The sequence below is a fragment of the Ricinus communis genome, chromosome 4, assembly GCF_019578655.1.
Source record: "Ricinus communis isolate WT05 ecotype wild-type chromosome 4, ASM1957865v1, whole genome shotgun sequence".
Taxonomy (NCBI): domain Eukaryota; kingdom Viridiplantae; phylum Streptophyta; class Magnoliopsida; order Malpighiales; family Euphorbiaceae; genus Ricinus; species Ricinus communis.
The window spans coordinates 11,387,211-11,459,299 of NC_063259.1; the positions used below are offsets into that span (position 1 = coordinate 11,387,211).

The 72,089-nt window shown below is 34.5% G+C and overlaps 2 protein-coding genes across 4 annotated transcripts; one reads left to right on the forward strand and one right to left on the reverse strand.

The window, feature by feature from the left end:
- The first annotated feature begins 17,824 nt into the window (after positions 1-17,824).
- LOC8286220 (protein FORGETTER 1) lies at positions 17,825-45,376 on the forward strand. Of its 3 annotated transcripts, XM_002518780.4 has the most exons (32): positions 17,827-18,667; positions 19,877-19,942; positions 20,094-20,267; positions 20,344-20,474; positions 20,657-20,733; positions 22,055-22,236; positions 22,390-22,467; positions 24,553-24,685; positions 27,757-27,817; positions 27,909-27,990; positions 28,198-28,326; positions 28,468-28,611; positions 29,049-29,148; positions 29,227-29,358; positions 33,770-33,840; positions 35,267-35,439; positions 35,538-35,631; positions 36,033-36,130; positions 36,211-36,346; positions 36,779-36,885; positions 37,794-37,889; positions 38,012-38,099; positions 38,193-38,313; positions 38,719-38,818; positions 38,896-39,019; positions 39,086-39,163; positions 39,293-39,411; positions 43,418-43,471; positions 43,560-43,662; positions 44,253-44,381; positions 44,797-44,908; positions 45,011-45,376. In XM_002518780.4, the coding sequence occupies exons 1-32, from the start codon at positions 18,146-18,148 to the stop codon at positions 45,040-45,042; spliced, it is 3,846 nt and encodes a 1,281-aa protein (XP_002518826.1). In that variant the 5' UTR covers positions 17,827-18,145; the 3' UTR covers positions 45,043-45,376. The 3 variants fall into 3 exon arrangements, 1 of the variants encoding a protein (XP_002518826.1); XR_007215514.1 differs by lacking the exon at positions 45,011-45,376 and having other exon boundaries at positions 17,825-18,667; positions 44,231-44,381; XR_007215515.1 differs by lacking the exons at positions 43,418-43,471; positions 43,560-43,662; positions 44,253-44,381; positions 44,797-44,908; positions 45,011-45,376 and having other exon boundaries at positions 17,825-18,667; positions 38,939-39,019; positions 39,293-39,356.
- A 268-nt stretch (positions 45,377-45,644) lies between these two features.
- LOC8286221 (metacaspase-4) lies at positions 45,645-48,718 on the reverse strand. The gene is made up of 2 exons (XM_002518781.4): positions 48,144-48,718; positions 45,645-46,728 (listed from the first exon to the last, which is right to left on the reverse strand). The coding sequence occupies exons 1-2, from the start codon at positions 48,487-48,489 to the stop codon at positions 45,815-45,817; spliced, it is 1,260 nt and encodes a 419-aa protein (XP_002518827.1). The 5' UTR covers positions 48,490-48,718; the 3' UTR covers positions 45,645-45,814.
- Positions 48,719-72,089: the final 23,371 nt, after the last annotated feature.

The following is a 72,089-nucleotide window of genomic DNA, read 5'->3' on the forward strand; positions in this document are numbered from 1 at the left end:
AAGAGGAATTGGGGCTGTTTACTCTCATCCAAGGGTGTAATCGGGTTTTCTCTACCTTCACTCATTGTTGTAATTGAATTCTTGTGGATTTTGATAATGAACATGATTAGCTAGATTGATTAACCTGATGGGTGGCTACTCGTGTTAGCTACAATCTAAGGCAGTGTACCTATCGATGCAGTCTAGCACTAATGGCGAGTATCAAGGTCATATTCCTCGGGAAAGCGAAAGCCCAGAGTTACTCCTTTGTTCTTTGTTATATTAACCTAAAATGGATGATGAATAAATTCTAAACTAACTATTAACTACAAGCTAAGTCCTAAGGGAGATGCAGGAGTAATTGATAAGTGAAATAATCAAGACAAGAAGACAAACCCAAAGGGAGTCTAAACTAGTTGGCAATCAAACAAAAGATAAAGGATCGGTGAGTCTAATTATGCTACCCGTGGATCTATTCTTAATCAATTCGGTTTCTCTCTCGAGATAACCGAATTCCTAAACCTAATAACCTAAAGTTGGAATCTCTTCCTAACGATTGATTCTTAAATTAGCATTAAGCTTTAATCCGCCTCTATTAAGCTTTGTTAATTCTTAATCCGGCTAGTTAATTATCCTTATCTCTAAGCGATTATTAACCAGTTCTTGCTATTCAAAATTCCAATTGCCAAACAGATTTCTCAATCTCATAAAGCAATCTAAACATCACAATTCACAACGTCTCATGAATAATGCATAATCTTATTAATACTGAAAACAAGAAGAATACAAAACCAACTCAAACAATCCAACAATATAATATCAAGCCAACATAGTAAAGAAATTCTAATGGATTAAATCAGTCTAGCTAAACATGTTCATGTTTAAAACAATCTAGGAAATCAATTACAATGAAAGAATAATGAAAATAAAACATGTACACCCTTTTCTCTCGAATTGGATGAACAGCTTCAAATCTGGATCTACACTTTGATTAATCTCCCAAACTGCCTCTTGAATTGCTCCACTACTGTTTTGCACTCGGAACCTTGCGATTCTGGGATTCTTACTCACTGCAACTCTCTCTTGCACTCAATACTGTACAAAAACCGAACCAGCCTCCAGGGCTCTATGTCACTCTTTTTCCCCTCTCCCCCTTCTAGAAAAATTCATTTTTCTTATATATTTAACTCAGCACGGCCGGAGTCCATGCCGTGCTGAAACTGTGGATCTCACCAACTAGGGTTTCACCATGACCGTGTTGCTCCCCGTGCTGGCCACCACAGGCCGTGCTGGAGGCCATGGTGGCTACGGAAACCGTGCTCAAACCATTATTTTGAAGACCAAGTTTCGATGGGTTAGTCACGGCTAGAGTCCAGGCCGTGATGGTCAGCACGGCCTTGACTCAGGCCGTGCTCAATGTGTGCAACGCGGGCTCTTGTCCGATCTTGATGAATTCTCGTCCGTTTCCGCACGTATTGATCTATAATTGCTTAAACACCGATGATGGTCCTATAAATGTTCCTGAAATGCAAAAGAACACAAAACACGGGTGATCTAGGAATAAAAGCACAATAATTGCTAAGAACATACGCAATAATATGCAAGCAAATATGTGTAAAACTATGCTCATCAAATTATCCCACACTTAAGCTATTGCTTGTCCTCAAGCAATTAACAACTCAACCCATAAAACTACAGTTAGCAATTCCTTTCAGTTTATGCCCCTAGTCCACAACAGAGAGTATTCAACACATCTCAAAGGATACTCAATCATAAATCAAATTACAAATCATTAACAAAGAATGGAAATAATATTAATGCATAAGTAACTTAAATGACAACTCAACACAAACATCATGAACCAATGCCTCACAGGGATCACTCAAGTCGCTCAAAGTGTATATTAGGTGAATAACAAATCCCTCAAAGCAAATGCACAAGACCCGCTCACCATAAGCTTGCTCATAAATCATATCTTCGCTACTGTGAATAAGTAAATACCAAAATCAAAGGGTCTTTACCAAGGTTGAAATGGGGCTAAGATAAAGGTACGAAGATTTGGATAGAAGTGTGAAAGTGCTGGAATTCGTGCGATAAACAATAGTATATGCTCAAAGGATTAAATGCCTAAGATCACAAAAAGAATCATTCACTAAAATCCCTACTTCATAGAATAACGCTCGCAAATGCTCTAAATCCAATAAAAAGATAAATAATTAAAGAGATTTGTTTATTATATATTCTTTTTTTTTTCTTCTTCTTTTTTCTCTTCTTTTTTTTTTATAATAATGAACTAGCAGCTTATTAGCAACCGCTGAATACAACTCGAATAAACATAAAGAATAACAAATACAAATTGGATTAAAGGGAGCATTTAAAATATCAAAAAGATTTAGTGAATTTACCAACATAGCAACTAGCATTTTAATCCCACATAAAGTTGAATAAATCACAGAAAGAAATTCCAGCATAAGGGTAAAGGAAAGATAAATGTAAAGAATGGTATAATTGAAGTGTATAGGTGTAGATTATGAAGAAAAGGTTATAGGCTCAAAAAATGGCTAACTAATGGAAACATAAGGTGATAGGCTTTTGGTCAAATGTGGTGAATCCTAAATCGCCCAAATCATCTCATGGTATTTGCAATATTCATGTAACTTCAACACGCATTACAAAGCAAGTTCTAGAAGCAAAGTTAAGTACAATGCACACTCAAACAAGAAATATAAAGAGCATAAGTATAATGAATGCTCAACCGGCTCAAAATCTCACTTTCAGTGTGGTATTAGGTGCGATTGGTTCGCAACATCATTAATTGAATTATTACTCAAGAAACACATGCATATGATATTATCAACGTTCTAAGTTAAAATTCGACAATTCAAAAATAATTAAGTAACACCTGGCCTAACCCTAAGTAGGTTGATGTGTAAAACACCATAAATTGTTTTCCAAGGACAATGAACAACAAAGAAAAGTAACTACAATTCTATAAATCAAGTCATCAATCGGCTCAAAATAGCATACTCAAGTGCATAAAAACACAGTGTCCTAACATCCCCTAAAAATATACAACACCTAGCCATAGCAATTTCAGATATATTAAAAATCCATATGAGAGATTAAGGTTTACCCATAAGCACCCCACACTTGAAGAACACACTCTCCTCAGTGTAAAATGTTATGGATACCCCGCATGGAATGCTCAACTAAGAGAACAAAGGCAATACAATCCAAGTGCATGACATGTATGAAAAATAAAGTAAATAAATGCGGAAAAATAAAAAGATCTAGGGGATCGCCTGATCATCCATCGAGGCCGATGTTGTGGAAATTCAGACCTCCCCAGAGAATCCTGAAAATAATAAAATAAAGAAATAAAATCAAAACTAAAAATATGAAAACTAAAACTAATAAAATGTTTCAAAACAAAAAGGTTAAAAAAAATTAGAAATTAAAGATAAAAATTGGGGTGCCTCCCAAAAGCGCTTCTTTTTTATGTGATGAGTCTTCTTAGCTGGACTCATGGTGAAAAGCAAACGGTGGAGATTGGCGACCATCCATCCTTCTTCCAAGCAAATGGCTTCAAATATCTGCTTAGAGGGATAATCGTCAATTTCCTCTTCCCGACTATCAAGCAAGCTGCCAATATGATGGGCAAGACTCGCTCCTCGTATAATTGAACGTAGTCATGATGCTCTAGGGGCTCTTCCAATTTGAAAGCTGGAGTTTCAACAATTGGAAGGATCGACGGTTGGGCAATTTCTTCAGGAGTGTTGATGGTTTTCTTCAGTCCTTGGCTTGGTTCACTTGCTAGGAGAAACTCGAGCTACTCCAAGACTTCTTCATTGGACAACTCGTGCTCATTTTCCATCATCGAAGGGACTTGTGGAAAATCCACCAAAAATTCCTCTAACTGCAACTCAGCATCATCAACTGTGTATTCTTGTTGGTAGTCTTTCGGAGGATCATGTTTGCCTCTTCCTTTCCCTGGTTCTATCTCCATGTTCAAAGAGTCGTCCCGCACATAAGCATCATCTTCAAACATAATAGATAAACCGGAAAAATTCTCACCCCGAACGCGAAAGTGATGGCGCTCAAATGTTCCTCGGATTCAGTTTGATGAAGTTCTCAATTGCTCTTCCGCTAGTAACTTGAAGATTAAGCCTACTTGATGCTCTATGTTGTTAATCGAGGCTTGTTGATCTTCAAGTATCCTCTCTGTTTGTTGGAATCTTTCCTCAAGACTTGTTATGAACCTCATCATCAGCTCCTCTGACACTAACTCTTCATCTTGAGTTGAAGGTGCAAACATTAGGCTGCTGATGTAGTTGCTGAGATTCTTGTGGTTCTGGGCCATCTAAGCTCCATCCATAAGGTGAATGAGTACTCCACTCTTGATTATAGGTGCTTCCATACGAGTCACTTGGCCAATTGCCCGTATAATTCAATTCGCTCACGCTATAAGAATAAGGAGTAAAATCACTGCACAATGGACAATCATTACACACATGTAAACCACAACAAAATTCACAAAAGACTTGAGATGAAAGGATAAGAGAAGAGAGTTGATCGGTAGCCCTGCAAAACGATTCCACTCGAGCATCTAAAGATGCACGGGCATCCCAATTTTTAGCACTCTCTTGACTCCTATTCTCATTTTCCAATGCGTCATACAAAGATTTTGAGTTTACCATTGAACCTCCTTATTATTCACTATCTGAATCATAAACTTAAGCTAAATAAATATGTACAAATAAAATAAAATAAATAAACAAATAAAAATAAAAATCATAAAATAATAAGAAAGAAGAAAAAAAATGGCTAAATTAACAAATAGCAAATTTCACTCTAGTTTTCAAACAATTCTAAGAACGGCGCCAAAACTTGATGGGTGCTACTCGTGTTAGCTACAATCTAAGGCAAAGGTGTACCTATCGATGCGCCTAGCACTAATGGCGAGTATCAAGGTCGATTCCTCGGAAAGCGAAAGCCCGAGTTACTCCTTTGTTCTTTGTTATATTAACCTAAAATGGATGATGAATAAATTCTAAACTAACTATTAACTACAAGCTAAGTCCTAAGGGAGATGCAGGAGTAATTGATAAGTGAAATAATCAAGACAAGAAGACAAACCCAAAGGGAGTCTAAACTAGTTGGCAATCAAACAAAAGATAAAGGATCGGTGAGTCTAATTATGCTACCCGTGGATTTATTCTTAATCAATTCGGTTTCTCTCTCGAGATAACCGAATTCCTAAACCTAATAACCTAAAGTTGGAATCTCTTCCTAACGATTGATTCTTAAATTAGCATTAAGCTTTAATCCGCCTCTATTAAGCTTTGTTAATTCTTAATCCGGCTAGTTAATTATCCTTATCTCTAAGCGATTATTAACCAGTTCTTGCTATTCAAAATTCCAATTGCCAAACAGATTTCTCAATCTCATAAAGCAATCTAAACATCATAATTCACAACGTCTCATGAATAATGCATAATCTTATTAATACTGAAAACAAGAAGAATACAAAACCAACTCAAACAATCCAACAATATAATATCAAGCCAACATAGTAAAGAAATTCCAATGGATTAAATCAGTCTAGCTAAACATGTTCATGTTTAAAACAATCTAGGAAATCAATTACAATGAAAGAATAATGAAAATAAAACATGTACACCCTTTTCTCTCGAATTGGATGAACAGCTTCAAATCTGGATCTACACTTTGATTAATCTCCCAAACTGCCTCTTGAATTGCTCCACTACTGTTTTGCACTCGGAACCTTGCGATTCCGGGATTCTTACTCACTGCAACTCTCTCTTGCACTCAATACTGTACAAAAACCGAACCAGCCTCCAGGGCTCTATGTCACTCTTTTTCCCCTCTCCCCCTTCTAAGAAAAATTCATTTTTCTTATATATTTAACTCAGCACGGCCGGAGTCCATGCCGTGCTGAAACTGTGGATCTCACCAACTAGGGTTTCACCATGACCGTGTTGCTCCCGTCGGCCACCACGGCCGCGGCCGGAGGCCGTGGTGGCTACGGAAACCGTGCTCAAACCATTGTTTTGAAGACCAAGTTTCGATGGGTTGGTCACGGCTAGAGTCTAGGCCGTGATGGTCAGCACGACCTTGACTCAGGCCGTGCTCAATGTGTGCAACGCGGGCTCTTGTCCGATCTTGATGAATTGAAATTGAAATTGATAGAAAAATGTCCTGCCTGAGAAAGAGGGAAGTCTTCTCTCTTTCCTGAATAAATGAACTGATTGACCAGTCTTTAAAAAACCATGGGTAAGGGAAGGCAAAGAAGGTAACCGTAGGGAGGATACCTTTACCATTTCGCTTCTTCCGCTTTTGGGGACCGAATTAGGATATCACTATTGGCACCGACTTCGCAGGAAATTACGATCCTATTTTATCAAATAAATGACATTCAGATTCAGTATCAAGAATCTTTTGAAGTGCTTTCGTGGGGCCGCCCGCATTGAGGCTGAGTTTAATCATGGGAAGAAATAGGATTCCAGATTCCAAATCGGGATCCTACGGACTCCAAGAAACAAGACTTTATAAATGTTCTTAAATTATGTCCCATTATTTTCCCTTTTATAATTGTTATGTTCAAGAACCACACACCTGGCTCGAGCTAGCGAACAACCTTGCTCTAGCAAATACAGCGACTCCCGCGGTACAAAAAAAGAAAGAACCTTCGGAAACTTCTTAATGTTCGAGAAAGTGAATGCGGCATTAAAAGGCAATGCCCAATTGAATCAATAGATGCGATGCGGGAAGGAAAGGATCAATAGCAAAAGCGAGAAGAGTGCCCCTTTCGGTCTGGGTTTTCCACCTTTGTTAGATTACACGGATCCAACCGAAACGATCTCTCATTTCCCCCTTTCACAGAAAATGGTTGATGTATTTTTTTATTGGATTATTGGATTTTGATCTGTCGGGACTGACGGGGCTCTCGGCCCGGACCTTGCTGACCTTTCTCCCTCCGGCGCTTTCCTAAGCTCTATCAAGCCTAGATCTCCCGACCCCCCGCCGCTTGCTGATCTTGCTCCTGACTCCTCTCTTTGCCTTTAGTGGAGACGATACAATCTTGACTTTCTTTCCTAAGCTCTTTGGTAAGGATTGGCTTTAAGTGATAGAGGATGTGATTGGAATTCGTCTTTTCTTTGTTTGTATCATCGAGACACCCGAAGGGCCGGCCATATGTACCTCGGGGCCCATTCAAATCAAAATAGAACGAGCTACCTTTGGCAGATTGACACTTCACCTATTCCTGGCCTGTCGACCACAAGGTGAGATGATCTTCTAATACGAGGGCGAGTGATGTGTCTATAAAACTGAAAGAAAGAAGGAAAAAGGAATTGCTTTCCTGGTTTGAAATAGATTCCCGATTTTTGAGCCTAAAACCTCTAGGTACCTATTCTATCAACACATGTTAAACACAATGGTAAACAAAAAGGGTAATAGGAAAACATAATAACACATTAGAGTTGGGAACCAAAATGGTCACGAATATAACTGAAGCAAAAGACTTTAAAAAAATTGCTCGATAGACGTTATCTATGAATTGCATGAATGGGTGGTTTCTGTCAAAAGAAACCAAAGGAGCATCTAGATGAGAGATTTGTGACAAAGAGCTCCCACTCCTAGGACGTTTGGTTGGGATTTGGGTAGGAGTTCTCTTCTTAGAAGCATTCTTCTTTGGTGCCATTGAGAAAAGAAAAAGAAAAACGGATAGAAAAAGAAGAAAGGAATAGAGAAGAGAGAAAAAAATGTGGGAAGAAAATAGGTAATATGTGTAAGCAAAGAAGAGAGATTTAGAGAATAAGGAAAGAAGAAAGAATGGGCATCTAGGGTTTTGTAAGGAATGAGAGAGAGAAATTGTTAGGGGTTTAAATAGTGTGTGAATTTTGAGTCCATACAGGAAAGGCACCTGGTCATGTGGCTCCCTGTATGACGTTACTAACATATGCACATTTGAGTCACCTCCTCGTGCAAGATGGATTAGGCTACGGGTGTTTCAGATGAGCTCACGTGGGAGTAGCACACGGGCATGTTATCTCCCTATGTGAGATGGATGAGGCTATGGGTGGTAATTGTAAGTTCACACGGGAGGTGAAACGGGCATGTCATCTGCCCATGTGGCATGCAAATCATCTTGGCAAGTTTCCTCTATTCCACATGGGAGGGGCACACGGCTGTGTGGCTCCCCATGTGGCGCAGAATTTTAGGTTAATCCCTCATTTTTGCTTGGAATTATAAAATCAACTCTCTTATTCCTTATTCACTCAATGGTAATATGGAAAAATCAAATAAACCATACAAACATGTCTAAAACTCAATTGAAATTCGAAATAGATTGAATTTAATTGATAAGAAAAATAAAAGGAACTAACCAAAATTAAGACAAATCGACTTTAAATCCTAAACAAAAACTAAGACCAGTCAACTAACTAGCAAACTAGTCTAGTACTAATACTAAAAGATCATAAATATATTCCAATGGTTTCTTTGGTCACCATCTCCCTTTTTTAACCTTAGGAGGTTGCTGAACTTTCTTTAGACGTTCTTGTCCCCTCTTGGGTGTTGAGACAACATGAACTCGCTTCTTGGGATGACCCGAAGTCTTGGGTAGGTGGGGATGTTGCTCAATCTTCCCAATCACTAAGTTCGCTAGGATCACTCTCTATGCTTGCATCAGAATTTGCACCCTCATCTGTGGTATAATCTTCATAAAGATATCTTTCTTAGAAAGCTTTCTCACGGTGCTCATTCTCCACTTCTTCCAAGGTGTAAATTGTTTCATTGATTTTTGGGTATACTCTTTGATAAGCTAATATGATAGTAAACTCCTCGGGTCTTGGATCCCATGGCCTCCTTTTCCTATAGAATGGTACCCATCTTCTAGGGGATGATGAATGACGTAATGGAAAATCCCGCTTCATATTAGTACACATTGCCCCGACAATCTCTCTAGCATTTGATCAACGAATAGTAAAGGGAAATAATCTTTTCTCATGGCATTATTCAACTTTCTATAGTTGATGCACACTCTCCATCCTGTTACATTTCTTATTGGGATTAGCTCATTATTTTCATTTGCCACAACTACCATGCTTCCTTTCTTTAGCACTACTTGTACTAGGCTTACCTAATAACTGTCCGAAATAGGATAGATAATCCCTGCATTAAGAAGTTTAATCACTTCCTTCTTTACTACTTCCTTCATGTTAGGATTGAGATGTCTTTGAGGTTGCACCACTGTTTTGAACTCTTCTTCCATGATAATCTTATGTGTGCAAAAAGAAGGGTTGATTCCCTTTATATCTGCAATCTGCCAAGCTATTACCCTCTATCTCCTTCTCAAGACTTCTAATAATTTGGCCTTCTGATCATTCAGTAATGCAGAACTGAATATTACTGATAGCTTGGATCCTTTCATCAGAAAGGCATACTCTAAGTGTTCCAGAAGCTGCTTGAGTTTTAAAGAAGGAGGATCTTCTATGGAAGGTTTCATCCTTTTCCCCTTGGGCATCTCTAGAGGCTCGAAAAACTGCTTTCTCATTGGCTTTATTGACTCAAGGTAGGTTAACTGCTTCAGAGCTCCTGGCATCTCACATTTCTCTTGTTCCTATACCAAATATAATTCCAAAGGATCCTTAGCAATAATAGACGAAATATAATTCATAGTCTCATGTTCAACTCTATCATTACTAATATCCATGTCATCAAGTGGATGTTTTGTGGCATTAGGGATCTGAAACATCACTTGCTCTTCTCCTACCCTAAGAATGAGCTTACCATTATAACCATCAATGATGGCCTTAGTTGTACCAAGGAAGGGTCTTCCTAAAATAAAAGAGACATCAACAGATTCATCCATATCCATAACTGCAAAATCTATAGGAAAAATAAACTCTTGAACCTTAACCTATAAGTCCTTAATGATACCCCTAGGATATATAACAGATTTATCAACCAATTGAATGCTCATTGAATAAGTTATAAGGCATAATACTAATGCTAGCCCCCAAATCGGCAAGTACATTATCAATATTTAGATTGCCAATAAAGCAGTGAATAATAAAAGTTCCTAAGTCCTTCAATTTCTTTAGTAGTCTTCTTTGAATGATTGCCGAACTCTTTTCCGACAGTTGCACTATTGGTAATTCCTCGAGCTTCCTCTTGTTAGAAAGGAATTCCTTTAAGAAGATAGCGTACTTGGGCATCTTCAATAGAGCTTCCACAAAAGGTATGTTGATATGCAATTGTTTAAAAAGTTTAAGAAACTTACTAAACTATGCATCTAGTTTATCCTTTTATTCCTTCACAAAAGGGGTAGGCTTGGGTGTTACTTCTAATTTATCCTTGACTTCAGCCTTTGTACCCTCTTTTTCATCATCAACCTTCTCAATTTTAGTAGATTCTTCATCTACTTCATTCAGCTTAGTCTTTAGGTCTTTACCACTGCACAATGTAATAACCTTAAGCTACTCTTTATGGTTAGCTTTTATGTTGCTTGGCAAACTCCCTTAAGGTCTTTCACTCAAAAGCTTTGTGATATGCCCCACTTGGTTTCCAAGTTCTGAATCAAAGCTTCCTGGTTTCTAAAAGCATTCTTAGTAGTCTGGAATCTTGTTTCAGATGCAGATATAAACTTCTCCATCATCTCCTCTAGATTACTCCTTCTAGGAGGAGCTTGCTATTGATTTTGCTACTGAAAACCTGGGGGTGGAGGTCTTTGTTAATTATGATTCCCCCAAGAGAAATTCAGATGATTTCTTCATTCAAGGTTATAAGTATTGCTGTAAGGTTGTTCTACTGCCTAGGAGCATTTTCCATATAATCAACCTGCTTCGACTTAGCGAAGGTGTTGCCATTTTGGCAATCTTGACTTTGATGACTATCCCCACACTAATCACAAGTCATAACTTGTGCTTGTCTTCAAGACAAAGCATAGTCAAAACATCCATATTTCTACTCATGGCCTCTAACTGTGCATTTACAACTACCATAGGGTCTATCGCATGCATTCCACTCCCTTTAACTCAAACTTGCTCTTTAGGATTCTGCCACTGGTAGTTCGTGATTGTCATATCCTCAATAAGATCCATAACTTACTCAAGAGTCTTATTGTTTAGTGATCCACCTGCTGCAGCATTAATAGACTGTTTACTTGCATGATTCAGTCCATTAAAGAATGTTTGAATTTGCAGCCATAAAGGTAAATGATGGTGTGGACAACTCCTAAGTAAATCCTTGAGACATTCCCAACGATTGTATAGAGTCTCATTCTCTTGCTAAAAAAGTCCTACTATATTATTCCTCAACTTGGTCGTCTTAGAAGGTGGAAAGTATCTCTCTAAGAATTTCTCGGCTAGTTGATTTCAAGTCGTAAATGTCCCAGCTGGAAATAATTCCAACCACTTCTTTGACTTATCCCTCAACAAGAATGGGAATAGCCTCAATCAAATAGCATCATCTGATACCCCATTAATCTTAAAGGTATCATAAATCTTTAGAAAATCATCCAAATTGGTGTTTGGATCCTCATTGGACAAACCGTCGAACAAACAATTGTTTTGCACTATCTGAATAATGTTAGGCTTGATCTTGAAGCTGTTTGTCACAACATTCAGCTAAACAATACTCGATGTAGCCCCATTAAGAGTTGGTCGTGCATACTCTTGCATGGTTCTCTCCCTAAGTGGAGTTGCCATTCTACACTCTTCCTCTTCTTGGTTTAGGTTTGATTCAGTAACTTCTCCACCGCTTCGGCTAAAGCTCATTCTCATTCTTCTCTTTGCTGTTTTCTGACTCTAGTTTACAAGCGAATAGTTTCGTCGAACTAGCTCGGGTTATACACAAATTCATGTAGCTAAAGAAAACACAAATACAATAAGGATAAATCAAATAAAGAAAATGCTAAATCACTAGTTTTTGAATTATTAATAATATCACAATAGAAAAGAGTCCCCGACAACGAGGCTAAAAACTTGATGCGCGCTATCCACACACGACAAAATGCATCGATCGTATCAAGTAATACAATGATGAATAAGAGTATCATTCCACTGGGGACCTAATTGTGAGTACTACCTTTAATCATACACTAATGTTTAGCAATCAAAATGTTGTTTGGGTGTAATTATATTTAAAAGTAAAATAATATAGAAAACAAAAATTTAAAACAATTGGTAAATATATTGAGGATAAAGCCTATTTAGGTAGTGAGTCCCCCTAATAAGTTAAGTATTTCATGAAATAAATAATAATTAATTCAAATCAAGAGTTGAGTTGGCATTCCATAAAATTAGGTTTAAACCTCTCTCAAGTGTTTAAACCCCTAATTTCTAAGAGAATGGAGAGGAATCTCTTCTCAAACCCACTCACTTAGGTCATGCATTAAGATTAAGGAATTATTGAACCAAAAGATTTTATAGATCTATCTCTTGTACCCCAATCAATCCTTAATCCCTGAGATGTGATCAATTTATAAAAAGTTATCTCTAATCAGTTTATGAAAACAAATCTCAATCAATACGTCATCTTATCAATTGAAATAGATAATTAAGCAACCAAAGGGATACAATAACTCATAGAAGAGATCAATTGCATTAAAATTGAATCAATCCATACAAAATAAATTATGGTTAATCAAAACCCAAATAGCAAGAAAATTAGTTCTTAGACATTATAATAAAGAAGTAAAGATTAGAGGAAGAAGATCTTAAACTAGTCATGGAAGAGTAGAAATGGAAATCTTGACTATTGAATCTTCAATCTTGGAAAGCAATGAAGGAGATAATGTTCTTTCTTGAGAAATACTAATTAAAATCCTAAAAGTGAAAGGAAAATAAAGTTTCTAAGTATTTCTCTCTCTAGAAATAAAAATATGATAGAACTCTCCTCAAACAACCCTAAAAATTCACTTAAATAGTGTGCTTTTAAGAACCATATGGGGGCCACACATGTACCACACAGCTGTGGCATCCTTGATCAAAATTTATTATTGAGAATATCCTTTGTCCATATGGGAAGATCATACTGGCGTGTCCTCTTCTCGTGTCATTCCTTGGGCAATCTGCCATTTCTGCCAACTCATAGGGGAAGGCCACACGGGCGTGTGCCTCTTGTGTCATGCAAGTTATCATTTTGCCATTTTGCCAACTTCACACAGGAAAGTCATACGGAAAGCTTTTTCCCGTGTCATGCCCATGTGAAACTCTTGCCTTTGATGATGGGTGCTCCTCAGCTGATTTCTCTTGTAACTTAAAGCTAAAACTTCCTATTATCATACAAGCTTGCCAAATACCTAAAAAGAAGTTGAAAACAAACTCTAACAAACAAATTAAACTCAATTTAAGGTGAAACTAAGGTAAAACAAGCTTTAGAAGTAAGTGCTTCTAGCACTTATCAGTTAGCCCTAAGCAAGCCACTAAGAAAGAGCTCCCAAATTAGGAAACCCATTGAAGAACGATAGAAACTTTTCTGAAATTCTAAAAAGCAGAACAGGATTCCTAATCACTCTTTGATTCAACAGCTTCCTCGTCTTTTGAGACGCATAGAACGACAACCAACAATGACAACCTGGGGGTTCTCCTACATCCACATCATCAACATCTTTTTTCCAATTGTTCTCATATATATTTTTGTTATATAAAACATATTGGAAATTTTTTTGATGTTTTTTCACATGATTAGACTTTGAATATGATTTGATTAGGTTTCAGATTTGATTAGTTAATAGCAAATATAATTAAACTATATTTCCATTCTTTTGTTAATTTTACATATTTCTAACTGAATTTTTACCTTTCGTGCATGTGAAAATCAGTTCTAGGAGCGAGAAATTGAGGAAAACTGGCCCAGAGCTGATCGGCTTAAAGCAGAGCCAATTCGGCTTCGCATTCAGCCGATCGGCTGTGTATAACTTTTAGGTTGATTTATGAGGTTTTGATGTATTTTTGATAATTTTATGTGCTGTAACTTAGTTTTACGGTTTTTTTTTTAGTTGTAGGCGGGTTGAAATAACTAGATTTATTTTTTTCTTATTATTTTTCTTTATCTGTGATGGATGCTAAATACCTGTTGTGTGATTATCTAATTAAAACTGACATATAGACATAGGCTTTAAAATTGGACCTGGCATGAAAACTATAGTCCATCAAGCTAATTAAATGGTAATTAGACCTTAAAATCAACAGACTTAATAGGCTTTCTCATGCTTTAGTTAGATTAAATTGGATCATATTAGATTTAAGATCATGAATTAAGTCTTTTCATAAAAAGTAGTCTATTAGGCTTAAAAGCTGGAAATCAAAGCATACTTTAAAATCGGGCTAGACTAGATGGGCCTTGTACATAATTAACAAGTAGGTTAATTTAATAACTTTGAATATAGGCTAGGTTTTAATAAAATGGGCTAAATTAGGTGACCTCACATGCTATAGTGCTTGATGTGTAATATATATAATTTTTGCATTTATAGAGAATAACCCATTAAATAATAAAATTAAAGACAAATATACACAAATAAGGAAGTTTGCTTCTGAATCCATCTCTGGATTTGTGACGTAAGCTTCCTTATGGAATCGAGAAATGTCACTTATTAGTAAAAGTGTCCTGATTACCCAGGTGGCAACTCCTATTTCCGCGCTAGTCTTTATGACTATTGAGCACGTTCCCGATTAGGTTGTAAAACTTTACAATGATGTAGTCACTAAAAACACTTAGGTACACGCTCAAAATCGCCGCCCACACTTGTGCCATGTTTAATAGTAATTAATAAATTCGCTTACAATAGGATAACTTAATTAGTCTTAACATGCAAATGGTGGTTCACTTAGGTTAAAAACTTGGTAATCAAAGCATAACCTGTAATTATGCTAGACTAGGTGGGCTTCCTTGTGCATAGTTGAATAGTAAAACTAAGCTAATAATATAATTGGGAATTATGCTTAACTAAAATAGGCTAGACTTAAGTGAACCTCACATATTATAGTGATTGATTGTAGAATTATAAATGTTGTATTTATAAGGAATAGCTCGTTAAATAATAAAATTGAAAATAGGGATACAAAAAATAAAGAAATTGGTTTTCAGATCTATCTTTGGATGTGGCGAAGCTTCCTTATGGAATCTAGAAATTTCATTCAATTAGTAAAAGTGTCCTAGAGAATTACTTTAGTAGCGACTCCTTTTCTTTGCACTAGTATCTGTGACTAGCTAGCGTGTTTCCGATTAGGTTGAAAAGTCTTACAGTGTTATAGTCACTAAAGACACTTGGGTGTGCGCTCGAAACTATCGCTCACATTCACATTCCTAGGTTTTGAAATAGATAACCTTTTTATTCCTAAGATCTTAAATCATATGAGTTTATCAACATGTTAAACTCGCTTTTAATTGATGATAATTCATATATTTGATCTAGGTTATGTTAAATTTGCATATTTAGGAATTGCCATGTGTAAAAAGGTTTATTTAATGTAAGTTATCTTTTAATTAAGTTCCTTTCCCTAAAATAAGTTTATTTACATGTCATTTGTTTTTTTTGGTACATGTCCTAATTGTTTCTTACGTGTTTTTATGCATGTATCTCGAATGAATGGGCATTGGAAGTGTAAAACTATTAAAATCAGCCTAAGAGGTAACCTAGAGCCGATCGGCATTATGAATAGCTGATGAACTCTATGACGTAACTAATCGGCTGTTCGTCTAATTAGTCTACCTTTTTTGCTTATTTCGAGGATTTTCGCCATTTTTAGCTATTTTCGCATATTTTCAATTATTTTCGAGTTAAATAGTTATACGAGGGTTGTAATAATTTGGTCTTTATCACTTTCCTTTATTTTGCTTTATTTTTGCTTTATGTTTCTATAATTTGACGATAAAATGCCTGCTGTGTGATTGAAAAACTAAAAGATGAACATATAAATTTAGAGCTTGTAATTGGACTTTGGCATATAACTTATAGCTTATTAGGTTTAAAAAGATGATAAACTAGGTCTAAATTATAAAATCCATTTAGATTTTGGCTGGCTTTGCCATGTTTAATTAATGAATTAACCCACTTATACTAAAAAAGCTAAATCAGGCCTTGGTATGTAAAATGTAGGCCATCTAGAATAAAATACTTGGTAAATGAAGCATAATTAATAATTGAACTAGATTAGGTGGCTTCTATGTATATAAATGAATAGCTAATTTTAGCTAATCACATAAATGGAAATTGGGCTAAAATGGGTTAGACTTTAGGTGGCCTCTATGTATATAACTAAATAGCTAATTTGAGCTAATCAAATAAATGGAAATTGGGCTAAAATGGGTTAGACTTAGATGGACCTTACATATTGTATTACTCGGTGTGTAGACTACTGTATGCCGCATTTATATGGAATGTGCTATTAATTAATAAAATTAAAAATAGGGATATATAAATAAGAAAGTTAGTTTCTAGATCCATCTCTAGATGTGGAAAAGATTTCTTATAAAATCTAATATGCCACTCAGTTAGAAAAAAAATCCCAAAGAATTACTCGAGTGACGACTCCTTTTATCCGTGCTAGCCTTTGCTATTAGTTAGCATTTTCTAATTAGATTGAAAAGACTTACGGTGCCGTAATCGCTAGAGGTACTTAAATGCACGCTCGAATCTCCCGCTCATAAGAACAGGAGCTTGTCTAGTTGGAATGCATTGGCCCTTTCTCTTGTGGGTCGGGTAACTATGTTGGTATATTCAATGCAAACTCCCTACCTTCCCCGGAGTATCTGTGATTTGACGGAGGCTGCATATAGGAAGTCCGTATGGGGTTGTACGAGCGATCAAAAGAATAGATGGAAACAATATAGGCATATAGGCACTTAGCCCCCTCTAGCTTACGCAATAGATGTAGAGATGAAGATGAGACGGTTTTGCATGTTCTCTGAGACTGTTTATTTGCCAAATAACTTTAGCTTCAATTGTTTCCTGCATAGTATGCAAACAATTTCTTTTCTCTAACACTTAATGATTGGTTAATGAAAAACTTGAAAAATATCTCTGCCATCACTAACGTTATGGATTGACAGTGTCTTTAGTGTGGCAGCCTAGAGAATTTGGAATGTATGTAATGAGGTTGTGGTTGGATTGCAACGTGAGAAGGGTCTAGTGGATAGGGTTTGGCAAAGAGTTGAAGGAATTTTACATGCTGTCCATTTCGAAAGGAACAACCTAAGACAATATCGAAAATTGAGAAATTATTAGGGTGGACCTTTCCACTAGAGGTTTGGTTTACTCTTAACTTTGATGGTGCATTCAGTGCGACATCTGGGCAAGCTAAGGCGGGTGCTGTTATATGTTATCATTTAGGAAGATGGTGGGGTGGCTTCTCCATGAACATCGGTGCTTGTTCCATCACTCATGCTGAATTATGGGATGTGTATAAAGGTCTGCTAATGGCATAGGAGTGTGGTATAAGGCAACTTCTGGTTGAAACGGATAGTTCTTATGCTGTGGCGTTGATTCTTGGGAAGGAAGCGATTGCAGCACCCATGCGTTGCTGATTAGAAGCATTCGGGGATTGCTAGCACAAGCATGGCAAGTTAAGGTTTATCATGTGTATCAAGAATACAACTTCGTTGCTGATAGGATGGCTGCAATGGCCAACGAGCTTCCTCTTGGCTTTCATTTCTTTCAAGAACCTCCTGATGGTATTTTATAATGGCTGGTTGTTTAACCCAGCATGATAATTGTTTAGTTTCTTTGGGTTGTTACCCACTCTTGTTATGAGAAAAAAAAAAGTTGATACTAGGAGTAAATAAAACTTCACATGAAAGTCACGGGGCCAATTTGCTACTATAGCCGTGACTTGGCCATCCATGGGGAGAAGGGGGAATTTGCTACCAAATGCCGCTTATGCTCACACGCCATGCACGTGATGTATCCCACTCCAGTGTCAATTTCACAGCATTTGCAAATGGAGGAATCCAAAACGGCAAAATTCTCATTTGCTGAGCCAAAATTTCCAAACCCCAAACCTCAAAAGGGAAACTAAACCCCTTCGCCTTCCCGCGCCCCGAGTTTCTATTTACTATCTGTATTCTGTACACAATACACATCGGCAGCCAGCAATTGGGGTTTACAGAATAAAAGAAGGAGGAAAACCACACCGTTATGACTCAGCCATCGGTGCCACCGCCGCTGGCCGCGCAACCACCGCCAGCGCTGCAGCCACATGGAGGCGGAGTACAAGTACGTTGTGCAGGTTGCCGGATGATACTGACGGTGGGACCGGGGATGGTTGATTTTGTATGCCCGACGTGTCAGATGCATCAAATGCTGCCGCCGGAGTTAATGAATAGGGTTCACAAGAATCATCCACAGAAAACCACACAACAGCAGTCACAACAACAACAGCAGCAGCAACAAGTGCCTGCTCACGGCATCGACCCAACTAAGATCCAACTTCCTTGTGTTAACTGCAAGGCTCTTCTTAATGTGCCTCATGGTTTATCTAGGTTTTCGTGCCCTCAGTGTTTTGTTGATCTCGCCGTCGATTTATCTAAAGTTAAACACTTGTTTTCTTATCATCCTCCAACGACAGCAGCAGCAACACCACCACCAACAGCAGCAACACCTCTTCCTCCTCTGCCGCGACCTCTGCCGCCTCCTATTCCTCAAGAGGAAGTCAACGAGGTCTTTTATACATTTTGGGAAATTCTAATTTTGTTTTATTTTCAAATGATTTCTAAAGGAAGAAATAGCACATTTATTTCTCTACTTTTGAGTATAAAATGTGGATAGAACCAAATTGAGTAGAATTAGTTTTTCGCGAAATAAATATATTCGTTTCTCTACTTTGAGTGTCAAATAACAGATTTGGTATTTGCTTCTCTAAATGTATTGCTTAGGCCCTGGGATCAGTTTGTTCTCAAATGTTTTATATTTGATAACTTCACATTATTGTGTGGTTGTTATCTGTTGTCTCATGTGGGACACACATTAGTCAGTTTCCATACAACTATTAGTTTTTGTTCTTCTTACAAGTATTGTTGTGCACTAATTGATACCAAAATAATTTACTTATGTGGCAAATGACAGTGATCTTCATGCCTAGTTGTTATTGTTCTTAGTAGGAATAATAAGCATGATCAAGCAACCTAAACAGGAAAAATCTTAAAAATGCACTTAACCATGCCTGACTGATAATGGTCTTGTTTCTTGCGACAATAATGTAAATTGACGAAATTAGAGAGCAAATAGGAGATTCTTCAGTGGCCAGATTCTGTTAGGCATTAGATTTTGAGGTAGATGACATTGTCAACTTAGGAATCTTGAAACAACTTCTACTCTTATTCGCTTGTTGGTCTAAAATTTTGGTGCCCTAGTTAATGGTTTCTTAAAATCCTAATAAACCCCTTTTTAGTGCATACTTATAGAAGTATGAAGGAACAAACTCTTTCAGGTGTTTGTGAGTGAATGCTTGCTTTGAGTCTTGAAAGACAGTGTTTACTTTAATGATTTGGATAGTTTGGGAGTGACCAGAAATTTATTTAGCCACATGCATCACTAGAGAGTTGAAGAAAAAACGTTACTCTAGATTAGAATCTCCCACTGGATGCTAGCTTGCAAAATTTAATAAATCTTCTATAAAATTCTGGATCTACTATTGAAGCCTTGACAAAAAATTTATAAAATTGTTCACTGAAACCAACGTATTTTTATAAATCCCCATGATCATATGCTGACCATGACTAAGAAAATGGCAATAAACATAGAAATACAGGTGTGTTGCTCAGTTTTTGAAGTTCACATTTTCTGTTATTCATGGCTGAGGCTATTATCTGTTCTTTAATCTTGTATATTCTACTCCTCTTATTTCCTTTTGTCAATGAAATTCCTTAGGTGGCTATTGAAGTGGAACGAGAAGAAGATGAGGGTGGCACTGTAGGAGAAACATTTACAGATTATGTGAGTGCATTATTTAGAAGGCATCAGATTAGATTGCTTTTCTGGCCTTCTATTAAGTTTTGGTTCTTGGACATGTCTCTTAATTGTTGAACCTTCTGGTCGGGGATCAGACTTCATTCCAGGCTTATGTGATTTTTTTCTGTTCATGCAGCGACCTCCAAAGCTTTCTATTGGACCCCCTCATCCTGATCCTATAGTGGAAACATCTTCTTTATCTGCAGTGCAGCCTCCTGAGCCTACTTATGATCTGAAAATTAAGGATGATTTGGAAAGAGAAAACGCTTTGTCATGCTTGCAGATTGAGACTCTGGTCTATGCTTGCCAGGTGGTTTCCACTATAGAACTTATGATCAATATTTTCAACCTCTTAGTTCCTTAACTTATAAGATATTCCTTGACAGAGGCACCTCCAGCACCTTCCGAGTGGTGCTAGGGCGGGATTTTTTATTGGAGATGGAGCTGGTGTGGGTAAAGGTCGAACAATTGCAGGGTTGATATGGGAGAACTGGCTCCATGGGAGGAGGAAAACATTGTTAGTTTTGGTTGCAATCTCTGCATTTTGTCATACATTTTTCTTATTGTTTTACTCTTACATTTTGATGTCACTACATTTTTGCTTGTTTGTTATCAATTTTCTTTGCTTTAGGAAAGGATCTCACATTTCCATTATTGATCTTTAATGTGCTCTTGCTATCCTCTAATGATCTTACACAGGTGGATTTCCGTTGGTTCAGACTTAAAGTTTGATGCAAGGAGAGACTTGGATGATGTGGGTGCAGCATATATTGAAGGTAAATTGTATGTCATTTTATTTTAGGCTTCCAGAATTAATGAACATTAGAAATTGGAATGACTTATTTAAGTATGGCCAGGCAAGGGTTTGCTTTAATCTAGTGAGGTACACTAATTTGGCCAATAGATAATGGAGTGGCCTAACTAATGCAATTTGGGGTAGTTGTCAAATTGAGAGTTTGTCCTAATTTGTGAATTAGAATTGAGAATTCAATTGAATAGTAAAACCTGGTACAGATTCTTAAAATTAATTTTGACCTAAAGTATTTCCATGTAAACTGAATACAATACGTCAAATATGGGTTATTTTAAAAAATTATGGAGAATCATATGGGATAACAGAGAGGCACTTGCCTAAAAAGCATGAATGAAGGTCTAAGTCTCCACCATGCTGAGTTCTTCTAAAAGTTAAATGCTTCTGTAAATTGAATAATTCTTAAAAGATATCTGTCAGTATTTTGATGGAAAAATTTTACCATATATTGTAACCATATGCAAAATAATGAAACCTATACTGCTTGGAAATGGTGGGAAAATATTGGTATACGAGTAGAAGATGTAACTATATGCAGTAGCAAGAGTTTAGCATTTAGGTATATGCCATATGATACATTCTTGCTTTTCTCTTATAATAATCTCAATTCTGATTACATAGAGGAGGCTTCAAGGGGTCCTTATTATAATAAAATATATGAATTAAATCTTTTGGGTCTCGGGGTTGATAAGGAAACAAAGAGTCAACCAAATCAGTTGATTTTAATCAATTCACTTGATTTGGCCATCATTTAGCTTCATCTGTGATTCATTCTATTAATTGAAATAGAGAATTAAATTTTCTAACGATTTAAATTGCACTGTTATATTTACAATGATGGAGTGCTTTGAGGTGGCATTTGCGGAATCATAGGTGTATGCTGAATGTAATGGCCTCTGTTGTACTCTTTTAAGAACTTTATTTGGCCATCCATTTGCACAAAGTGTGGTTTGTCTGCCACTCTTTATTTTATGTTTTCATTTCTGTTATATAACTGTAAGAGATTGTACACCAGAAAAAAGTAAAGATGTTAACTAGTCATATAAAATATGCTTCTTGTTTACAATACCTTAATGTGGTCCTCTTGATTTATAACTGATGTAATTTTCTTGTTATCTCTTGATTTATTTCTTCGATTGGTGAATCATGACTAGAAACATAGTCTCTTTTCAGTATTTGTCTCAGGTATTGCAAATATTAATGCGGTGAATACCTAGTTTGATTGTTGTTAGACCATAGATTTTAGCCCTTTTTGCCATTTTTTAACAATTATTTTCTCTGTGCAGTGCATGCTTTGAATAAGCTTCCCTATTCCAAGCTTGATTCAAAGTCTGTTGGTGTCAGGGAGGGAGTTGTATTTTTAACTTACAGTAGTCTTATAGCATCTTCTGAAAAAGGCCGTTCTCGTCTACAGCAGCTTGTTCAGTGGTGTGGGTCAGGATTTGATGGTCTTGTCATATTTGATGAGGTACTAGATCATGTTTCCTTTGGTTATTTGTCAAACAGACTTGGTATGAAAGTTTAGTTCTCAAAAGGATTTCTTGTTTGATGAGTAAGTGTTCATTTTTTTTGGATATATTCTTCTATCTTTTATTGCTAAGGATCATTGGCTTCATTGTAGTGCCACAAAGCAAAAAATTTGGTACCTGAGGCTGGGAGTCAGCCAACACGAACAGGTGAAGCGGTTCTTGAGATCCAGGTTTGGCCTTGAAACTGAATTCTAAAGGAATGTGCTTTACCTTTATAGTTATTTTGTATTAGTCATTACACCACACATATGTCTGTATTTGTTGTAATACTTCTTCCATATTTCAATGCTGATTCCTTGCAGTGGCATTTAAATCTTCTACATTCATAGAGTTGCTCTTCCGATTTCTTTCCGCTGAAGATAATATGTTATGTTCCTGGGTTATCGAATAAGTTATGGGGTGAGTGACTGGGTAATTTTCAAGTTCTCGTTAAGAGAGAACCCTACTATCTCTAAGAACAATTTGATTTTGAAAATTCAGTCCGACTTCTTTCATTCCATATCTTCATTATAGACAGACCTTGTTCCAATTCAAAAGATTGAAACACAACTTTCCTAAAGACTAGGACTACATCCCACGCTTATAGCATACATGGATTCTAAAGACTAGGACTAATATCAACGCTTATAGCAGGGCTTGTGGACTCATATTCTATAACCATGGTTCAATTTCAATTGTATGTATGCTGATGGCACACAAGTACTATAGCACTCCGATCTGTTGGAGAGTTGATGAATTAGGCTTTGTTCTTTTGGTTGAAACTTATTATGAAAAAGGATTCTTTTTCCTGTTGTTTGTTTGAAACATTAAAAGTCAAGTGAATCATTTTTGCACACAAAATATTCCTTTCAATGGATAAGACCATAATAATGCTTGGACTAGTTAGAAACCTTTGTTCTAATTAAAAGAAAATTCTTTAACACACTTGAATAGAAGGAACAAGAATAGGCTAAACTGTAGGTGGTCATCAATGATCATAGGTGGGTAGTGGTGATCAGTGAAGGCCATTGGCATTCGGAGGTGGTTAGTTATGGTTTTATGAAAGGAACCACATGATTTTCTTATGAATTTTGTCTGTTGTTAACTTTGAAAAATGACTTGCTTTCTAAAGTGGGATGTCTTTCTTTCTCGAAAATGGCTTAGTTTATCCTTTGACAAGGAAAAAGATTTTCCATGGACTGCTTTTCTTATGCATGTTAAACATTAAATAGCGGGGGAAAATGTTCACATATTATCTGTAAAAGCATATGCAGGAAATATGGAAACTGGAGGGTGGAAATAAGAGGAGAAAATAATTGACCAGAAAGAGAGTAGGAAAAAGAACTTCTCCCTCTTTGAGAATGAGGGCAAAATAATGTGAACTAGGAAAATGGTGTTTCATTTCCTACTGGGTGCAGGGATTGAATTCTCTCCTAGATTTAGAGAGAAATCGTAGGAGTATGTTGGGGTTAAAGACTCGTCAAAGAAAATCACGTATATGCCTCCAATTTAACTTCAGTAAGCGCACCTCTATTGTCAATTCTCTTAGTTTTCTGTGTATCTCTCTCTCTCCCTCTCTCTCTCTATCAGTCAATCAATTTTGGATTATTGAATGCATGAATAAATTATAGTTTATTCACATAGGTGGACAGAGCTGTAAATCCACATTAAACATTGCTTTTCCTCTCATTTTATTACTTTTCAAGACAAAAGGAAATAACTATTCTCTATCATCTATTAATTTACTTCCATCCAAACGATAGAGGTAAAGTAATACTCTTTAATACAACTTTTTTTCCCAACACTTTGTCTCTTCTTTTTCTTCCCCACCCAGAGTGTTCTGTTAGGAATAATTTGGAATGATTATATTGAGGGTGAAAGAAAGGTGAATTTTTCTCTCCTTATTGTATATCTTTTACACTTTGTTTGGGAAATGGAGCAAAATGAGGAGAGGAAAATGTGGGGCCTGCTTGAAACAAATTTGTTGCCCATGACTCATTTTCTCCTATTTCCCTCCCTTCCTAACATAGGTATAGTCCTGCTGTTCCTCTACATTTGGCTTTGTATGTTTAGCTGATTTTTAGAAATATTCTAGTGGTTATCCATGGACATGACCATGTTCACATGCCATACTACTATACCTACTATCATGCTAGTCTTACGAATGCTTTTATGAACATTATACTAATTAGTTAACACCAATGTTTTTTATTCTGCAATTGCATAGTTTAACTGTGTTTGCTGGGAACTCTTAATGTTTAAATTCTATAAAACAGGCTCGTCTTCCTGAAGCACGTGTTATTTATTGCTCAGCAACTGGTGCCTCCGAGCCACGTAATATGGGTTATATGGTCAGGCTTGGACTTTGGGGAGCTGGAACATGTTTTTCTGATTTCCAGAAGTTCTTAGGTGTGTTAACTTTCACATGTTTTATTTCTAGTTTGGTTCTTATCCTCTTTCATCTTTTTCACTATTTTTTCCTCTGCATCATCTTTATGGCTTGTCTATTTACACATTTCTTTGATTTTTATAAAACAATAAAGTAGTATGGTTGAATGACTATAAGACAATGATCTTAACTTTATCCAACCAAGAGCTGTAATTCTGTTGTGATGGCTATTGAAGGATATGTTGAATTGTTCAGCTATCTTAGCAGTAATATTAATGAACTGTATTCTAAATAGAGGCCCTATTACTTCATCCATCTTCTTTGACGAAGTGAAACTGCCTTTTTTATCCATCCTAAACAAAAGAAGCATACCTGTTGTTACTCTCTTTCTCTCTCTCTCTCTCTCCCCCCTCAACAAGCACACACACATGCGGTGTTCATACTCGTGCATCTTCTTATGCGAACACTCTTTTGCTGGTGTAGTTATTTTATATATTTTTATGCTTTTAGTTCTATCTCAGATTGTATCTCAATCAAGATTTTAATTAACTTTTGTATCTTAAACTGTAAATAATGCTGTGAAACCATGGTTCCGAACCTTTTGAGTCTATGTTAGTGTTTAACGATATTGCCTACTGATATCTGGTCAAATATTACGCTAATAAATATATGGATCTGTTTATATATCAGTTTGGAAGGCTAATGATTTAGATGAGAGTGTTTTGTGGCGAAAATCATCTAAGTCTGTTCTAGCTCAAATTATTAGATTGTTAGGTTTTACTGAGTTTTGCTTCTTTGGAACATGTATATAATTTATCTGCAGTTCTCTGGGGTTAATCTCTGTTGCTTGGTGGAGTATTATGGTTTGGAGGGTCTCCTAGTGCTGTAGAGTTCAAGGTTGCCTTTCCTGTTTGGAAGGGTGCATTGCCATAGTAAAAATTGTGCAGCCCTTTCCACCAAAGCTCCATATGGAGTCGTGTGTGGGGCTATATTTGTTTTCTGTTTTTTTTTTTTCTTTTTCCAATTTTTTTTTCTGCAGCTGTTTTTCGGAGTCCACCTTTTAGGGAAAGCAAAGTAAATCTCTGTAGTTTCCAAAAAGCCGAAACAGTAAGACCAAAAGTATTATTCAAATTTTTAAAGCTAGGTCTCAAAGCAATAGCAAACTAATGTTACAGGCAAGATTCCTTTGCATAGGCACTTACTTTTTGTGCACCTACTATCCAACTATGTGCCTTATTCAGAAGTTGGATTTTGGGCACATCTTTCATGCAAAGAGAGAGTTGATGAGTTGATTCAGTTAGGGCATTTGATCAACATATTTTAAAGTTCGTACTTTCTGCGAAGACTTGTTGCAATAATTATTTAGGTGAAGCAAGCTAATGTGTTTATAACACTCATAACACCAATGGTGCCTGCTAATATGTTAGCAGCATTTGATTGTAAGTTTGCCAAGTTTGAAATGTTTTTAATCCTTTCTTTATATTTGTCTTTTCTATGTACCCAATCTTCCAATACTTTGTTATTTTTTCTAATTCAATTTTATTCGTACTATTTCTTTACCTTATTGGCTTTTTAGGTCTTCTCTTTGTAATGTAATTATTTGTATAGAAATTCCACATGTCTGTTTGTTGATCTAGGGCCTCAATGAGTAGGCTTAGGTGTGTTTGTGATGGGCCTCTAAGAGTATAACCATTTTTGGCAAGTACAATTGGTTCAGGCCTGGTTTGCACTTGGGGGGAGTATTGGAGAATATAGTCCCACGTGGGAAAGGGACAAGAATATAAAGTGACATATAAGTAGTGAAGATCAGGGTTTAGCCAAGCCAATTGGATTTGTACAAGGTAAGGTTCTAAATCCACTTATATGGCCACTGATATCGTTTGATCCAACACTCATAAGGACCAACGAGTTTCTCTAGAATTTTTTTATAAAAAAAGTGATTCTACTTTCTTTTTTCTGCTTTTCTCTTAGTAAGTTTTTTAATCTCTTCTATCCAATACTCCTGTAGTATTCTTATTCTAATTTTGTTCCACTTCTTTTGACACACATACACACTCACATACATGAATAGACAAGTGCCTTTTCAGATGATCAAGGAACCATTGCCATAAGTCCTTTTCCTTTTTACTACCTTGATATGCTATACTCATTCTGAAGAGGTGGTACTAAAATTATTGACTTAAAAGGTAGAGACAATAGAAATCCAATATTTTTTCTTTGTTTAAGATTTCTATTTGGGTAGATGGTGGTTGGGAGGACCACAAATCTTACACAAGAGAGCTAGAGGACCATCTCCATATTTGGAATACATTCTGTCAGCGTATCTCTGAAGAGAAAGGGATTTTGTGTTGGCAACTTTGATTGTACACATGTTCTTTTGGATTTGGTGGTAATAGACATGCTAATTACTTTATAGGAAAGAGACCTCCTTGTCATTTGGTATCAGAAGTAAATTTCCTTTTCTTCTTTGGAAAAATCTTGTGAAGGCTAGGGTCAATGCCACATAACAGCTTGGGAATGTGTTTCTAGGTTTCTACTTCTACGACCTTTTGTCCTTTTCCCAGCCTCTTTATTGGTAAGATATAAAGCTCTTGTATGAGTGAACATAAGTTAAATTTGTAATTCAAACAAAATTTGAACAAAAACTCATGTATGCACTTTGTCCTCCAACATTAACTCCTGAAGCACTCCCTGAAAACCTATTAACTATTGAGTATGTGAATTTAGCCATATGCCTATGGTTATAGTTGGTTATCATCAAAATTTTGAATAATACCAGGGTTAATATTTGTTAAATATAATTATTACATCTGTTTGTTTGAAATCTATTTACGCAGCCAATTGATCTTTAAAGATCAGATATTTTATTATAACTTTTGACTTCTGAAGTTCTGCCCCTCTGTGTGCATGTGCATGTACATTTTGTAGACATTCATTACTATGCTTTTCTGTTTGAGTATTAGCATTTTGAATCTTTGCATGGGTTTCTTTCTCTCTTTCCCCTATCTGCCCTTCCATTTTTATCTTACTATCAGTTGCTGAATACAAACACTAATAGAGAAATCTTCTTCTGGAAAAAATAAATGTGCAGGTGCTCTTGAAAAAGGGGGTGTAGGAGCACTTGAACTTGTTGCTATGGATATGAAAGCAAGGTGTTTATACAATTATATGAATACATAACAACTATATACATTTCATATTATATAATATTATGATTTGTTATTTTTTTTTTCTGACTTTTAGGGGAATGTACGTATGTCGTACCCTTAGCTACAAAGGGGCTGAGTTTGAAGTTGTTGAAGCACCTTTAGAGACTGAAATGGTGGTAAGAGACATTAATTTCTCCTATTGTCTGACATATACTTGATGCTTGAAATTGTTGCTACCTCATATAGAATGATATAAAGGAATATGCTGATACTTTATTCTTTTTCTTAAAATTGCCTTCAAAAGATTCACTGTTTTACATCTGGCATATGATTTTTTCTTTATGTATTTTGTGTTTCCTCATGTTACTTTGTAACTTCCCTAGGAGATATATAAAAAAGCAGCAGAATTTTGGGCAGAGTTGCGTGTGGAATTGCTTTCTGCAAGTGCTTTTCTCACTAATGACAAACCGATTTCTAGTCAATTGTGGAGATTATATTGGTCAAGCCATCAGGTATATATAGCTAGCACCTTGCTGCCTGATGTTTGACTGTTCCCTAACCAAATAAGACTTCTTTTTGTTTTAATAATTTGTTTTTGTATGTTTTCAATATATCTCAGTTAATATAAAATATCCATTCATTCACTACTGCAGCGTTTCTTCAGACACTTGTGCATGTCAGCAAAGGTTCCTGCCGCTGTAAGATTAGCTAAGCAAGCTCTGATGGAAGATAAGTGCGTGGTTATTGGCCTCCAGAGTACTGGAGAGGCTCGAACAGAAGAAGCTGTGACTAAATATGTGCGTGCTGCTCTATGATGCATTGCCTTCATTTTGTGTGGTTATTTTCTTAATTCATTATCTGTTTCTGTTTTCTTCATCTTGTTAAAGTTAAGATGAACGTTCATTGAGATTGTGATGGATGAGACAACCTATTCGCAGAACCAAAAGAGGATCTAATTAAGAACCTTTTAAAATGAAAGTGCTACTCAATCCGCCAAAATTAGCTAAATATTTTCTTCAAATCTTTGAATGCAAACCATCTTAAAGAAGCTAAATGACTTAGCTATCTCATTGTACATCGCATTGATAGTGATGGTTCTTAAACATCTTCATCTGAGTGTGACAATGTCTTTTATACGTTTGCATAGCAATTGACTAAAGCAACAAGGTAATGACTGTGACTGCCCTTTGGTTACATTTTTGTTCTGAGTTTTGAGTATAGTTTGAATTTTCAGGGCCTTGAACTTGATGATTTTATCTCTGGACCTCGAGAGCTTTTGCTGAAATTTGCTGAGGAAAATTATCCTTTGCCAGAAAAACCCGAATCTCTCTCAGGTATGTTTGGAGTTTATGAGTTGTTTGTATCTTCTGTATTGTCATTAAAGCTAGAGTTGGCATTCTTAACTTTTGTAGGAGATGAAGGTGTGAAAGAACTTCAACGGAAGCGGCATTCAGCAACACCTGGTGTTTCATTAAAAGGGAGAGTTAGGAAAGTTGCAAGATGGAAGCCTGCAAGTGATGGTGAAAGTGAAGAAGAATCTGAAAGTGAGTTTCTCAGACTAGACACTAATTAATTTCATTCTTCTTGAAGTTATCTACTAATTGACTTAGCATCAGTCCAAATTTAGGCTTGTTTATTTTGCGGAATAGTTTTTCCTAATTTGCCAGCATGTTGGTTGATGGAAAATATTTTCCTGATCAAAGGGAAAACTAAGCCATTTTCAAGGGAGGCTTCCCCTTTCTCAAAAGTGGAAGGCATATTCTGGAATTGTACAACTTCTAAATAGCATAGGAACTTATATGGAAACTGCAAAGACTTGTACCAATTAGCATATCAATTATCAAGAACACCTTGGGTAACCGCTGCCAGCAAACTATCGCAATAGCTCTCTTTCCATTATTTTCTGTTATATTTATAACAAAATAGATAACTTTGAAGCTTTAGTAAGTTTCTATATTTTAATAGTCTATTTTATTTGAAAGAAAAGTGATATTCCCAGTATGCGGCAAGCATCATAAGACGATCTCCAAGTTATTTTAGTAGGTTATTTCAAATGGAGCCTTGAGAAACAACCAGAAAATGTCAAATTTCTGGGGAAACAGGTTATTACATGAAACAAATGGAGCTTTAGGTGGTTTTATTAATTTCATTCTTTTAGCTCCTTTCTTTTGGGCTCAGCACTTCAGTAATGATGTAGAAATGCTAAATCTCTTTTGAGCAGTTAACCTACTATCATCTTGGCTCTTCTTACTGTCTTCACATTAGCGAGGTGAATGTGCCAAGTCTTCCCTACCAGTTCATTTGTTGTTTTACATATGGTCAAGCCATCTAACTTCTCTTTTTTGACTTATCAATGTGTGCCTCCTCCATTTATGAGTCCAATCATTCTTATGCTTCGTATATCCCTTCTTTGTATGCATACAACCTATCTTCTTCTCAACCATACTTGTCTTCTAGAAATGATTTTTCATCCAGCATTCAGTGTTAATTTTGGTCTTGTAGAACTTCTATTTCTGAATGGTCATTGTAGTATTGAGCGCCCTTTGACATGTTTGTATATCTAACAAGTATTCCTTTCTGTTACCCACCACTTTAATATCATAATCCTGTAATTTGTCTTACTAGATTGATAAATATGACATAGAGGTCTTGGTGCCTTCTTTTGCCTTTTTTTTTTTTTCCCCTGATATCATTGACTAGTATGTCACATGCCTTGCACTTGATTCTTCATGCTATTGTTGAAATTTAAACTCTAATATTAGAATTCTTATTATTATTTCAATAATGGAGTGCCCAGGCAGCAAGCTATTCACTTACACACAACACGGAGATCACTTATTATGCCTTTTATATGTTGAAATTTGCAATTGTGGCATGTAGTTTGAGAATGACCAACTTTAGTATAAAAATTTTATCTACTTGGGTGCTACAGTTTTGGTTAGGTTAGCAAATTTTATTTGTGTGTAAATTTATTTCTTAATTTGGTGTCCTACTATCTAAAGGTTCATCTTGTTTCAATTGATCTTCTTTTTCTTCGTACTATAAGCTAATTTGCTATTAATCATTTCAAAAGGTTCTTGTAACTTTCATTTTTGTAACTGATATGGTTTTGCCACCTAATGTGAAAGATTCTGCTGAACGTTTTTAAGCAGAGGCAAGTTACTCTAAGAGATCATTATGTTATTGTACTCCATGAGTCTCCTTCGTAGGATTAGGAAATCTGAATATCTTTTTGTTCATAATGATAGCATGAAAGGTGCTCCTCTTCTAGATATTGGTTTATTCATAATGAGAGTAAGAAAGGTGCTCCTCTTCTAGATAATTTTTTTCTTAAAATTTTTCATAATGGAAGTGTATTACTAAACTTGCAAGGTGTCTGCACCATGTAGTGGATCCCAAAAACTTAGGCAAGAGTACAGTTCATCTAGAATTGGATATTGGACTGGAACTTGCCGGATCAAAATAGGAATTGAAATTTGACAATAAATTCAAAGCTTCAAATTATAATCCATTGGATCCTTAAGATTCAATCTCAATATCTAACTATAACTTCACAGTTTCAAACCATTCAGACCATTCATCTGCAGGAATATTGTTTACTCATATTTCACAGTGAATCACCTTCATATATTAAGGTGTAAGTTATTATAAGTAATATTATGAACACAAATGGTGTGTTTATGGGAGTTATTTTAATGGGGACAGTTTTGGAGATTTGGCAATCTTCGAACCATCTCGGACCATCCTCAGCCCTCGCATGAGTTCAAATATTGCCAGTCTCATTTTCCTTTTAACTTTTCCCGAGAAAAATTAATTCAAACAAATTTTGATGAAGTGGGAGAAACCTATACTCTATTTGATTTTTCGATTAATTTTCTTATTCTAGCGAATGGAAACTAGAAAAGAAAAATATATTTATACTATTTACTATTCTGATTATTCATATAAACTACAATTCTGTACTTGTACAACCACCTCAAATAATATTTAATGTTTTAAGAATTAAAATAAATATGAAATGGTCGATTAAAATTCAACGTATAAATTGTATGATTACAGAACTTCTAAAGTTGGTATTTCACTCATTTTATTGGGTAATATTTCAATCATTTTTCTTTTAAAGTTATTTTTTTGGTGGATAAAGTTTATTCCTTTATCAGCTTGTATAAATTGTTGGGAAGAGTACAAAAATTTGCCCTGTAGTTTGGCGCTTTTGCATTTAAGGGATTGGTTTTTTTGTGACAAAGAAGTATTCTATGATTTAGTTTTCTTACATTTTAATACTTTACAAACTAATATCTTTATGATTTAATATTAATATAATATTCATTTTCCATAACAAAATCACTTATTAAGTGATTTAGCATATAATTAACTACATTAGATTTATGTTAAATAGAATTAAAATATATATTTTTAATTTTATTAGAAATAAATTAAAATGCTTTTTAAAATAAAATTGTAATATTTTTAGGAGTTTTCTGATAATTGATTTGAGAGTAAATCACCTATAAAATAAGTTTATTATTGAAATGAATATTAAATTAATATTAAATCATAAAAAATCTAAAGATATTAATTTGTAAGGTAGTAAAGTGTAAGAAAACTAAATTACAGGTATTTCTTTGTCATGAAGAAAACCAGTCCTCTAAGTGTGAAAGCGCCTAACCATAAAGTATGCTTTTGTACTTTTCCCTAATTTGTTATACTACGAATATACATTGTCTAACGAAATTCATTAAAATAGTATAAAGAGTCCATAATTCTTGAAACATGATGCCAATTTTTTGGAATGGATATCAAAATTATACGAATGGATTTAATCGCTGTTTAAATAAAAAGATATGAGAATGTACGAATTATGCTAACATAAGTAACAGTATGTTATATAATAAACACCAAATGTCAGCTTGATTTTTAGAACAATAGTTCTCTAACAATATGCTGCAGGATGGGAGTATCAGAATTAGGAATTTAAGTGTTAATGATGGAATTAAGAATTTTCAGCTATTTTGGTAGTTTATGTATTTAGGAATTATATCGTAATTAGATATATAAGAAGTTATTTTAATTCTATCGTAATTAGTATTAATTTAATATTGTGGTATTTCCTTATTATTAGTTTATAATTTTCCTAGTTTAGGATTTCCTAACCTAAGTAGTGTTAAGGATTACTTTTAGTCTATATGTGCCTATTAGTAGGTTTTAAATGGTATAATATCAGTTTGGAGTTTTGTTTAACGAATTACAGCAGTATTGGTACCTTGAGTTGTTTCGATGCAACTCCTTAACCTTTTACGTGATGTTTAAGAACTTCTAATGTGACGCTTAGAAGCTTTTACCTTGTCTTTGTTTTCTCACATATCAGATCTGAAAATCTGCAATTAAATTCAGATTTCATTCTATCAAGCCCTTTATTTAATCAATATGATGTGTTGAACAGTTTATGCAAAGCTGTCCTACATAGAAGTAATGTACTAAGGGCTTATATTGAACACAAAAATCAAGCTTTTGTATTGAAAAAAATAATCAGACGATCTTAATATCTCCAATGTAAAAGTTTCATGAATGCAAGACACTTGCACTCTTCACTTTTGAGATTCCCTTATGCCCTTGTTTTGTGTTTTTAATTTTGTCATTATCTGTTTCACTTGGCCTTCCTTTTAAATGGAGGGGCATTTAATGTAATGCATCTCACCTAACTATGAACATTGAAGCAAGTAGCTGGCCAGCAGTTTTATTGCGTATATATATATATAAATATATGTAGTAGTGTAGTAAACTTCTTTTGCCAAATAGATATTATTTTTCTGTTTGCCTTTTTTGTTTTGAACAGGGAGCCAAACCATAGTCATCAGTTTTTGTTTCTGTTCTATGGATTTATTCTTTTGTTGCTTGTTATCTCATTAATTCTAAGGCACTTTAGTTTCTATTTGTCTTGTTTGGCCTATGTAGCTGACTCTGCACATGAATCAACCGACTCCGATGATGAGTTCCAGATTTGTGAGATATGCAATGGAGAAGAGGTAGAAGTTCCCTACTCTCTAATGTTGCTATAGGTGGAGAAAATATGAGTGATTAATGGGTAGAAATAGGTCAAACCTAATCTGTTAATGTATGGACTAAAAAAGCATAGGACATTGGTGCCATTCTAACTGATTAGTTAATACTAGTAAGTACTAGAATAGAGCCTGTGTATTGCTGTAGGATTCAAAGTGTGTTTATTTATTTATTTTTTTTTTGTATTTCAATTTTTGCAATATTTTGTTGAAATTTACTTTATAATATAAAAAATATTTCTCATATGACAAAATACTTAAAATTTAAGTAGGTTTACAATATATAATATAAATTAAATTTCATTCATATCTGAATTATCATCATAAATTGGGCTAAACGGTCAATTTAACCCCTGAACTATTGTGCGAGATGCAATTTGCTTCAACATCAACGTTTTGGTTCATTTACACCAAAACTTCTTGTTTCTTGGTCCAGTTTGCCCCAATCCAATCATAAATGATACTGAATCAAAGTAAAATTTTGCCATAACGAAGCTCATGAAGTGGAGATTTCATCCCTATACTCCGATCATCCAAAAACTACCTAAATCATTTGATCAAATTCAAAGAGACCAATTGCCTTTCGATATCCCCTTCTAAAATTGTTATTATCAGCGAAACGAGAAGACAATGCTACTATCTTTGTAAAGCCTGAGCTATGAGTGGTTTGGGACCAAGGCTGGCCATCACCATCACCGAAGGAGGAAGAGATGGCTTGGTAAAGTTTTCAACTGACTATTTCGGGTCAAATTGGACCAAATAGAAAGTTTTGGTGTAAGTTGACCAAAATGTTGATATGAGAGTGAATTGAGCCTCATAAACTACTTTGGGGGTCATTAAGCCTCATAAATTACTACAAGAATTCAGTTGTTTTATTGTGTACTATAGACTTTATATTTACCAATTTTATATTAGCTTCTATATGAATGTTTGTGTTGATATTTTATATTAAGGCTATTTAAAGCTGGTGTTGCTATCAATTCTCCATTATCAGTTGTTATCATTTTTCTAATGTTAGTGTCGATGATGCTGCAAATTACTTTATAAGGAGAGAAATGGACAAGATAAAAGAGCAATTTAGGATCCACATTGAAAAGCTTTTCCTTTTTCTTTTTTGTGCAAAAAGTAGTTTTTCTAAAATCTGGTTATCAATAAAAGTTTAGTGTGAAAGGGAAAAGAGGTATCCTCTATCATATATTAATTGGGTATTATGGGGTGCATTGTGTGTTTTGGGAAGTGGGGTATAATAACCATATAATAATAACTAGGTCATAAATGGAAATTGGGTGATATGCAGCACAACTAATGTAGACCCAACTCAAGCCCCGTTCTTTGCCACCTCTGCTGTACCCCGATATCCAATGCTATATGATGTCTAAATTGTCAAGTGCAGGAAAGGAAGAAATTAATTCGATGTTCTTGCTGTGGGCAACTGGTCCATCCGGCATGTTTAGCCCCACCTATTACTGACTTAGTATCTGAAGATTGGTCATGTTATTCATGCAAGATAAAAACGGATGAATATATTAAAAGAAAAGAAGAGTATGATGCGGAACTCTTGAAGAGGTAAGTAAAAGCCTAGGGTGTTCTTCTGCATGCCCCCCAGTTTTTCTCTTATTGAAACTACATTTTCTACATGGTTGGATACTATTAACTTGTTTTAGATATGAAGCCTCCTTGGAGCGCAAGTCAAAAATTTTGGAGATAATTCGTTCCTTGGATCTCCCAAACAATCCCTTGGATGATCTTATTGATCAGGTAGTTTCTAATATTTTTCTGGTTTATTTTAAATCGTTTTGATGGGTAATACAAATAATTCTATTTTCCATTAGCTACTAACTATTCATAGAGAGGTCCCTAGTGAAAACCTTAGCCATTACTCATTGAGTATTGGAGAGAGGTTCACACTGTCAAGCTTAACTAAGGAGAATGTATCCAATATCCAAGTGACTTCCAAGAAAAAATCACTGATGAAAAAACAAGGCATTTATTTTGTTGGGATTTTGGTTTGCTTGTATTTTTTGCTTTAGCATTTGCATGTTTGTTGGATCCATGTTATAATATTTGTTTGGGGCTGATATATTTCTACATAATAAATGGTGTTAAGTAATTTAAGCATGGTAATATTCTTGTTGACCATGCATTTGATACTCATGTAGCTTGGAGGCCCTGAAAAAGTTGCAGAAATGACTGGGAGGAGAGGCATGCTTGTAAGGGCCTCTAGTGGAAAAGGTGTAACTTATCAGGCACGGAACACGTGAGTTTTTTTTCCTCTCTCACTTCTTGATCAATTTGTTTTTCATATCTGAGTGGTGTTGTTTTATTTTATTGCTTTAGAAAGGATGTCACCATGGAAATGGTCAACATGCATGAGAAGCAGCTATTCATGGATGGTAAGAAATTGGTTGCTGTCATTTCTGAGGCTGGATCAGCCGGTGTCTCATTGCAGGCAGACAGAAGAGCAATAAATCAGGTATTGATTTAGATTCAAATATTCGAAACTAGAAGTTAAAACGAAGAACAGAAGGTAGCATGGAAAACAAGGTCCCTGAAACTCATTATTATTGATCAATCAGTGCTCAAGTCTGCCTCAATCATTTGGCCGCATGGATTGTTTCCCTACTGTTTGCTTGATCTAGAGACTAATCAATCTAGAGTCGACTAAGAAAATAAGTGACCTCGAAAAAGAAGAAGCCCTCCAAGTAAATAATTAGATTATGTTAATAATGTCAACAAGGTTTTCAAGAGTAATTTTTTCCTTTTGTAAGTCGCTCAACTTTCAGGGTTTCTTCTTGCTGATATACTTTAAAGTTTGCAATTTGTACCACTTAAATCTTTTCCCATATTTTATGAAAATTTTCTTCCTTTTCTTCTGATGTGTGCCATTTTACATATCCATCAACAGAAAAGAAGGGTTCATCTGACGCTGGAACTTCCTTGGAGTGCTGATCGAGCAATTCAACAGTTTGGAAGAACTCATAGGTCAAATCAAGCTTCTGCACCAGAGTACAGGTAGGGTATGTTAATTGTTTTTAACTCATTTTCATCTATTTTACCTGGCTGTTTTAGCAAAAAGAAGTCAGATTGGCTAGTCAACCGATTGGTGTAGTATTTTGGTTTTTTTATTTCAATTGCAGATGTGTAATTCTTTTTATGCACTTTTGGCAGTTGGTGGCGTTAGAGGGTCCTGTGAAATTGATGAGATTAAGTTGATCAATTGCATCATATGTCTTCTTGATATTTTAAATTATGCAGTTAACCTTACAGAACTATAGTTAAATCAAATCGGTATATATCTTACTTGTATGTGCTGAATTGTCATTATACCTCTATTTATTCCACTAAAAAGACCTTTTACTTTTAAATTGCATTTTCTGGTGTTTGGGGTATGTTGGTAAATTAGTCGATCGGAAACATTTTACTGGCCAAGTGGAAGTAATTAAATATCGATATTTTTTTTCGACTTATACAAGCACATTAATAGCACACCTACAAAATATTCACAGGCTCATATCTACAAGTTTACCGACCACTGGTGATTGTGACTGGGAATCGGTATTGGCCATTATCTGCCATCAGCTATTGGCATCTGCCACGAGTTATCCATTTTTTTCTGGCATTTTGACCTTTATCTCACTATGGCTGGAAAGAAAGCCAAGTTCTTGTAGTTGTTAAGTTTTTTAAGGTCTACTTCATTTTAAATAACTTCTTTTCCAATGTGCTCCATAGTCCAGAAAATAATTGTAGTTGACTTATTGTCACAATAGATCCTGGAAATAATTCATCTTCTCTTAAGATATTTTTGATAGAAATATTTTCTATCAAATGAGTTATTAGGCTATATAGCCTAGACTAGAATTAGCATTCTAATTACAGTCACATTGCTAAACTTGTTGAATCACACCCATATGCTTGTACAGGCTATTGTTCACTAACCTTGGTGGAGAGCGCCGATTTGCATCTATAGTTGCCAAGAGATTGGAATCTCTTGGGGCATTAACGCAGGGAGATCGGAGGTAAATTTGGCTTGTATAATATGCTAATAAGCATTTAGAATATGCATTATAATTATTGTCAAGCAACTCTGCCTTTTGCTTGATTATGCATCCCATCAAATTTGAAATGCTTTGTACTGCAGGGCTGGACCAACTTTGAGTGCTTATAACTATGATAGTGCCTATGGGAAAAAGGCATTGATGGTGATGTATAGAGGAATAATGGAGCAGGTTTAATCATTTTTTCCATTACCTCTCTTCATATGGAATATAACAAGAATGAAGTATCCAATATTTTGGAAATAACTAAAGCAGAATTTTCAGGATGTCCTGCCAGTTGTACCTCCTGGGTGTTCATCTGAGAATCCAGAGTCCATTCAAGATTTTATCATCAAGGCAAAAGCTGCACTTGTGGCTGTTGGAATAGTTAGAGACTCTGTTATTGGTAAATTTCTCCTGTCTTAGTTTTTCCTTTTCTTTCTTTCTTAGTACCATTGAGATGAATCAAAGTGTTGCTGCTAGAGGACTCTACTGAAGTTCAAGTTCCCCGACTGTCGTATAGGGGAATTTCTGCTATTTGGTCGATATAGCTGTTCAGAGCAGTGCATCTCCACCTTGACTGTGGACTAAGTAATTATTTTAGGTGTTATAATTATTAAAAGAAAAAACAAAAAGAGAAGTCACAGATTTCACTATACATTTTTCTTGCTCTTCTGATTAATATTATGTACCCTTATTCATTAGTTTTTTTTCTTTGTTTTCTTTTGTCTTTTGCTCTCATTAATTCATAAAATCCTGTAATAATTTTCTTTTGTGCTGATCATTAACTTACCAGTTCCTGTAAATATAGGTAATGGAAAGTTATCTGGCCGCATAATTGATTCGGACATGCATGATGTTGGGCGTTTCCTCAATCGACTCTTAGGACTGCCACCTGAGATTCAAAATAGGTTTGTTGATTATAATTGATATGTTCACCGTAGTCATTATTGAACTCAGAGTGCTAAATACTTTCACCAATATACAGGTTGTTTGATTTGTTTGTCAGTATCTTAGATCTTCTTGTTCAGAATGCACGCATTGAAGGAAATCTTGATTCTGGGATTGTTGATATGAAAGCTAACATCATTGAATTACAAGGAACCCCAAAGGTAAAAAGTTTTGGTTTACTTACTGGACTGACAGCATCACTTATTTTGACTTTATATACCCTGCAGACAGTTCATGTTGATCAAATGTCTGGGGCATCAACAATTCTGTTTACTTTCACTCTGGATCGAGGAATAACATGGGAGGTGCTCATTTTGTTTACTTCCCCTCATTATTTTGTGTGTATATAAAAATGAATTTGATTCTGTGTTGTATGATATGAGATTTCTTCTCATTAATAACCAAAAATTTTGTAATTGTTTTATTAATTCTAGTCTTCAAGTACCATGATTGAGGAGAAGCAAAAAGATGGACTTGGCTCTTCTAGTGATGGATTCTATGAATCTAAAAGGGAATGGTTGGGAAGACGTCACTTCATTTTAGCATTTGAAAGGTATTGTTAAAATTTGATATATTTATATAGTCAGTCTGGTGTTTCTATGTGGATATATTGCTAGTTTTTGATTCATCAAGCTCCATTATACAAATTGATGGAATCAGTTGAACTATCAGTTCCTGTTGAATGAATTGAACTAGCAGCTCTTGTTATTTAAGTATGTAATGTGGGAGGACAGACGCATAGCACTGTGAATCTGAGGTTCTCTTAAGGTTATAGAAAACTGTGTTCCCAGTTCGAGTTCTGAATATATCCACATAGTAGGTCAACGTGGATAAACTCAACTGAACCTCAATTCTGTATGGCTGGAAATATCTGGACAATACCTTTTCTGTTGTTTGGTTAAGGATAATATTTTTAACGAGGTCTAGAGCTACTAATCTTTCTTTCTTGGGCAATGTCACTCCATGTCATCCTTGCTCTACAGATATCTTATTTATGCTGTACTGGGTATTGATTTGCAATCTACATGGTCAAGTTATTTCAATTGCTCCTGATCTTATCTTAATTAGCTGCAAGTTGTCTTTCCAGGAGCATATTACTTCCTTCTTTGTATCATTTTCTTTTTCTGTTCTACACATCTATTTTTGCCACTCATCTTGCAGACTTCATTTTCTTTTACTCTTACGCATACAAGGATTTTAAGATTATTAGGACGAATGTAGAAATTTTCCATTTCAGCTAGTCCCGCCTTTGCTATACTGGCAGATAATCCTTGCTTTTCCATTCTTTTGTGTTGTGGAATCACAATGCTTAAAGTATCACTTTTGTTGGGGTTTCATTCCATCTAGATTAACCTTGTCTACTCATTTTCACTTATGTTGCTAATGTCACGGCTCATGCATAATGAATTAGTAAATTATTCAGACAATTGTTTTGGGAAAATGAAGTTGTATTATATGGCTTCATCACAACAAAATGAGACAAGAAAAAATGCCAACAATACTTGAGGTAGTCAGGAAACTAAGTATTGGACTTATTTTATTCCAAAAATGTATATGCTATTTATTTATTTTGTTTAAGACTATTATGTAATTTCTTATTTTTTAAATGCACATTTACTTATCAGTTAGGATGTTGGCTTTTAATGCTAAACCAAGAATCTTTATAAAATTATTATTTTCTAAGGCTTTTGATGATAAGTGATAAATATATAGGTATTTACAATTGGTTTTGGAATGGGGTCCTAAATTGTAAATGGATTTTGTAGAGTGTAATGTTTTATGGTGTTTTGTGAAATCACTGGTGAATTGTGTACAGGCAAACATTTGTTATAGCTCATTACAGATTGTTTTTGTAAAGTGCGACAACTCTAATGGGCTGGGAATGTAATGAAAAAGGAATTAGAAGAACAACTCTCTTCAGAACCTAGTTCTGATGGGCTCGTCTTTTATGCACTGGTAGATCTTTTTTTAAGCTTATATCTGGGTAGTTATTGGCAGTCCATGTATACACATAGACCTGATAGCTTCAACCTGAACTGGAACTGCCAGTTCCAGTCCTCCTTGGTTACACGAAGCAGGCCAGTTGGCTGCCGTTTTTTTTTCTTAGGCGTTTGAACTGGCTCGGACTGTCGTTTCTTGATTAATGCCAGTTGCCACTTCGGAGAGGGTTGAACCTTAACTGGCCTCCTCTCCCTCGTGGTTCCTGGGCCAGTTCGTGAAGCGGAACTATTGACCTTTCAGGTTTTGCCTTCTACCTCAAAATGTTTTCACCTTTTGACTATAAATATCAATTTTGCTATGTGCACAGCGGGTAACAGAATATGATATTGTGATATTGTTTTGTATATCAATCATTCAACATTATTTTGTATTTAATAAGGTATTGTATTCCTACAGCAATATGGCCAAGTTTTTTGATGTGTCCTCTGAGTGAGAAAGTTGAATTTTCAACTTTTATTAGTTAATTATATTGAAGAAAAATACATGGTTTTCATATCTCAGGCTTTTATCGAAATAAGTGACCTTTGTAAATATTTACAAATTGGATTTAGGTGACAAAATGTTAAACTATAGTAATAAATTCAGTGACCTTGAACGAGATTTAGCAGTCACTTAGCAGCAGACTGAAATACCCTTTAGGGCTTGTTCTTGAAACCTAAAAGCCACTTCTTTGCTTTCTACCTTGTTAACAACTATTCACATTGACCATCCATATTGGCACAACTAGCCAGGGATGGATCCAGAATTTTGTGTTGATACGCGACAATTTATATACATATGATATCGATAAATATAGAATATGTATATTGTCCATTTTATGTATTTAATATGGCAAAAATCTCCATGTAGACAGCAAAAGGAATGTACAGAAAATTTGACATAGAAAAAGGATTTGCAGTGAGAAATTTAATGTTAATACATATATGAGCATTACATTTTGTAAATAATGTTGTTTAATTTTCTTACATATAAAGCTCACAAGTTTATACCAAATCAATATTAGTTAATAAAATTTATAATCTATAATTTTATATTAATTAGCACACATCAAATCAAATATAATCACTAAAGAATCTACATATTTAAGTGACTGTGAGATGAATTCAATCAATAAGTGACCAAATTATTCTCAAGTGGGGGCAAATCTAAATCCTTATATTAATCAGGAAACATATAAATAATTAAGTAAAATATATTCATTTAGACTAGACAATAAGAGAGATGTCTCTAGGCAAGTGGGAGCAAGTGCCTCCGTTGCCCCAATAGAGCCAAAGTGAGTTGCTCTGAAGTGTTTACATTTTCTTTTCACCAACTATTTGTTAAAATATTCTGAATTGGAATGGTGACAGAAGTTAAGTTGACTTTCAGATCTGACACCACTCATTCCACATTAGAAGTTTTTCCTAGGTTGTTATGAGAGACTGAAGAATAATGTGAGGAAACATGTTAATAAACTGCAAACAATTGAGAGAACTTTGCTGGGAATAAGAGCACCTTTCGGAAAAATGTCCACTATATTGTAGTGACTTCACAAGAAATTCACCAGGAAGTAAAAATTCACTGCTCAAGATTTTAACCAACAAACCGATGGAACAAGTATTTCGGACTCTAAAATTTGGAGATTAAAATTTTTTTTTAAGTTCTAAGAAATTTATATCTTTTTTCCCTTTCACAAATTCAATGGTTCGACTGACAATGATTTTTTTAGAATGTTATCATTATTTTCCTTAGCAAAGAATATAACCAATGTCGGGTGGAAGCTGTATATGCATTGGATAGTTGCTACTTTGAAACTTCAATCCTGATGCTGAGTTGTCTCCCATACTAGAAATTATTCTGTTTACCATTTGTATTTTTTGTTTAAACAAGGAAATGTAATTCAAATGTATCTGGATAGCTTCATTATTCTCTTAGGCTTAAACATTGAATCTTTGAACATTTTCATTTTGTAGAATATTCTCACTCTTGGAAGAGTATACTTCTGTCCTTTTCATCCTTCCTTTTCAGCTCCTCTACTTTTCTTTTTATAGAACAGGGAAAGGCATCGATGCATATCATTCCTACTTTGTGTCATTATCGCACTCACCTCAGATCGTATGAAAATATAGTGTATTCACATGGTTCAAATGCTATGAAATTAATGATTGGAAACTTGCAAAGTGAAATTTGTGTCTGGTGAAGTACATATTCAGTTAGACTAATGCTACTACAAATACTAGGTTTAATAAGCGGGAGAAGTTTTTATGACGTCTTGCATGAGAGCAACTCATTGCTGCAGTGATGTTATAACCAAGTCTAGATTGGATTGGCTGTTTTATATCTTACACTGCAGGATGTCAGTTTTAGTCAAATGGACATTTGAGACCTTAATATCTGCTGGATGCCTCCATTTGTTTGCTTTCTTTCAGTTACTCTGGTCCCTTGCAACTTCATTGTTCTGCTTTCTTTATTGTTTGCTTATACTTTTGTTAGAAAAAGGCATTCAAATGATTCGTATTGTTAGATGCTTATTGCAGCGTTTGTTTTCCTATTTATTTATTTATTAAATTATGTTTCAGTCCTGCATCGGGAATGTTTAAGATTGTAAGGCCTGCTGTTGGAGAGTCAGTGAGGTATCACATACTATTTGGCATTTTCCTCTTTCTTTTCTTATTGAACTGCATTTATTTTTTTTCACTGATCCCTTTACATTTTCTTCAGGGAAATGCCTCTGGCAGAGTTGAAAAGTAAATATAGAAAAATATCATCTCTTGACAAGGCACGAAGTGGTTGGGAAGATGAATATGAAGTTTCATCCAAACAGGTATGGTAGGCAGAACATGTATCTGTATGTTATCTTCTCAGTTTTGCATTTGTAAATGTGAGGTATCAGATACTGATTGAGCTAAGAAAATTGCATAATTGGATGTAAATATGCAAAGTACTTTTGGGAAAATGAAACGTGGATGTCTTTTTCTTTCTTCTTTTCTTTCCCTTGATTTTGTAATTTGATGTGGGTTTTTCTATTTACCCACGTGTCTTGTAGGCTTACTAAAAATCGTTATTTGGGATTTATGTATCCTTCAAAACTTGTCCCTATTACTGTCCTGCATAATTGCTAAGAGCTGGTCTTATCTGATCGACTACCCCCTTGTTATCTGGTTGGAGGAAATAGAATCATTCCAAACTGAAAAGTCCTTGATTAGCATGCATATTCACTTCAGCTCCTAGCTTACCCTCGATCGCATGTTGAGTTATAGTGTACAGTGTTGCACTAAGTTGGGAGAAGCTCTATTCATGGATCTGGAACATCTCTTTTTTCTTTTTTCCTTGACTACTCAATTTATGGTAATTGCAAGTTTAATATCATTTTTGTCCTGATACTACCCTAGCTTATTGTTAATTCACCTGCAGTGCATGCATGGGCCCAATTGTAAGCTTAGCAACTTCTGCACAGTTGGCAGAAGATTACAAGAAGTGAATGTTTTGGGCGGCCTCATTCTTCCTGTTTGGGGGACTATTGAGAAGGCCCTATCTAAGCAGGTAATATTGAATTTCTTAACAATTTTCTGGTTTCCTTAACTGAAACTTTGAGTAAATGGAAATTGGAAGCGTACTTTATTATTCTTTCCTTGCTTCTCAATCTTAAGTCCATTCATCATACTCAAATCTCTATTGCATGGAAGCCACAGCCTTCTATTATTATTATTATTATTATTATGTCTTCTTATTATTTTTTTATTTTTTTTATTTTTGATATATTTATTTTTCTTTTCCAATTATATTACCCTCTACTGCAGTCGAGTATTTTGTTTTTTTTTTTAATGTGTATTTCTGGAAGAGGATGCTACTGCAACCATACTGATGAAAATAGTATAAAGAGAGGCTAAACATGCTCGTTGTCACTTTATGTTCTTAGTTACGGAAAATACTAAACCTCAACTAATCTTCTTGACAGGCACGTCAAAGCCATAAACGGCTCCGTGTTGTGCGATTAGAGACCACCACAGATAGCCATCGCATAGTTGGTTTGCTTGTACCAAATGCTGCAGTAGAAACTGTGCTTCAAGGTCTCTGTTTTTCTCTCACATGCCATGGCATAAATTAGCAGTGCCTCTGTTTGATCAAAATTTTTACACAGTTCTAATCATTGCTTTATATCTTGGTTACAGATCTAGCATGGGTTCAAGATATTGACGATTGAGATGTAATTATAGATCTAGCATGCCTTCAGAAGCTGCAATTGTGTGGATACAGCATAAGCATCATACTGAGAAGATTGAAGAGTTCGTTTCTGCAACATCTAATGAAATTGTGCAGTGTCATTTTTTTGTCTCACAGGTTCATTTTTTTTTTTTGAGCCATTTTTCCCCATATAATTTTTGTATATTTCTGGAGATCACAGAATAAAAAGAGAATGATAGGTTACTAGGCTGTATTGTTCATAGATGTACTTCTAACTAATTTGTACAATGGATTAAAACACTTGTCAGTAAAATTTACAGCTGAAATAGAAATTACTTTTGCCTTTACAGTAATATACCTTTTCATCGTTGACTTCACATGAATTGATTTTCAGCTAATCAGGTTGGCAATGGTCAGAAAATTTCGTAGCTTGAACCTGTTCTTTAAATGGGATCCCAAGATTTTGTACGGCATACAAATTATCCGACTTTTCATGGCATTTTTATTTGTGAAATGGTTGAATTTATTTTTCTTTTTTTTTTTCGGTGATGCATTTTCATCATTTATGGAATGATATGTCAAATGCTACCATTTAGATTGGCTACCATTGTTAATACAAGATACGACTCCAATGGTTCCAGTTTCATTATCCTTTTGCTAAAAAGATAATTAATGGTCGGAATATTAAACACGCCAGCTTTGTTCAAGGTATTATTATTTAACAGCCATGACTTGCCAAGACAAGCACAGCTCACACGACAACGCAATTAATAACAGACGAACAGTTCATATCAGCAAACAAAAGGAGCATCAACATGATAGTCACAGCAATAGAGTCCAGGTCGCTGAGTGAAACCTTGTTTCTTCAGCATGTTCCTAGCCCTCAGGACCAGCTCTTGATTGGTAATTTCACCATCTGTCTCGGCAATTATCGTCTGAATTGCGTTGCTAAGCGCTCCATAAGCTGCACTGGCATTTCCTGAAGGACTAGCATCAGCAGAAGTTTGATCCGACTGGCAGCCACTTATCAGAATCCCTCCATCTGGTAGTGACCTCTTATTTGCCCCAGCATAAACATCTTGCTTACTGCCTACTTCTGTATCCATGGCAGGCTTTGCATAACCCTCATCATTTTCATCCAGCTTGTGTTTGAGAAACTCCTGAGCAAGACTCCCAACCATCCCCAAGAATCCTCCACTGCCACTTTCTCCATCACCATGTTGGAGTTTATCGAGAATAACCTTCACGAACTTCTTTACTTTAGGGCTTGCATCTTCTCCAAATACATCAAAAAGGGTTGGCCTCAATTTCCCCACATCTATGTCATCTTTTCCTGTTTTTTGTTTCAGCATTTCTATAAGGGTTGAAAGAGGCAGAGATTTACTCTTCACATAACCATACTCACTACAGTCTCCTTCAACTACCCTGTCATCAGTATCTTCGTCATACCTGTGGTGGCGGTGGTGACGGTGTTGCAACTCCGAAGGGAGATGAATTCCACGAGATTCAAGTGCACCTTGAACAGTCTGGTGCAGAAAACTTTTAAATCCAAAGCCAGAGTCTGATACCTTCTCCTGAGATATTATGCTCTCCCCTATTTGCTCTTTAGCCTCATCAATGAGACCACCACTGTGGCATGAGTCAGATACAACAGTTATGCGGCAGCCTTCTGGGATCTGATCCACAAAATCCCTGAAGTCATCATCTGTGCATATCCAACCCAGCTAACAATTAGCACAGAGAGAGACCGACTTGGCATAAGAGTTCCCCGAATGCAAAAAAAAAAAAAAAAAGAGAATCTTTAGAAAAACAGAAACTACATCAAAGAATATCATAAATTTATCCACTTCAATAGAAAAGAAAAGAGTCAGCCATCCATCAAAACAGTCCCAACTCTTTATTTACTTCGTTCTTTATTCTGAATTTCCCTCTAGCCTACACCGCATGCTTCCATCAGGTCTCCATATTTGCTACATTATGCCGTAATTTTTCTCCATATTCAGAATAATAAAGGCATAATGCATATTTATGAATTCTATTTTTATTTCTTAAACACTTTTAATTTTTTTATTTAATCTAACAAACATCTATTTTAATAACATTTAAATACTTATGAGCAGTACACGACACATATCAAAAAGTATTAAAATATCACAAAATAACAAGTTGAGGTGTTCCATCAAAAGTTAAAATGTTAAAATAACCAAATACACAAAACTCAGATATGCAAAAATGCATTTTGCCAATAACGAATTAACAACAAAATGCCAGTCTTGTAACCACAGATCACCAAAGCCAGTTGCCCAAACAAATTATACCCCAGGGAATATGAGGTTTAGTGAGAAATCTAATTGTGTATAGGTTCTTTCCAACGATCATATCGACTAAAGGATAGTTTGAAGTCTTCCCCTGCAAACCCCGTAAAATGTCTCGTAGATAACAAATAATGGCCTCTCTTATGCTAAAATGAAGAGATAGCAACAAAATTTCCTTAACAATACACTTGAAGTAAAAGTTGAAAAATCACTATCATAATAAAACTGTAGCAATTCAAAACATTCCCAATTTCGCATTAAACCAAACAGAAGGAGAAAACCAACGATCAAACTAAAAAAGAAGAAAAAAACAAAAACACAGTGATCCATGACAATCCATCATCACGACCATTAAAAGAAAGTTATACAATGAAAGTGGTATTTCCTAGAAAACCGATCCAGCAACATGACTACAGGATCACAAAAGAGAGAGGAGTACGCACAAAGATAGGTTGGCCTGTCTTTTATGCTAAAATGAAGAGATCACAACAAATTCCTCGACCATATACTTAAAAGAAAAAGTTACGAAGCACAGCATAATAAAATTCTAGCAATTCAAGAACATCCCCTTATGCCAAATCCGATTATGAAAGCAGAAAACAACGATCGATAAAGAAAAATACCCTTATAAAGAAAGTGGATTCAAGATTACAACCATTCCAGAATATAAAAAAATGATTAAATAATGAGTGGTATTTCCTAGGAAACCGATCCAGCAACATGACTAACTAATTATAATCAGAATAAAATAATAAGAAAATGGGTCGGATCATGAAACAAACAAAAAAAATGGAGAGATAATTACCAGTGATGAGGTTCATGTCACATGGGACAATGCATTCATCATAGCCAGTATCATCATCCTCCCCAGTCTCAGCCGGAAGCCTAGTCCCATGTCCACTGTAGTGGACAAAGAGCACATCACCAGGCTCAGCGGATCGCACCAGATCACCCACTGCCTTCCTTATGTTCTTCCCAGTTGGCTGCGTGTATGATTCATCGGTGTCAATCAACACTGTTATGTTCTCCTCAGAGAAACCATATCTGTCAACCAGACACTTGTACATCCTCCTCACATCGTTTATGCATCCTTTCAGTTCTGCTTTTGTTCCTGGGTAATTGCATCCAATCAACACTGCCTTCTTTGTCATTCTTTATCTTTTCTAATGCGCTTCTCTCTCTCAATTCTTCAGATCTTTTATATTCTTTTTTTTAATATATATTTCTCTTTCTTATGACTTTTGGATCCAAAAATAAAACATCAAAATGTCCTTCTGCCTCTCAAAAGTGAGAATTTTGATTGATTGTATGTCGGCAAAATAAGCCGTGGGTTCCGACTTCCCACCACTAATTCGTCTTCACTGACCGAATTGGGCAATGGGCCTGTCTTAGAATTATTATAGAAGAAATTTGATGGTGCATTATTTTTTGCTGAAAATTTTATTTATACGGTAACTTTTTTTATTTATATAGTATAAATTTATTTTTATATTATTATCTTATTTTTATTTCTCACTTATACTATTTTTTAAAAATTTTAACTCTTTGTTTTTACAAGTGTTTTTTTTTTCTTTTTAATATATCTATCTTTCAAATTTAACCTTTACTTTTTTTATTTTTTTGTAATTTTAAAAGTTAAATTTTCTCAATTTATTACTTTAAATTAGGAGTAATAGCAAGCTTTTAATAGATAATAGCTCTATAAATTCAGTTGTTACTGTAAAATCTTATAGTTAGATTTTGAGAAATTTGATTTAACCTTTCTTTTTTTGAAATGAAATGGGTAAAAAGAAAATTAGTGAAGTTAGATAAAAAAAAGAAAATGATGTTGTTAAAGAAATAAAGAAAAAATCGAGTAAGAAAAGGTTGCATGCAGCTAGAGATTCTCCAAAATCGTTAAAGAAAACAGAAAATGCGAGTGATGATTCTTCACTTAAGCGATCGAAAAAAAGAAAAATTATTGGTAAAGAAGTTGTTCTTAATTCGAAGAAGTTTCAATCTAAAAAATGATTTTATATATTTCTTTTTTTGTGTTTTATTTTTATTTTTGTTAATATTTTAGTCTATTTAAAATATTTTTGAAAAACACTACTAAAATATTTAAAATATTTATTTTATAATTTTTGTAATATTAGCATATCTAAATTACACTATTGATATACCTGCATTTTCATTTTTATTTTAGGTTATTAGTGGATAAGATTTTATTACTTTTTGTGTATTTTATAGTTTATTGATTTTGTAGCTAGATTCTTTTAGTTTTTGTAAACTTGATTTCTTCTTTTAAAAGGATACATTTAAGATAATAAAAAAACATAACAAATCAAATAAGGTTTTGTTATTTTTATATTGAATTTGTAGTTCATTGATTTTGTGATTGACTTTTTTAGTTTAGTTTTTATTTTTTGTTGCCTATGAAAAAGATTCTATTGATATACTAAAAAGATGTAATATATCAGTATATTGTTAAAATAATTGAATTTTCTTAAAAAAAAATTTCTAGAACAAAATATCTAAAATATATTGTTCAGGTACTACAAATATACTATATGTTTGGATAATAATAAAGTGTTCTAATTTTTTTGGTTTTTAAATTTTGTATAATATTATACTTAAAGTATACTGTTTATTTTTTTATTTTGGTTTTATTGTTATGTATATAGTATACTGATGATATATTGTAGTTTTTTTTTCTATATTTTGTTAATATGTTTTTGTTTATTTGTAATATATTAATAAGATATTAATATATACTTTATGCTGTTGTAGAAGTGGGATTTCAAAACTAAACCAGAATTTCATGCTAAAGTTGGAGTTCTTTTTTACGATAAAACACACTAGAAAAAATCTTTCGGAATCTTAGTTAGAGTTGTTTAGAGAGACGTGCTTTGGACATTTTTTCAGATAAGAAGCAATTGAAGCTTCAGCCTCAATTTATTCATTTTTGTTGTTGTCGAGGGATGTTCAATATGATAGAAATGACGAGCTTTGGATTTACATCAATAAAGTTAGATTAAAATTTTCCTTTTCTGAATTTGATGTTGTTAATGGACTGAAATGTGTTTGTATGGTAAAGAAGTTGGAGTTTGGTAATTATACCAATGGATTATTAAGAAAATATTTTAAAGTAGTTAAGCAAATAAATAGAAATCTATTGAAGAATTTTTTTAGCAAGAGATGGAAAAATCATTATGTTGATGCGGTAAAGATTGTTGTTTTATATTTTATTGAAATGTTTTTGTTGGTTGCCTCAAGGTGAAAGTTGTTGAAATGCATCATCTTAATATTATTGATAGTGATGCTCTTAATGATTACTCTTGAGGAATAAAAGCTTTTCATTTTTTAATTCATTCTTTAGGTCGGAAGAATAATTCTTTGAAAGAGAAAGGTGATGGTTTCTATTATAGGATATATGGTTGTCCAATTCTTTTTTTCAAGTGTGATTTTATGAAGCTGTAAATACTCTTCTGGAAATCTTGTTGTTGATGATGGAACTCAAGTACTACATATAGTAAAATAGGAGACTTCAACATTTCCAACTTACAGCTACTTTAAGCAATCATTTTTTTTTCTGCATCTCCTAAGAAAATATTTTTTATTTTATTTTATTATAATATTAATGTTATTCTTGTACTTTAATTCTTCTATTGTTGTATATTTTTTATTAATTATTTTTATTTATTTTGTAGTTATGTTTAAAAACATTATAGTTTCGAGTGAGGAGAAAGAAAAATTGAACTTGGAAAGTCTTTTCAATAAAAGAAAAGAAAAGCTTGATGAGGCCCACTAATGATTTTAATGTTGCTGGTTCTACTTCATTTGCTGGACCTTCTACTTCAACATACTCTTTCATGGTTGAAGTCTTGAGACAGTTGAAATTTTTGTCAACTAATCAAGATAAACTAGCAAGATAATTTCATTCTCACCAAATTACTGTGGAAACAAAGATTTCAGAAATTTACAACTTATTATCTGATATTTAGTTGAAGTTACAAGGTGGTTGCTATGGAGCTAGTACTTTAAGCTTTAGTAGTACTTATTTTCAGGTAAATCAACTGTCTAATTAGATATTTTAAATATATTTCTTGTATACATTCTTTTATGTTTGCTTTTTGAGATATTAATATATTAAAATTATATTTATACTATACTTTTTATTTATATTTTTAATTTTATTATATGTGAATTCTATATTTAGTTAGTGAATATATATTAAAAATATATCTATAGTATACCAGTTTAATTATGTTTGAATATTTTTTTATATTTTTAATATTTTAATTATGTTTGTCTTAATGTTTTAGACTCGTGATGGACAGTTTGGAGATAAGAATGTAGGTAATTGTGTTGATGCTGATGATGATGGAAAGAATTCAAAGGAAAAAGATAATGAGAATACCATTGTACTATTGTGACCCAATTAACTTAAGAAACCAGCCAAGCAATGGCCTTGTTTTCTTTTAATAATCTTATGTTTTAATATTATTATGTTTTGTTATTGTTCTAAAGGTTTCTTTCTTATTTTCTTTTTATTTTGGTCATAAGGTTTATGGATCCAAAAATGTTGGAGGTGTTGGTATTATAATTGAAGTAGATGATGAAAAAGTTTATGAGTGTAGTAATTCTTTTTAATATTAAAAGATATCTCTGAGATATTTATAATATACCTTTCATATTTTTTTTTGTTTATATATAATCGACCTTTTGGTGGTATTACAAAGTTATTGTTTTTATTTGCACCTCTTATGAATATTTTTCTAAATATATTTTTAAGGAGTAGAAAGAAGAAAACAAGATGATGTTGAGGATTTGAATCAAAATGATGATGATGATAATCATGAGGCAAACGAAGTAGAAGATGATGGTGATGAAGATAAGAAAAAAAATAATGATGATGGTGATGAACAAGTAAAAGATGATGATAGTAATGAAGAGAAGAAAAATGATGATAATAATGATGATGATAATGAGGAAGACGAAGAAGCTGAAAATGGTGAGATAAAAAGGACAATGATGAAAAAAAGAGACATTTTGATGATGATTCAAATTTTGATAATGATTGTAAAGGACCCGATAAAGATAATATTATCTTGAATGAAGGTAATGTTGGTGTTGAAAATATTGAGAATAGTAGTGGTAGTGGTGATAAGGGAGATGAAGAGGAAGTTGAAGGGGAATGTGTTGTTTAATATACTAGAAAAACTAAAGTAGATGGTAATAATATTGATGATTACTCTTATTTTTATTCTCAGGTATCTTTTTGTTAATTATTTTATATGTTTTTATTGATTTTTATTATATTTTTTATTTGTTAATATATTGATATTTTATAATTTATTTTAATCTTTCAAAGTATTAGTCAAGAATTTAATAGTTAAAATTCTTAAAAGGAAGGAGCTCAGTCTAGTTCATCTTTATTTTTTAATAATATTGAGTCTAAGTTTCTTTCAGAAGTTAACAATACTATTTATGCTGTAGTTTCGATGAAGTCAACAAATGTAATTTTTTACATAAAGATACTAAAAATATACGTATAATATACTATTTCTTTCTCTTTATTAATCTTTCATATGAAATAACACTATTATGATATCTTTAATATATTTCTTTTATTAGGCATATGAAATGATATTGTTATGATATCTTTAATATTCTTTTTTTTTCTTTATTAGTAATTCATATGAAATAATAATGTTATGATACGTTTAAGTTATTATATTAATTATATTCTTAACTTTGTTTTATTTTTATAGGCTGGTGGATCTGAAATTCTAAATATTTCTCTTATTCAAGCTATTACTCCTGTTCATCTAAAAAGGGATATTAGGTCTACTTTTTATTTGTAATCTCTCCTTTTGAATGAATTTGGTTCATCTGTGAGAGGAATTGACTTTTCTCAAGTTAGAAAGAAAGTTGTGAAAGGATTATATTATTTTAAAGATAATATTGGAGAAGGTCCAAGCTTTTTAGATCGAGAAGGTTTTGATGTTTGGATTGATGAAGGTTTGAGTAAGACAAATAAGTAATTTTTTTTTATAATGATATTCTTTTTGAGTTTTTTTTTTATTTTTGTGTTTATTTTGGTTTTTTATTTGTTGTAGGAAGAAAGTTTATGTTGGAGAAAATAATATGATTTGTCCTAGTCTTCATTTTGGTTGTAGTATTATTACTACAAAGATATGGTTTCATCAGTTGCTTAATTATGGTAAATTTCTTTCAGGATCTGTAAATTTTCTTATTTAGCTTTTATTTTCTTTTAATTTTTTTACTGTATATTATCTGTTAGATAAAAATATACTAAAATGATATTGATAAAAATATATTATCTAGTTCTTATTTTCTTTCTTATAATTAGTTGTTTTATATTTTTCAGTATATCGATGTGATACTCTATAATTTGAGAAAGAAGAGGAAGTACTTAGAATATATGAAAATAATTTTTACTACCACTGATGATTTCTTTGATCATCACATTTCTTTATTATACAATCTCTACAAGAAAAAGAATGAATGTGCATCTATTATTTCTGTGAAGCATGTGGTAGCTGACTATATAAAAGATTTTTTAATATACTGCAATACTCCTTGGATAGAAGTTGACCATGTGTTGTTTCCTATCAATGTTAAAGCTGAGAGTCATTGGATTTTAGGACGATTAACTTTTAAAGATAGGTGCATTTATGTGTATAATTCTAGGAGGTTCGGTCTTTATGACAAGAGAGCAACTACAGCAGTTGAGCCATATTCTGTTTTGTTACCACAATTTTTTTCAATTCTTTGATATTACTTTTGGCCCTTATGAAAGAAAATCTATAACTGATCCTTTCATTGTTTCCATAGTTGATAACTTGCCTTGTCAAACTTCAAAATATGATTGTGTATTAGTTTTATTATTTATTATTTATTTTACTTTATTCATATTTTTGTAATTTTAATTAGTTGATCTTTTTCTTTCTTTTTTCAGCGATTATGGTATTTTATTTCTTACTTTTTCTGAGTATTTTATATCTGGCATTGATATATCTACTATGAGATTTAATGTTGACGATCTTCATAGCTGGTATACTGTTGCTGTACAATTAGGCAAGGTGTAAAGAAGTTAATAGAGTAGTTAGTGAGGCAGAGGATTATTGAAGATCTAAAGAAAGAAAAGATTTAAAGTTAAAGAAGAAAAAGTAGTGAAAAATTAATGTTTTTAGTTTTGGATATGTGTTAGTTTTTATGAGTATTTCATTTATATGATAGTTACAATTGAAAATATGGTTATTTTGGTTGTTGGCAGGATATTATTATGATATTGGATACTTAATTTTTATTTTATTCATTCTGATATATAGTTGTTTATTCATTATCAGGAAAATTCTAAGATTCTATAAATATACTTTTAGTATACTAGATTTCTTTTGATTATAGTTATATAAGTTATACGATAGTTTTAATATACTCATAAGATACTTTTAATATCTTTTTTTTCTTTGGTTAACTTGATATTTGTAAAATGATAAATATTAATTGAATTCTATTAGATTTAACAATAGAATGTATCATTAATTAACTGATGTTGTAAAATCAAATAAAGAAACTAGAGAAAGAAAGAAATTTTCACTTTTTCATTATTTTAGATTATTATGTACAATTAATTAGAAATTATATCATTTCTATTTTAAAATAATTTTACAATACTAATAAGATATTTGTAAGATAGCTTTTTTATATGCTCAAATTGATCTTTTGTAAGTTGATAAACATTTATTTAAGTCTAATATATTTAGAGAATGTATCATGCATTTATTGATTATTAAAATTATAACATTGAATAAGAAGTATTACCAGTCCTCTTGTATTAGAGTTATATATATTATAAAATACGATTACTATACTAAAAATATTATTGTAGTATATTCATAAAATACTTTTAATATACTCATAAGATACTTTAATATTTTTTTCTTTGTTTAACTTGATATCTTGTACGATGATTAATATTAATTCAATTCTATTAGATTTAGCAATATAAGGTATGATGAATTTTCTATCGTCGTAAAATGGGATAAAGAAAAAAGACAAAGTAAGAAATTCTCACATTTTTATTGTTCTAGAATATTATGTACAATTAATGAGTAATTATACCAGTTATCTTTTATTAAAAGTTATATATATATATATATATATATATATATATATATATATATATATATATATAGTTATATTTCTTTCGTTTAAAGCTTTCTTTTGTTCAAAGTTCTTACTCCAAAGTTTGTATATTTGTTCAAAGTTTGTATCTATCAATAAAATTTATCATCTTATCTTCCATTCTTGTTTTAAGATTTAATAAGCGTATGCTCTGTGCTTGCCTCGTTTGAGGATCCTGCACATCAGAAACTTGTAAGTCTCTCATCTTGACTAAATCTCTCATCTTGGTATCAGAGCCTACTGGGTTCCGAGAAAGAAACATCATTTGCATAAAAAAGATTTTAAAATCATTCTAAACTGCATCATATCACTGATAAACAAATTTGTTCATTTATGCACAGTAGTAAGTCCCGTCTGGTGTAAGGGCAGTAAAACTGGTGGCTTGGTTCATGTTTGTTTAGAAAGTTATTTTAGTTTATTTTAAAATGAATTTAGAACTTTTTTTTTCTGTAGATCTTCTTCTTTCTCAAACTCCTCTACTTCTGAGTCTTCAAGGTACAAAGCTTTAGTAAATAGTGAGGAAATCACTATTGAAGATTTTTCAAAGCACATTGATGATTGGGAAACACCCAAAGTTCAAAAGAAATAAATTTATGAGTTTTCAAAATTTTCTCTCTTCAAAACTGATTTTACTATCAAAACTGAAGAAAGAGATATTCAAATTTCAAAGCCTTTTGAAGAAATTTATCTTTTAAATCCAAAGATCCTCCAGAAGCACAAAGAAAAAGACTATAAATATATCCATATAGGCCTTATCCAGGTAGGAATAAAGTCCCTTACCAGAGAAGGTTTAGATACTTCCATCTTAGCAGTCCTTAGAGATGCTAGGTTTACAAATTTTTATGATTCTTTGTTAGGTACTGTTGAGTCAAGCCTTAATAAAGGACCAATTTCTTTCAATTGTTTTCCAAACATCACAATTTCATTAAATGATAAAAATGTTGTAAAGAGCATTGTTCTTCAAATAAAGACACATAATTACAAAATGCTTGAAGGATCTATTCCGATAGCATTGATTTTCAAAATACATTACAAAGCCATGATTTTTGCTTTTGGTTCATAACACAAACTCCATTCACCAAAAGGAGAAACCTTATTCCTACAAACAGATCTTTCCAAATCCAATGCAACTATTCCAAAAACCATTCAATGGAAAGATATCACTCTTCCAGAAGAATGGATCCTTGAAGGTGCAACCCAACCTGAATCACCAAAGCAAACAGAGCCAAATACAAATCTCAAGAATATAACCCAGTTTCCAGATGGAAAAGTAAAGCTTACATTCAACAGGAAATCAACCTCTTCTAGATTTTTTGATGATAATTCTTCAACATCAACCATAGATATTGGAAGGGTATCAAAAATACCTTATGTTATTTATGCTCCTTACAAAGAACCAACTCTATCTCAAACACAACCCAGATTTTCAACATCTGATATACCAAGCTCAAACACTATATTACAGAATGTTGATTACCAAAGCAATATCCCCAGACCTGTCTACAATGAACCAAAGAAAGAAGATGAGGATATAGAGACTGTCTCTACCCCCTCTTCACCATCACCATCTGCAATAACACAAAATCTAGAAGCAGAAATCAACATGATTTCAAAAGATTTTTAAATTAATAAAAAGCTTTTACATTAAGATTTCTATTCAAAGAAAAACCATTCTAAAAAACTTTGGTTTTTTAAGCATTTTTTACAAGAAAAAGACAGTATTTAAGAGAGATACTATCAATTTTGCATTCAAAATAAGATTCAAATCAAATTTTTTGATTGGTTTCAGATTTATTGCAAAGAAAATAGTATTTTTTACCCTTTCAAAGAAAAGCTTATTAGTCCTGTTACTGTAAGGAACAAGACTCCAGAGTAGAAGGTCAGGGAAAACCAAACCATCCAGTCTAACCATTCCTTACGGAGAGAATGAAATAGAGGCTACACCTTACAAATTGATAGGAGAAGATCTTGAGAAAAATGTCAAGAATATTGTTCAGCAGAACAATTTCTCGAATACCTATCTTAACACAATAGGGAAGCAGCTTGTTAGGATAGAAAGCCAGATCCAAAAACCTCCTGTAGTCTTCACCTCTCCAATCCCCAACATTGATCATCCAAAAGAGATAAGCCAATCAGAAAAGCTCAAAAATCCAGTCTTCAAACCCTTCAAATCTCAAAGCCTAGCCAAGATTAATTCCAGAAGTAAACTGAGTTTGCTAGAGCAGTCAAGGAACAACTTAGCAAATTAGCCACTTTTGAGTCTTCCAAGAACCTAGTGCCATATACTCCTCAAATCAGTAGGAATATCAGTGCTATACATCAAGCCCAATGTGATGAATCTAATAATTCAGAGCTTGAAAGTGTCATTGAAAAACCCTCCAACATCAACAGATTGGGATGGCAAGCCCCTAGATTGACCTGGCATACTTCTAGGAATACTGCTCCAGATCTAGGAATAGAAAATAGGAATAATATCCTAACCCAATCCAGATTCAATGCCTCTTCCGTCTATGAATGGAATATAGATGGAATGTCAGAATACAACATTCTTGGTCTCTTACAACAGATGACCATGGCAGCCAATGCCTACAAAACCCAAAGTGGTACCTCTGATAGAGCCATTGCTGAACTCCTCATAGCTGAATTTTCTGGCCAGCTTAAAGGATGGTGGGATTACCATCTCACACAAGCACAATAGCTCCAAATCCTAGGTGCTATCCAAACCACAATAGAAGGGACCCCATCTTAGATGAGTTAGGAAATCCTATTGAGGATGCTGTATCAATCCTGACGATTTCCCTCCACTTCATAGGAGACCCTTCTCTTCTAAAAGATAAGAATGCTGAGCTTTTTAGCAATTTAACTTGTAAAAAGCTTAGCAATTTCCAAGCTTATAAAGATACCTTCCTGACCAGAGTCATGCTTAGGGAAGATTGGAAGATGAGTTCAAACCGGTGGTGCAGCCACAAAGGCGGTTGAACCCTCATATGAAGGAGGTGGTTAAAAAAGAGGTAATTAAACTTCTCGATGCAGGTTTAATTTACCCTATTTTTGACAGTGCTTGGGTGAGTCCTGTGTAGGTGGTTCCCAAGAAAGGGGGCATGGCGGTAGTGAAAAATGAAAAGGAGGAGCTGATTCCTACACGAACGGTAACAGGCTTTCGGGTTTGCATAGACTACCGACGCTTGAATGACGCAACCCGAAAGGACCACTCTCCCCTTCCTTTCATTGATCAAATTCTTGAGAGGCTTTCAGGCCATATGTATTATTGTTTCCTTGACGGTTTTTCTGGTTACTTTCAAATTCCCATAGCACCAAAAGACCAAGAGAAGACAACATTCACTTGTCCTTATAGCACTTTTGCCTATAGGAGGATGCCGTTTGGCTTGTGTAATGCGCCTGCGACCTTTCAGCGGTGTATGATGGCTATTTTCCATGACATGATAAAGGAGTCGATGGAGGTCTTCATGGATGACTTCTCTATATTCTGTAACTCTTTTTCCCATTGTTTGCATAATTTGGAAAGGATGTTAGCTAGGTGTGTTGAAGCCAACCTTGTGTTGAATTGGAAAAAATGTTATTTTATGGTCCAAGAGGGTATAGTGTTAGGACATAAAGTGTCACATGCAGGGATGGAATTAGATAGAGCTAAAGTGGAAGTTATAAGTAAGATACCTCACCCTACTTTGGTTAGGGCTGTTAGAAGTTTCTTATGGCATGCAGGGTTTTATAGAAGGTTCATTAAAGACTTTTCTAAGATTGCTAGGCCTTTAACTCAATTACTAGTAAAAGATGTAGCTTTTGTATTTGATGATGATTGTTTAGAAGCTTTTGAGTTATTAAAGGAAAGCCTAACCACGGCTCCCATCATGGTTTCTCCTGATTGGGAGCTACCCTTGGAGCTTATGTGCGATGCTAGTGATTTTGCAGTTGGAGCTGTTTTAGGCCAGCGTAGGGAGAAGAAATTCTAACCTATTTACTACGCTAGCAAGACGCTTACGGATGCCCAAGAACACTATAACACCACAGAGAATGAGCTCCTGGCTGTCGTGTTCGCTTTTGATAAATTCCATTCCTACCTTGTACTATCAAAGACAATCGTTTACACGGATCATTCCGCTTTAAGGTATTTATTTTCAAAGCATGATTCTAAGCCTAGATTGATTCGTTGGGTTCTTTTATTCCAGGAATTTGATTTGGAAATTAAGGACAAACGAGGAGCTGAAAATCTTGCAGCAGACCATCTTTCTCGATTGGAGAACCCGCACTTGGAGTAGCTTAATGAGCAAGAGATCAATGACTTCTTTCCAGATGAGCACTTATGCTCAATGCAGGTGACAAATGCTATTCCTTGGTTTTCTGATTATGCTAATTATTTGGCTGCAAGGGTACTCCCAAAGGGTATGACAGGCCAGTAAAAGAAGAAATTCTTTGCTGACTCGAAGTACTACATTTGGGACAACCCCTTCTTGTTTAGGATTTGTGCATATCAAATTATCAGGAGGTGTGTATATGGGGAGGAGGTCATTCAAATTCTCAAGCATTGTCATGAGGGACTGGTTGGTGGACACCAAGCCTCAAACCATACGGCCAGGAAGGTTATAAAAGCTGGTTTTTATTGGCCGACTATCTTCTAGGATGCACGAGCATATGTCCAGGGTTGTGATGCATACCTACAGTCAGGTAACATTTCTGCCCGAGATGAAATGCCCCAATATAGCATACAAGTGTTGGAAATTTTTGATGTTTGGGGCATTGATTTTATGGGTCCTTCTCCTTCTTCGTATGGATGCAAGTATATATTGGGGGCTGTTGAATATTTTTCTAAATGGCCTGAGGCACAAGCCCTGCCCACTAATAATGCTAGGGTAGTTGTGAGGTTCCTTAAGAGACTATTCTCTAGGTTTGGAACACCTCAAGCATTAATTAGTGATATGGGAACCCATTTCTGTAATTCTTAACTTGAGAAAGTGCTTAAAAGATATTGAGTATCTCAACGATTCTCCACGGCTTATCACCCACAAACGAGTAGGCAAGTAGAGGTTACTAATAGGGGGCTTAAGTGCATTTTAGAGAAGACTGTAGGAGCCAATAGGAAAGATTGGGCTACAAAGCTAGATGATGCTTTATGGGCATTTAGAACTGCATATAGGACTTCTACAGGGTTCACTCCCTTTAGGCTTGTGTATGGTAAAGGTTGCCATTTACCTGTGTAGCTAGAACATAAAGCTTTATGGGCAGTTAAATCATGTAACTTTGATTTAGATAGCGCAGGTAGACAGAGGCAGTGGCAACTAAATGAACTAGAGGAGTGGCGTCAACAAGCCTATGAAAATTCAACAATCTACAAGGCGAAGACCAAACTGTGGCATGACAAGCGATTGAAAGGTTTGAAGGAGTTTAATGTAGAAAATAGTGTGTTGTTATTTAACTCTCGTCTCCGTTTATTTCCAGGGAAGCTGAAGAGTCGTTGGTCGGGCCATTTACAGTGACGCAAGTCTTCCCTTATGGTGCAGTTGAATTGCATCATCCGAAAAAGGGAAATTTTAAGGTTAATGGGTAGAGGTTGAAGCATTATCTTGGAGGGTCACTGGATGTGGAGGAGCGTGTGAATTTGGGGCTCCATTTCTGATTCAAAAAGGATTGAAGTCCAGCTTATGACTTTAAAGAAGCTTGTTTCTTTTAATTTTGTTTTAATTCTTTAGTTTTTCCATTTTTGGTATTGATTTTTGTTTGAATTATGTGTGAACTTAGTTTGATTAGGATTGTTTTTGTTAAGTTTTATGTATGTTGAGTGTATGAGTTAAGGACCTATTGGTTGTGCAGGTGAGAAAGATTGAGAAAGTGCTGAAAAATCTCAAGTTTTTGCAGTTTCTGGAGCTCAACACGGGCGTGTCCAAGGCCATGTTGGTGACACGGGCAGTTATGCTGACCGTGTTAATCAGCACAGACCATGTTCTATTTGCAGAAAAATAAAAAGGGACACGTTCACAAAAGGTAACACGGCCCGTTATGCCAGACCGTGTTGGCAACACGGGGGTGTGTTGTATCAACATGGATCGTGTTCAACTTGCGGAAATTAAATTGAAGATGGAGACGTGCACAGAAGGTAACACGGGCATTTACGCCACACCGTGTTGCCTCAACACAGCCGTTTTCGTCAAAATTGGTATGTTAGAACGTTTAATTCCATTTAACACGGCCCAATATCCAGAACGTGTTCATGAACACGGCCCCATGTTAATAAATACGGGCGTGTTCCGATCATTGCCTATATATACGAATTCATTTCAAAAGGGCCAAAATTTTGGCAAATTCTCTTAAACTTGCTCTCTTCTCTTTTATACTCATCTTAAACGCTTTGGATATTGCATTTTTTAAGTAAGTACTCTCCATCCTTCACCTTCCATTCTTTGTTTTTGATTTTTGGTTATAGTTCGAATTTATGTTTTTGTATGTTTGAATTATTTTTTTTTGTGTTTGTGCGATTTAGGTTCTGAATTTTGTTTTTGTTATTTAGATATTTCGATTCAAGAAAGTTAAGAATTAGAAACTTCATAGATATGAAAGAGTATACAATAATGATGTATTTGGTGAATCAAATACCATGGTCAAATAAAAATTCTGATTAGTTGATAATATTAGTTGACAACTTTGTGAAAGATTCCTGTGAAAGGTCTTATTAACTTCTAATTCATGTCGAGTAGACCTTATTGTTGTGATGTGGATTGAACTTTCTTTGCAAGGCATTGAACGGTTTAACTTTATCGAGTTAAATCATTCGGTTGGTCCATTTTATGCCGTTATGCTGCCAAAATTTCGTTGATCCTTAGTATTAAAAATTTCTTTTTAAGGTACCATGCCTATTAGACGAGCGTCAAGAGTTTACAAGAGAAGGCGGACCGATGGTTTCTCTTCCTCTCAACACTCAAGCGCTGCACCGACTAGTTCAGGTTAAGTTAGACCGTCGCATCGCCATAGATTCCTACTTTTCCAAGGGCAGCCCACCTTCGAGCAGAGATACCAGTCGATGAGGCACAAAGATTTGGGAGAGGGGTGTAGCATAGATTGGCCAGCACTAGAGACAGTCGGACTTGCAACTGCAGTCCGCCGATACCTTGAGATGCCCCCGTTTCAGCATTTCTTTGAGATAGTCGAGCCCACATATAGGGAGTTGACGATGGAGTTTGCTAGCACTTTCTTTCTACAAAACCAGTTGCAGGACTTTCAGCAACTGGATGCAATTAGTTTCAAACTAGCAGAGCAGACTTTCACGATGAGTGTACAGCAGTTCGGGGTACATTTGGGTTTGTGGACTGACAAGGATGTAGCTGGGGAGGTATATAATCACTGCATACACACGCCTGGTGTGTCATATCCGTAGATGTGGGCTGAGGTTTCTAAAGAAGCTGAGGGGTATAGTGCCAGCCAGTCCAAGGCGTCTAACTTTCCTGACGGACTGCAGTACTTGCATGCATTGCTGACTAGGACCATCACCGGTAGGGGAGACAGCTGTGGTGTAGTGACCCAGCTGGACCTGTTTATACTCTATAGCATGCACCAGCACCAGTCGGTCGACATGGAATAATTATTGGCCAGACAGATCAGTGCCTTCTGCAACAACTCAAAGAAGGTATTTTTCTGTTTTGGAACCTACATTACTTGGTTGGCTAGGAGCTTAGGGGTTGTGGAGGAGGCAATGCCATATGTGACAGAGCTAAGGGTGATGAAGACTTTGGGACTTCCCTAGTTGGTTAGTATGGGGATGGTGACTCGTAGGCAGGGTCTGCTAGGACCAGAGTATAGACTGAGGAGTGCTCTCTTGGCAGCACTCAGAGAGGAGCAACCTGCCCCACGAGCCCCTGGTACACAGGATGTTCCACCCCCTTCTTCTGATATTCCAGAGTCTTCCTCCAGACCGTCAACTTCAGCTCCTTCTAGGTCTTCTTCAGCTGTTCTAGGAGTCTCCCCAATTGAGTTTATAGAGCTGCAGCTTAGAGTGTAGAGGTTGGCAGAGGAGCAGCAGCAGCACTTCATTCGACAAGAGGCTTTTCAGCAAGACCTTCTAAGTGTATATATCGCATTTTATTTATCCCATCTCAGTTATTTGTTTATTCTTTATGCAATTTTTTTGTAAAATTTTGAACATTTTTCACTTTGTTTCGATGCTCTTACTGTTGACTTGCTTTTGAAATCCTGTCTATGTCCATATGATCGAGTAAAACCGATAGTGTCGAGTCTTGCGAAAGAATGTAAGTTATTTAGTTTGAGTTTTGCACTAAGTTGCCTTGGTTTATTTAATTCTGTTTTGATGATTTTTGTTTGGAACCTACTCAAAAAGCACACTTGTGAGAAATTGAGCCTCAATTGTAAGCATACACTTTATATGCTTTTATTTATTTCTTGTTGAGAGTGTCAATTACTGTCTTTACTTTTAGAACTTTCTCTGTATTGTTTATGAGGGCCACAAGGAGAGTTTAACACTTGGTATGATAGAGGCACTTAGGTTTTTCATTCTAGCCAAATAGCATTCATTTGTTTCTTGATTCATTAGATAACCCCCTCTTTCATCATTTTTATCATATTTCATTACCACTTAGTTTTATTCTGCTTTGGGTTATGATTTTGCATATAAGTTGTTTTCTATTAGAAATTTTTGTTTTGGGAATAGCATTAGAAACTTGTAGTAGCTTCCATCAATCCAAAAAAAATTCACTCGATTAGGTGAATGTTTCTTCCCTTATATATATTAAAAAAAAGAAAAAAATAATAAGAAGAATAAGAGGGAAGGGTGATGAAAAGAAAAAAAGTAAGTAAGCTAATTGCTTAATTGCTTTTGGGAGTTTACATTTTGACTTGGTTCCTATTTCCCACTTTGGACTACGGTTCATTTTTTATCCCTTGTGATTATTGTGGCTTGTGTGCAGGTCATTTATCTCATTGCAGAACACCATAGGTTCAACTCTTACCAAATTTACCTACCCCTACCTAATCCCCATTACAACCCTTATAAAGACCTCTTGACATGGTTGTTGACTCTCCATAAGTGGTAGGAGTAGGATTTAAGAGCAAGCATATAGTAAATAAGGCAGTAGTTGATGCATTAAGCGATTAAACACTACCCTTTAAACACTTTGAGTGATTTAGAGTGAATCTTGTGAGGAGTTGGTTCAGAATAATTTTGTTGAGATAGTATTTTGTGAATCATTGGCATCTTGGTTGTGATACTTGAATTGATTGCTTCGTTTCTTTTTGTTTGACTTACGCTTGTTAAGGATATGTGCAGGGGCTCTCTAGCTTGTTTATCAGTTTAAGTGTTGTTCCTTAGTGGTTTATTTTCCTTATTTTACTTTTGATTGCTTGAGGACAAGCAATGAGCTAAGTGTGGGGTGATTTGATGTGCGTAAAATACACACATCTAAATGGGGTTTTTAAAATTGATTGTATGTACATTTGGATGTGAATTAGTCCCAACACTCACCCTATACATCTGTTTGTGTGCATTAGGTTCAAAAGAAGTCAAAGAATGATAAAGGGAAGAATTGGAGCATAATTGGACGTCAAAGCTGTCGAAACAAGCTAAGTTTGCGCATGAGAAAGCTGAACACGGCCGTCTTGGTTTTAACACTGGTCATGTTCCCAATGCGGGCACCAAAACGGCTGTGTTGGATGCATTTGACAAAAGAAGCGTTAAGAAGCACGACCAAAGAGAGTAACACGGCCAACAGTACGGGGCCGTGTTCCCAACACGCCCACCAATACCAGGCTGTGTTCCCAAAACGAGCATCAACACGGCCATGTTCACGACAGCTGGACAAATTAATTTAAAAAGAAAAAAAAAGAGGAAAAGGGAGGTAACTAGGGTTAGAACGTCCCAAACTCATTTTTTTCTCTCTCTAAGGGTTTTCTGAGTTGGAATTAAGGAAAAAGGAGACTTTTACCAAGGTTTCAATTGGATTCTCTTCGAAGATAAAAGATTGGAGAGGATCGTCGATTGGTTTCAATCCGAGTAAGAGGAACAAGAATCGATCAAAGATTGGGCAAGAGGAATTGGAGCTGTTTACTCTCATCCAAGGGTGTATTCAGATTTCTCTACCTTTACTAATTTTTTGTAATTGCATTCTTGTGGGTTGTGATGATGAACATGATTAGCTAAACTTGTTAACCCATTGGGGTTCTTTATCTAGGGATTTTTGTACTTAAATTTTAAATTGAATGTATTGATTGTCAATATTAGTTTGCAATGGAAGTGTTTATTGATTTGTTCTTCATATCTTATTGAATGATTTTTGAAATTTGAATGATCTTGAGAAAGACGTTTAGGTTTGGATTGTCCTTTGCAACCTAGAATTGAATTCACCTAGAGATAGGGTGTCCGTTCTACCGGATTGAGAATTAACAACTCTCAATAGTGTTAAATGGTACATAATGCTAATTTGGATAATTAGAGTTAGGAAGAGATTCCAACCTAATTATTCTAAGTTAAGATGTTAGTGTCCTTGAGAAAGGCGTTAATTGCATAGAGATTTCCCCACAGAAATTGAATTCAATCAATCAATTCCACCCTTAGTTTCCATTTCCTAGAGACAAGAATTCCCAAGGGGTTATTTCTTTACTTGAATTAATCCTTCCCTAGTAGACGTAGTTAGACAACAATTAGAGTAGCTATTAGTTAATTTAGGAATTATCATCAACGCTATTTTTTAGATCAGATAATAGAGAAGATTGAGTAGGTTTAGGTTCACACGTTCTTTGAGGAATACGACACTTGGTACTCGCCGTTAGCTATACTCCACCGATAGGTACACTGCCTTAGGTCGTAGTCTTGCTTGACTTAGCAGCCATCAGTAAGCCTGACCATTCACTAACTCAAATAAAATGCAATATGGACTCTCTTCATTAGCACTTTTCCACAATTAACCTTATATTATCAGGTACTACATTTAAAATTTGGTCTGCCAGCATAAATAGGCAAGATTTGAATTTACAAAAAATTACAAAATGATAAATCTGAAATTTCTATTGCGGAGATCCTAGAATTTTTAAAAGTCAACATACCAATAAAATCAGTTACATTAAACCTGAAGATGAAGGAATCAGGCTATTAGAGCAAAAGAACTGCAGAAAAACTAACGACGCCTGAAAAATAGTGAAATTGAGACTGTTAGTCTCGAGAGTGAGTTAAAATCATATATCCCAAAAACGAACACAAACACTTCAATAAAATATTTGTTTAATTAAAATAAAATATTAAGTCATGCAAAAATACGTGTCATGCCATGCTTCTATAAAATAAATTTCACATACTACGAGACGGAGTACCTCAGTAGAACCCTAATCCTATCACTAACATTCTTAGCCTTTCGACTCTCTCATTCCAATAGAACTGGTGCCTAGAGAGTGAAGCTCGACCAGGGTCCTTAAATCTAGTGTAGGCACTTAAATTTCCAATAAAGCATGGGCCAAGAGAGCAACGCTCGACCAGGGACCGTTACTCCTACAAACTTACTCTACTCAGCCCAGAGAGTTAAACTCGACCAGGACAAGTCCCAAATTTACCTTTTTAAATTTACCTTTTACTGTCTGTCTTAGATTCATACCGGTGCGCACGCAGTCCTGATGTAACCCATAAGGTGGCATGTTCTACTGCCGTCTCATCCCGAGTCAACATGCATTCACAATAGCATTGATGAAGAAAACGATACATATATGAATATTAATTAAATGAATAATTCAAATATTAAATCATTTAATGAGAACTATTACATAAAATCTTAGCCTGAGACATGTAAACAGATATTTGACTTTAACTCACAGTTCTGACGACCTCCTAGCTCTGCTCCGATGCCTCGGATGGAGCTAGCTGAACTGACGGATTTATCTAATCACAGGAACAATTCAATCAGAAAAAGTAAAACATTTGATAGAACCTCCCCTAAACACGGACATCTACCCGCCGTATAACGGGTCCAGGACCTGCCAGAAAACACTTTAAGTTTCTAAAAATTTATTTAACGGGAGTTGGGTCACCAAGACTTTATTATTTTTCCCGACTCCACTTCACATCATAAATCACGATTATTGGTAGACGGTCCGACAATTTATTATTTTTACTAACAATTCTCACAATATTTTTTTAATGCTCAACACAATAATTAATCATATAATTTCTCTCAAAACACACTCTAAAATCTTTGGGCTAGAGAATTACCGAGACGCTTGATCACTCGGTTGACTCGCCTCCAGCCGCCAGAGTCCGATCGACGATCCGAACGCGCCTACAGAGTCGAAAAAATGCGCTGATGATGATTCTAGCACCCAATCTTCTGATCCGACCCTTGATCATCTGAAAAAAATTTACAGACGATCTCGGCCGTCAGTTTTTAAACGTAGTCCAATTGCCGTGAAACTAGTGCCGTTGAAAAGCTTGAGCTAAGGAGAGTCCGGATATGCCCTCTGATTGTTGGAAGCTCAACGACACCGACTGAAAAAGTGAAAAGTCTGAACTACCCCTATTCTTTTCACCTTGTCGGATTTTGCAATTCCGGTAGCCTCAAAGGGTGGCGATGGTCAAAAAAGGAAGCCCAAAAGTTGCTGATAATTTGGAGACTAGAACCATCGGCAACGGTTGCCGGAAATGCCATGAACGTCGGTAAGGCGGTTGCCTTTCTCATTTCTGCGCCTGCTGTCGCCGTTCATTGCCACCATCGCCGCTAGTGTGCTCACCGACGCTAGCTGCACCTTCGGCCGGCTTCGCGGCGCCTCCGAATCCCACCACCACCTGCTGGACAACGCTGCCGCTTCTTTTATTCCTCCCTTCTTCTTCCCCGATCTCTTTCTTTTCCTTTCCTTTTCTTTCTTCTCTATATCGACATTTGGTCCTTGAACTTTTCTTCTTTACTATTTATTCCCTTAACTTTATTAATTACTAACAATTTTGCCTTGCAAAATTTCCGTTTAATCCTCCAACTTTTCTTTAGCTTTTCAATTAAGCCCCTAACTATTTATTCTGTGCCAAATTAAAATTATTGAAGATATATAATTACTTCTTTAGCCTTGCTTTTAAAAGTAAAATTATCAAAATACCTTACCGACACATTTAATTATAAAAATACCAACCATGCAAATTTTCATTAAAACCCCATATTAATAAAATTATACTTTTAGTCCTTATTTCAAAATTAATTATCAATTTAATCCTAACACTTAATTAACTTAAATAATCAATTTGCTAACTATTTTCCAATTAAAATCAACGCCATTTGTTAATTAAACTTTGCCATTCCCCAATAATTCCTTTCTTAAAAATATTATTTACTAATTCTTTCATAACATTCAAATATAAAATTTAATTCATATACTCATACGGGGAGAAAATTAAGTGATCAAAAATATAATTTATTTTCCAAGAAATTTACTTAATTAATTTCTTGAAAATCAAACTAATTAGATATAGAAAAATAACTTCCTTATTTTTATCTAGCATTGAAATTCTATTTTAAATCATCCCAAATAAATCAATTAAGAATAAAGTAATATTAATTTAATAAAACTCGTTATTAATTATTACTAATATTATTATTATAAGAAAAAATTTCGGGTATTACACAAACTGCACATATATTTGACTATACTGAAAAGCACTCTGTAAGATACCTACAACAATAAGCCAGCTATAGCAGTAGGTACCTCAACTACTTGGAATCATCACATTTTCTAAAAATAGGTTTTTAATAAAACTGTAAGAGAATACAAAGTCTTAAATATTTTATGCAACTTCATATACAGTCAAATGTCTATTCTGCATATTATTTCTCACCTTTCACAATAGACGTCTAATGGATGAGATGACTATATCAAATATCTATTTGAATGCAAGAATCAAGAGAAATGAACGCAATAATTTATTATAGTTTGGTACTAAGACATACATCCAGTCCTTAAGATTTTCTCTGCTAGTTGACTTTATTAATGGCTAGAGATCAAGCCTTACAAGGTTATAATACTTAGACACCTTACTCAATCCGAGTTATTCCCACTCTGACTAGCCCATAGAAATTAGTAGGCTTCTATCAATCTCTCATTTACTTCAATAGATACAAAAAGACCTCTCACAAACTTTTTAACAGAAAGTTGTGTCACTTATACAGACAACAAGCTTTACCTAAGCTGCTTGGCGACCTTTCGAGAATTTTTTACTAAAAAATAATAAAATAAAATTATAGAATTTCTAGATGAATCAAATGCAAATTTAATATAAGAAAAAATATTTTTGGAAAGCCATAAATATAACTACTGAAGAATGAAAAAATTCTTTTTGAAAAATTATTTTTGAGAGTTTTGGAGAGTAAATGCTATTCTTTCCTTATTTTCTTTAGTAAAGTGAAGCTTGTATTTATAGGATTAAAAAAATATTTGGAGAGTAAATGCTATTCTTTCCTTATTTTCTTTAATAAAGTGAAGCTTATATATTTATAGGAACATAAAAAGAGTTGTTGTAAGATATATCTTTTAAGAAAAAATTTATATATATAAATAAATCTTTACAATCTTTTTAGAAATCTTGACAGCTAATAGAACAAGCTTTTGTAAAGTTATAACTTTCTATCTAGCATATTGGAGAAAGCTGTCATAGAAAAGTTTGATAGAAAACCATACTATAGAGACCTGTCTCAAAAAATTTGTGACTGAGACAGACAACCATGCTTGACAGCGTATAGATTGCTTGAACTTCACTTAATAAAAACTAGTCGTTGAAAATATTTGTGAAAATTGTAAGTGTGTGAAAGAATAATATCTCAGAATAAAAATTAGTTAGATACCTTAAAGATATCAAGTAAATGTCAGATCAAAGACAAATTTCTAAAAAGACATCAATTTTAAGGAATAAAATTTTATGCATAAAACCACTTTTGAGAAAATTAAAATGACTTTATATGATGTAAAATCATAGGAAAGCATGACATCATGTGGTGTGCGTGAAAATGATTTCAGTGAAAATAGGCTCCTGATAAGATTTCTTTTGTACTTGCATTGTTAGATATCTACATATACAAGATTAATTCACATAATGTTTTGTTATAATTAAACTTAGATTATTAGCTTCTTGGGGCTAATATAGGCTATGATACCATTGCTAGTCACCAAACATAAAGAAAGACACAACAAAAGTAAAAGAAAAATCTTTCAATCCTAATAAAGATCTCATTAAGGTAAAGTAGTCATAACAACATAAGACAAGAAAAAAATTAAGAATGATTACAAAGGAAGATTCAACCAACTACTAGAACTTTTTGTTCTTAGTTGATTCTTAGATCTGTCAGGATGATTAATGCACTTTAAAGTTACTCAAATGACCAACTTCTTTTGGTGATCCACACAAGCTTCTAAGCAAATATCTCTTTAAACAACTTTTAGAGAGATAAAGTAAAGATGATGAAAATTGAATGCTAGTTCTAAGTAAGAGGTTGAATCTTATTGATTGATTCACTTAGGGTTCTTCTTCATAAGAGCATGACCTTGCCACCCCACGAAGGTGTGTGTGTGAGTGTGTGTGTGTGTCTATATATATATATATATATATATATATATATATATATATATATATATATATATATATATATATATATATATTTCTTTTAATCAATGTCCTTAAAGAACTAGGAATACTAAAAAACCCTAACCTACTTTAAGTTAGCTTTCTTTCCCTAAATGAAATTTAATTAATATAAGTACTAACTCATGGATATTAGAAAACCCATCATGGTCTAATATCATAGGGCCATTAACTCTTAATTTATTAACCATAATTAAGCCTAATATATAAAAGCTTAAGCCCAATGCTTAAAGCCTCATTGTAATCCTCACTTAAAACTTATTCATGTATGACCCAAAAGGTTCCAAACATGTTGGAAATGAATATAAATTTTGAATTAGACTCTTTTAATTCAATGCTATTTCTCTAATTAACTTAATCTGTATTCATAAATCAAGATTGGCATCTAGTAATGCATTATGACCACCCAAATGTGTAGGAATCATTAAAGTACTTTAATCAACCTTTGCAGTAAACAATCTTTACCAATGTAATTCAATCCTTTCACCATTCTTTTTATTCCAATTGATTCACAGATTATGGATGCAGGTGTCAACTCTATAATCGAATCAAACATATTTGTGCTTGATTATTACATATAACATTTTGAATAAGATCTATGAAGCACTTTTCATTATCTTCATTCATACAACATTAGCCAAAGATCTCCATGTTAAAGCATATCAAGAATTATCATGATAAGTTCCTAATGACATATTACCTTGAGCAATGAATTCTTTATTAATAACTATGGCTGGCGGTTTTGGACGTGCACCCAAGTGCCTTTAGCGACTATGACACTATAAGGCTTTTCAACCTAATTGGAAACATGCTAACTAGTCACTAAGACTAGCACGAAGATGGGAGTCGCCACATGGATAATCACCGGGACACTTTTACTAATGAGTGGCATTTTTCATATTCATAAGGAAGCTTACGCTACAAACCCAAAAATGGATCCGG

Bases quoted from the DNA above. Each gene is read 5' to 3' on its own strand.
- LOC8286220 (XM_002518780.4), top strand. From the start codon at position 18,146: ATGACTCAGCCATCGGTGCCACCGCCGCTGGCCGCGCAACCACCGCCA. The intron at 20,475-20,656 runs GTTAGTTTTGGT...GATCTTACACAG, and splicing joins CATGGGAGGAGGAAAACATT to GTGGATTTCCGTTGGTTCAG. The intron at 22,468-24,552 runs GTTTGGCCTTGA...TCTATAAAACAG, and splicing joins AAGCGGTTCTTGAGATCCAG to GCTCGTCTTCCTGAAGCACG.
- LOC8286221 (XM_002518781.4), bottom strand. From the start codon at position 48,489: ATGACAAAGAAGGCAGTGTTGATTGGATGCAATTACCCAGGAACAAAA. The intron at 46,729-48,143 runs GTAATTATCTCT...GGATATGCACAG, and splicing joins TGACATGAACCTCATCACTG to ATGATGACTTCAGGGATTTT.